General features: G+C 37.0%; 1 protein-coding gene across 1 annotated transcript; it reads right to left on the bottom strand.

Moving 5' to 3' along the window:
- Positions 1 to 25,179: 25,179 nt before the first annotated feature.
- LOC140145788 (telomerase protein component 1-like) lies at positions 25,180 to 57,132 on the bottom strand. Its single transcript, XM_072167466.1, has 25 exons — positions 56,837 to 57,132; positions 51,315 to 51,552; positions 49,171 to 49,464; positions 47,885 to 47,953; positions 46,337 to 46,443; positions 45,601 to 45,734; positions 44,816 to 44,946; positions 42,424 to 42,519; positions 41,820 to 41,912; positions 41,230 to 41,423; positions 40,269 to 40,380; positions 39,485 to 39,592; positions 38,138 to 38,311; positions 37,360 to 37,547; positions 36,703 to 36,887; positions 35,436 to 35,601; positions 33,467 to 33,557; positions 32,052 to 32,180; positions 31,325 to 31,449; positions 30,222 to 30,354; positions 29,485 to 29,607; positions 28,426 to 28,569; positions 27,920 to 28,000; positions 26,143 to 26,301; positions 25,180 to 25,818 (listed from the first exon to the last, which is right to left on the bottom strand). Exons 2-25 carry the CDS (start codon positions 51,474 to 51,476, stop codon positions 25,675 to 25,677), a joined length of 3,342 nt encoding a protein of 1,113 aa, XP_072023567.1. The 5' UTR covers positions 51,477 to 51,552; positions 56,837 to 57,132; the 3' UTR covers positions 25,180 to 25,674.
- Between the last annotated feature and the right edge of the window lie 3,124 nt (positions 57,133 to 60,256).

Here is a 60,256-nt window from a genome sequence, read left to right as displayed (position 1 = left end):
TTTCCCTTTGAAATGAGACCAAATATTATTATTTCCATTAAGGTTTGCTAACAAAAATTAACAAAATTACAAATGATATAGTGAAAAAGTGTGATTCTGCATAGACTTTGTACAGTCCCTCCCCCTAATCCTCCTCCCCCTAATCCTCAACCACCCTTGGCACATTTCATTTAAAATGTCATGAAAAAATAATGAAAGATGATTTGAAAACAGCACTTTACATGAGTAATAAAGAATAAATTAGCTTAAATTTAAGGCCTTAATGAGCCTTCTGGGTGAAGAAATACTCAGGAGACAATGTTTTGTAATTCATACTGCATGTCAAAATGTAACAAAACCACCTTTTTGGATACCCCAGTATATGGCGCAGGACCATAGGCTATAGGCAACTCCAACATTGATCGGGTATAGACCACTTGACATGTGACGTCATTGCCCGGCAGTATGCGCGCGAATTCTGACAATTTCCATTGTTCTTTGCCCTGCAGTGTGCGTACGCATCGTAGTTTGCTCAGGGCACGTGCATTTCTAATCGCCCACCATATTTCATATAGTACAAGAAAGCCATTGAACAGTGTAGCGGTTTGCTTGAGCATATCGGCTGACGAGTCCCTCGCCTTTGTTGATAAACAATGATTTCATATTAGCATAATGACAGTGCTCATCAGTTAATAGCCACTTGGTGAATAGATGGGCATTATCAGCTATCAAAGAGATGTCTTATGCAGCTGCCAATCACGATAGAGGCTTGAAAACATTTTGTTATAAACCCAAAAGTGATATAAGGGCAAAACTGTGCATGTTGGTACTTGATTGTTTGGATTCTTATATGTTGAAAATCCCTTGTAGTAGTATTTTTTATGTGTAGTGTATATTGTTTATAAATTATACAGAGGTCTATACTTTGAATTTGTGTGTAAATAAATAAATAAATAAATAAATAAATAACCGATCAGGAATTGTGCATATTTGAACGTGTTCCTAATGTTCCTAAAATATCTGAGCCAAAATTTCCTTGCCCTCCCCCCACCCAACTTTCGACCTGCAAAAAAATGCTTGCCCCCCTGTTGACCTGCCAACCAATCTTTGCCCCCCCCACCCCCCATAATACTTCACCACCTCGGGGATACACAAAGTTATTGCACCACCCCTCAGCTGTACAAAAACACATGATATTTTGACAATAACATTCGTAGAGAAACACTCGTTCTCTACGTTTCCTTTACCTAGACTCGAGGTAAAATCAGCCTATTTCCACGTGGAACCATGGTGGAACGTACGTTTTAATGCTACGTTGAGTCCAAAATGTCAAATCGCAAGGTCATTTTTTATACCCAAAGTATCACACACATTTCAATAGACAATCTCTGCGTATGAATATTGCGTTTAAATTTAGTCCATTTTTAACACATCGCTGTACCTTTATTATAATGACTTGTTACAAACAAAAAGGATCATAATAATAATTAGACTTTCCTTCGTATGTTCATTATCTTTGATTGTCTTTAACATATTGTGAAATGGACATATTTTGTGCATTTTCAACGATGTATCTACGTCGATTTTGCACGTGGAATATCTTCAAAAATAGCTAAATACGTGACCTCCCTTCGATACAGGAGAGTGGTTTTGAATAGATCAACGTACGTCCGATGTCTACGTTTGGAAATCGCAATCTCTCTAGTATTGGTGTAAACCCCGAAGGTTGAATGTGACTCGGTCTCGGACTCGGGCTCGGAAGTACTCGGATTCGGCTGAGGAGGACTAGACTATAAGAATGTTCATTTGCCGATTCGTTTCAAACCAGTGGTGTCGAACTTATTTTTGTATAATTATTAATCCTATTCCTCTCAAAATCAAATAGTCCTATTAGATCACTTTCTTTACTTAACAATAAAATTTATTATTCACTTTTCATCATGAAAACAATTGCTTTGGAAGCCTCCACCGCATAGTCCTATATCAGCTAATTTGTAGTTGCTTTGTCATCGCATCTAAATTCATTTTCTTACCAAAATGTAATTATATTCGTGTAATTAAATTTAATAGTGCACATATTCATCAGAGCTTAGCATTGCAAACAGATCAATCAAAAGACGCTTTCCTGTCACATTTTTGGCGGCTAAAATTGTCGAGATTTTTTCCAATGCATTTATTTTTACTTGTGAATAGTGTGGCTACGCTGCACTGATTCTTAGCAACCTTTTGATAAACAAGTAACAATACAAGTCCAGGTTCATTTAAAGGGTGTATATACAGGTTGCACCTATAACGAGCAATTTATATTTACCTAGCTGGGGGATTACACTACTCAAGCTAGATCCTGCAATGCTATCTGATTCTGCTTTCTTTCTTATCTGGCGGATTTATCCGATATACATTATTATATCCTGATATACAAGTTGAGAAAATGTCGTATGGATTTTCTAAAAGTATAAAGTCTGAAATTTAATAAAAATTTACTTTTTTGGGTCCATCTAGTTTTAGAATTTCAGCCGACAATTTCGCATCCTTACCAGTTCCACCCTTGATATTATTCCGACAGCCTGCCACTAATTCACAATCAATTTGAAACATTTTTGAACATTTATTTTAAATGTTGAGGTCCTACTCTGTTGTTCTCATTATACAAGCACGAGTCACTTAAATTACGGTACCCTCGAGAGGCTGATACATTTCGCTCAGGCGCTATTTTTAACCGGAACTATACAAGGTTACACCAAATGCGGAAGGATTTAGTGTTGTGCCCCCTCTTAAGGAGAAATTTATATTTTTTTTCACTTTATGTTTTTAATATTTTGAAAGAATAGACAGTTTAAAGAAAAAGTGTCAAATATTTATCTTCTATGTGTCGTTTAATTAAAATTACGTAAGGAGAGCGTTTTTCCGAAAAATGGCAGTAGTAGGTCTATCTACTTTTACCTCTAAATGCTCAATTTTTCTTTAAATAAAAGAAGGTCACGTTAATAATTAATTGCAAGGGTCCAGTAGCTAAAAAATGTGTAATAATTACCCCTCCCCCCATAAAAAAAACATGTTTGGAAGGGTTTATTTTTTCACATATCTCGACACTTTCAGATTTGATGCCCATTGACGGAATTATATCAAGCACGATTTGCATCTAACTCGATTTAAAATTACATATTAACATCTAAACTATCAATATAAATCGAAATTAACATAATTCAAGCAAAGGCCGACTTCAATTTTGGCTGTATTTATCAAAAAGCCGATTATAGCCCCGGTTGAAAAAAGCGACTTTGAAGGGGGCACGCCACTAAATAATCATCCCATTGAAATACACGTGAAAACACAAGAAAGTAAATGCGTTTTTCTACACTTTTGCTGCAAGTTGACAAAATGTCGTATGGATTTTTTAAAAGTATAAAGTCTGAAATGTATGAACATTTATTTTGGGGGTCCATCTAGTCGAACGTTTGAGCTACGGGCACCTGAACAATTTCGCCTCCTTACCAGTACCAGTTCCGGCCTTGATATTATTTCAAAAGCCTGTCACTAATTCCCAATCGATTTGATGATCCAAGATCAAAAGGCAAATGTTAAAGCTGCTCCGATGGGGCCGTAACTCTGGGAAAACAATCCCCGGCACTTGGGGCGTATGAAACTTTAAAGGTCATCTGAAGTCAAAGGTCAGGTCAAATTTAAAGTTGCTCCGATTGTGCTGTAACTCAGGGAAAACAATCCCTGACACTTCAGGAGTATAAAACTGCAAAGTCCATCCGAGGTTACAGGTCAGGAAAGGTCAAGTGAGGTCAAATGTTAAAATAGGGCCGATTGGGCTTAAATGTGATGTAAATTACCCTTGATTTGAGAGAGCAACCCACGTTTACCCAAGGTCAAAGGTCAAATGAGGTCAATAAGAAGTCACCGCCTGACATTCGTGGCTCGTAAGCCACAGTAACTCTAGTTTCTTCTGGCAACAAAACTTCTAAATACTACTTCTCCTACATGTTACACCCTACAATTATGTCACTTGTACATATGTATCGGCTATATCCAATGCCTGTTGTATGTAAACAGAATTGGGGTCAAAGGTCATTAAAGGGGCATTACCGGTATAAAACCAAATACCTTCAAAATGCTTCTTCTACCACAAATTACATAGCCTAATGACGTCACTTATACATATGCATCGGCTATAAATAGTGTTTATAACTTGGACACATAATTAGGGTCAAAGGTCATTAAAGGGATAAAATCAATTGAATTGTCTGGACATCTATAAGGGGTATGTGGCTCAAACTCAGTGACAACAAATATCATGACCAGGTGAACCTTTTGCAGGGGTCAGGTCATTTTAGAAATGCATTTTCTGGACATCTGTTAGGGGTATGGGGTCAAATCCTTGACCACAAACTAAATAACCAGGGGAACATTTTAGAACACTTTGCAGGGGTCAGGTCAAAGGTTATCGGGGACCAAATCTTATAATTTCATTTTCTGGACATCTGTAAGAAGTACTAGGCTCAAACTGGTGACAACAAACCTCATTATCAGGGGAACATTACGGAACATCATGTAGGGGCAGGTCAAAGGTCATCTGGGGTCAAATCTTAGAATTGTATTTTCTGGAAATGCGCACCAACATTTTTATTTCTCTGGTTGTAAAGGGTACAGGATCGATCTAGCAGGCGTTGACGGTGCCAATTGTACGGGCCCTCCCCTAGCCACGCCGCTGCAGACGTCCCCAGTAAAAACCAGAATTAACAAAATGTCCACTTTGTGCGCCAGTATTGCGAAGAGGTACCGATAGCATTTTTCATCGTAACCTGAACATTTGCACAGTGCATTCGTTTTTTATCTAAATGAAAATCAGTTACACTATTCAACTGTGAATTATTATGGACAGGGAGTAATGTTAAAAGTCATTGGTACCTAACCGGGCACCGATAGTTCTATAGGACCACATTCGATATGGTGCCTAGGCTTTTGCGAATCAGCCGTAAAGTCGGCCCGGTCAATTTTGTTTTATTTCATGTTTAGAAAATATATATAATAAGCTTTAAAATGGTATATCATTTGACTTCAAACGATATCCAGATATCCAGAAGCGGGGTTATGGTTTCTTGAACTCTGTTCTTTCAACAAAATTATACCCTTTTTCTGTTCTACATGTGTCTCTTTTTCCACATTTCTGGAAATAAATATCAAACAGTCATAATTGGCGGACATTTCAAATCATCCCCAAGTCAACGAGGTTCGGGAATGTTCTCTCATTGTTAATTGTTGGTTACACATACCTATTCAAAATACAATGCTTTGTTATCCACCACTTGAACAGGATATAGCCAAAGCAAATAAAGACAAGAACTATAGACAGGAAGTTGGTTTGTTCACTTAAGACAATAGATTTCTCTTATGACATAACAGGAAGTGGGTTCCCTTTTATCATTTGTTCTTTGAATCGTAATAATTGACATAACAGGAAGTCACAGTAAGTGCTTTGTTTGTTCACAACAATAGACTTCTCTCTCAGCCAATCATATGACAGTATCTTATTTTTACCTGTATATAAGACTTGCTTTTTCAATTCTGTCTTTAGACCTGATGAAGTCAGAACCACATCTGACGAAAGCGTGACCAATTTCACACAGTGACTGGCTGCACCAATACTGTAGTTTTCACACATTGACCGGCTGCACCGGTAATGTGATATCCGACGGCGCACCCGAATAAAAATCAATTGTTATGTTAAAATATTAATCTAATAAACGATATGTACTGGACAACTCTGGACAACTTATAACATGTTTTTATCAAGATCTCGGCTACTTGCCCATTTGAAATGCACTGTGATGTCTACCCAGAATACTACTTCCTTAATCGGATTTTGACCAAACTCAGTCACAAGCAGTATTGGGTAGCTGGCTACAAAAGTTATGGGTTGTTTAACGTCAGATGTCATCTGGGGTCAAAATATATAGGTCATTTTAACCGAAAATGCTCCGATTGAGCTGAAATTTAAATGCAATGCTCCTTGTGACATTCTAAACATGTTTAAAATATTTTAAAATTTATTTAAGGTCATTAAGGGGTCATAAAGGGGTCAAAGGTCAAGTTTTTTAAAATGCTCCAATTGAGCTGAAATTTAAATGCAATTATCCTTATGACATTCTTAACATTGCAAAAATGTTTTAAAATTCATTTAAGGTCATTAAGGCGTCATAAAGGGGTCAAAGGTCACGTTTTTCAAAATGCTCCAATGGAGCTGAAATTTAAATGCAATTATCCTTATAACATTCTTAACATTTTAAAAATATTGTACAATTCATTTAAGTTCATCAAGGGGCAATAAAGGGGTCAAAGGTCAAGTTTTCAAAATGGCAGCTTAATCTTATCCAGCACAGTATTGTTGCTTGATCAGATCGTCACAATCATCAGCCTAACTTACCTCGTGCCCTTGCAAAGGGCACAGTTGCTCTAGTTGCCATTTCTTTCTTTCTTCTTCTTCTTCTTCTCACAATTTGCTACTTCTTCCACATCCTTGATCGGATCGCAACCAAACTTAGTCACAAGCAGTATTGGGTAACTGGCTACAAAAGTTATGGGTTGTTTAACGTCAAAGGTCTTCCAGGGGTCACATAGGTCAAAAAAGGTCATTTTAACCGAAATATGCTCCGATTGAGCTGAAATTTAAATGCAATGATCCTTATGACATTCTAAACATGTTTAAAATATTTTTAAATTTATTTAATGTCATTAAGGTGTCATAAAGGGGTCAAAGGTCAAGTTTTTCAAAATGCTCCAATTGAACTGACATTTTAATGCAATGATCCTTATGACATTATAAACATTTTAAAAACATTTTAAAATTCATTTAAGGTCATTAAGGGGTCATAAAGGGGTCAAATGTCAAGTGTTCCAAAATGCTCTTCAAGGGGTCACAGAGGTCAAAAAAGGTAATTTTAACCGAAAAATGCTCCGATTGAGCTGAAATTTAAATGCAATGATCTTTATGACATTCTAATCATGTTTAAAATATTTTTAAATTTATTTAATGTCATTAAGGGGTCATAAAGGGGTCAAAGGTCAAGTTTTTTCAAAATGCTCCAATTGAACTGAAATTTTAATGCAATGATCCTTATGACATTATAAACATTTTAAAAACATTTTAAAATTCATTTAAGGTCATAAAGGGGCAATAAAGGGGTCAAATGTGAAGTTGTCAAAATACTTCAATTCAGCTGAAATTTAAATGCAATGATCGTTAAGACATTCTTAACATAATTATTTTTAATATTTTTAATTCATTTAAGGTCATTAAGGGGGTCATACAAAATTAATACTATCCAGCACAGTATTGCTGCTTGATCAGATCGTCACAGTCCCTTGCAAAGGGCAAAGTTGCTCTAGTTTGATATTACTTTGCTTACGTGCAACATTCAAAATGCCGTGGTTATCGCGTGATTAACATTTGTATGGGTGTTATCAAGCGGAGGGAGAAGAATAAGGTACAAACCTTTGACTCTGAAGAGTAGGTTCGTTCCTATTGTGTTTATTCATAACAGCAAAAATTTAATTAACTTTCATATACCAAGGTTGACATCTTCCAAAAATCCTTCTTTTGTCAAATTTGGTGATTAGGCAGATTTTTGTTCCATATAGTTACAACGACAATATTAGTTGTCATCTATTAAACGTCATACTTAGTTACACATTACATATTCGTTTAGATTTAACTGGTCAAAACAGCATCAGGATCCCACTAAATTCACCCTGTGCATATCTAAGAAATACTAATTCCGTAGTTCAATGTTTGGTATTAATTTATCTGCATTTTATTCAACTTTATTACAAGCACTGATAGCATAGTTCAAGTAAAAAGTTACAGAGAATTATGAGCATTTGTTAACATTTGTTTAAGCAGTCTATATTTAAGAAAAGATCAGCAAGAAAATAAGGTGTCTGTCAGTTTTAGGATACTTAGGATACTTTAATTTACGTATAAAATATACGTAAATTTGCCTCTAGGTTCAAGAAACCTCCTTATATGGATCAATTGATTGTTTTAGTACATCGGATGCGAAAAAAACATTAGCAGGATCCCCTTAGTATGGTAAGGGTTAAAATGTGTATAGAAATACATTGCTCTAATAGATTCCATAATCTAGCTGTCAAAACAAGCTTATTATTTTGATTAATGATCTCCAGTGACTTTTGGCAAAATGTCAGGTAACTTATAATTAGCGTTACTAATGATTGATCTTTGGAAGATGTCACAAAGTTAATATCACGGTTGAAATCATGCAAATTATGAAGAATTCAGGCTCAAATCGCGATAAACGCCATGTGCTGCTCTGTGTATTTTATTTTTATTAATATGTTTTAATAGTTTTATTTATATTTTGACTGCACATATTTCTTCTTTGAATGAGCTGATACGGTGTTTTTAACACAACATTACTGTAATTGGTGCCATCCCTGATAATTTGACACAACAAGGTATCTCTTTCTAAAATAATTTTAAAAAGGTACATAAGGCAGCGTAGGATAAATCGCGTTTTACATGTGAATTATCCATCAGTACAAAAATGTACAGAAAATCGACTTCTCTTTTGATTATTAGACAATTTTGCCTACCTCAAAACTAATTTGCGTGTCATATATGGGTGAGAGTTGAAATTCATGCTGTGAAGTTATATCTATTTGTATTCTGAGTTACGGTGTAAAATGTGTACGAAGGTTGTATTCATCGGTAACTTAAGCTGGCTCGACATCTGTCTCATTTTGATAGTCAAAAACTAATCAATAATCCTATTGTTGAAGTGGATAATAAGCTGCTACCTTAGATGGCTATAGAACTTTCAATAGCTCTGGTCTTTGTTTGCTTTTGCTAAATCCTGTTCAAGTGGTGGGTTACCAGGCATTGTATTTTGTACAGGTATGCATAACCAACAATTAACACTGAGAGAACCGTAAACAAGTTCATCAGGATTGTCAATAGATATCATTTATAAAATTTCATGTAAACAAATCCAATTGATTATTTGGTAAAATGATGTTAAACATACCTAACAATGACGCTTCGTGCTACATCGTAGCACTTTCTCAAATCGACTGACCAATTCTCCCAGTCCTCCTCGTCTGCTTCCTGTTGGAGCGTGACGTTGGTGGCGCTGTTTTAGGTGGTTTTAGGAGTTGGTCATAGATGTGCTGCAGGAAGTGATTTCCTTCATCCCGGTTGAGTGTGTTGGGCCCCCTTTTCGGTATCCAAATCGTCACCGGTGAGGACAACAAATCCGCTATTACTGACCATGTAGCGGAGGATAATCATGTGATCAATTGGGATGACGCGAGCATAAAGGACAGAGAGCAAAACAGAAATAGAAGACACATAAAAGAAGCGATTCGGAAGTACTGCTAATGTTTTTGTAACACTTGGAATCATCCGCAAAAAGAGCAACATTTGCATGTTTGGCAACGCTGGGCAAGTCGTTAATATAAAGAACAAAAAGCAAAGGTCCCAAGATCGAACCTTGAGGGACACCTGAAATGACAGGGAGCCAGTCAGAGTTTACCCCATCAACAACCCCTATCTGCTCCCGTCCAGTAAGGTACGCACTAAACCAATTTAGGAGGTTGGAATACATACCAAAGGATTGTATTTTGTGTAAAAGAAGTTTGTGGGAGACGCTGTCGAAAGCTTTTGAAAAATCAAAATAAATCATATCGACTTGCCCAGAGTTGTCCATAGCAGCACTGACCTCATGAAAAACGGTAAGGAGTTGAGTAGTAGTTGACCGTCCCTTAATAAAACCATGCTGCAGATGATGTAACTTGGACTTTATTTCAGGGAAGATAACATTATAAATTGCTCTTTCCATTACCATGATTACCTTGCCGCATATACATAAAAGTGAAACTGGACGATAATTACCAAGTTTTTGCTTATCAGATTTTTTATAGACTGGAATAACATTGGCCTTAACCAATCACTGGGTAAATTACCTGAATCAATTGACATATTAAAAATATGACAAAGGGGAGATGCAATTTGGTTAGCACATTCCTTTAAGACACGCGGAGATATGCCATCAGGTCCAACAGCCTTAATAACATTTAGATTTTTCAAAATGTCAAGCACATTATCAACCTGAAGTTTAATATTGCCAAGGGATTCATGTTGGAAAATTGGCACATCAGGAAGTGTAATGTTTACCTTAGGCTGGGTAAAAACAGAATAAAAATAATTGTTAAACATTTTAGCCTTGCTTGTGGCAGTAGAAGCACACTCATCACCACTGTAAATTTCTTGGGACAGAGATTTTGATCTGGTCTTAGATCTAAAAAAGGACCAGAACCTTTTTGGGTTCTCCAAAATGGTAGTCCCAAACCCGTCAATGTAATCTTCATACTTGTATGAAATCATGTTTTTCAACTGGTTACGAAGTTTACGAAAAGTCGCCCAGTGGCTTTCAGAGTTAGTTTTTTTGGCCCGCTTCCAGGCAGTGTATTTTTTGTTCCTAAGATGTCTAGCATCAGAATCAATCCAAGGAGGTGTAGTACTATCCCTGAGTTTGATCTTGGGGATGTGCAAGTCTAAAATATTATTAAATATGTGAATAAATGCTGCACATTCAGAATCAACTGATATAGCATCATAAACATCACTAAACTTAGCACGCAACAACTCGGATCTAATTAGATCAAAATTAGCTTTCTTAAAGTTATACGCATAGCGAGGAACTTTTTTGAGTCTTTCAACAGATGTTACAATGCAAAACTCAAGAAGTCAAACTCTGTAGACTCTCATTCATCTGGGTATGTTGAAATAAAGATTTAATTTAAATCTGGTCAACCAGACATACCTATTTTGACGGACGAACCGACGTTGCGACTGAAACCTTCAGTCTTCAGCTGGGTTGTGATGCAAATGACCTTGAGTACCGGACACTTCCGGTATTGATGACAATCGACGAGGAATGTCCTTTATGATCCTGTCCCAGCCGTGTGATAGTTTGGCCCGGACACCGCCACCGCGGTTGAGGGATGGTTGCTCAGCCCTCACCCAGATTGCCTCTTTCACTCCACGCTCAAACCAACGATGCTCGCGATCTAGGATTCGGACATCCTTGGTGTCAAAATGGTGTCCGGCGGCTTTCAAATGTAAGAACACTGATGAGTCGTTTCCACTTGAGCTGGCTCTGCGATGTTGTAACATGCGATTGTGAAGGGGTTGGGCGGTTTCTCCTATGTAAGAGTCTTGACAGGCTTGCTCTTCAGAACAGCGGACCCCGTATACCACTCCACTGATCCTCCCCTTGGGCTGTTTGTCCTTGGGATGCACTAAGGACTGGCGGATCGTGTTCGTGGGTGGTAATTCCGTGGTCGCGATAAATACTACCCTCTATCACATATTTTCAGTTACAGAAGTGGACTTGAGTCAATATTACACAATATTTGCAAATAGAATAAAATTTAAAAAAATTAACAATTACTTAATTACTCTGTCATTGGTTTTTGTTTACAAAAATAGGCTTGAATTCATAGTTTTGATTGCATTTTGGAAGATGTCCCAAATTTAATATCGCGGTTGAAATTATGAAGAATTCAGGCTCAAATCGCGATAAACGCCATGTGCTACTCGGTGTTTTTTATATTAAAACACCAAAGTGCGAATATTTCCAAATATCTAAATTAGCTAAAAATTTAGGACATGTTACAAAACTATATTTTCTAGAATTTCAGAGAGTACAAACAATATTGGCCGGTTATTTTTCACACAGTGACGTTAACTAGGCAATGGCCTATACCTCTAACATACACTCTTTGTAGAGGTCACGCGTAAATGGTGAGAGCACTGTGTATTGTGTATAGGAAAATGAGACTTAAATTGAGCGCTCTAGATAAAATTGGTCGTAATGAATAGTCGCAAGAAAAGTAATCGCAGATAATAGCGAACAATTACGGTAATTTTATAAAGGCATGGGCACATTTTCTAGGCATTGTGGATATTTTGCTTTCATTATGAAAGAGAGTTTCTTCATAACCAAAACGGTTTGTATGTTTGAAGGGGCAAACTGAATCCCCGGGACTTAACCATAAGGCACGCAGTTTTACCGCCGCGTTCAGATACTCAATGCCCGACTCTTTGACGACAACTTTCAAAAAATTCAAGTTGAAACAAGAGGAGTCCTTAAAAAGGACAACCTGATCACGTGTAGACAGTGAGGTAAAGCAATTTTATTGTGAATAATAAGGAGGTGAATGTTAGGAATAACTACTTGATTTTTGTTTGAAGTAAGAATGGAGCAGTGTCAAAGCCAGCCCGTTATCAGAGGATGGGCAAAAAATGACGAAAGGGGAAAAATGACGAAAGTGGTCAAAAGTAGGGTGAGTACAAAAAAGCTTAAAACTCTTAAACATCAAGTCTTCCACAGAACTAGCATGTACCCTTTGTCCTAGTACCCAGTCATGATAATTACATCCTCTATATACTACACTGGTAAATCACAAATCTTTAAAGATAAAAACTTCTTGGCACCAAAGAAATTGGTTATCAAGTCTAATACAGCCTGTTTCAAAAAAATTGTTCAAGTGAAAAGCGCCCTCTTTGGCAATTACAGAATACCGCTGTGACATGGTACTTACATCAGCGTCACGGGCTTAGTCTTAGCTCTCAAATGCCGTTTGTTCTGTTCAATTTGCTTGTTTTAATTTCGAGATATGCTTAGTTAACGACGAAGGGTAAAATCACAATTTCACTTTTCCTATAGGGACGAGGGCTTTACATGTAAATCAGTGATAGCATCAAGTTTATCAAGAGTTCCTTCGTGAAATCAAAAGAATGCATCAATTACACAATACAGATTTTTTTTACTGTTTCTATTTTATCATGATGCAGGATTAATGATTCTTTTTTTCCACATATTAAAAGATAAATAAACATTTCACATTTCAAACATTGCACGTCAATGATTTTATCATGGTAAATACTGCTCTCTTAGTCACTCAAGACATGTTAACAGACCTGGTCTAACTGGAATTAAGTTCCAGAGTATTTACTCTTATTTCCTTCCTAGAGTAACTAGCAAATTCTAAAGATTTTAATGCAACGTTCAAAAATGATAACTTAAGCAAATTTAAAGGGATATGGCCTTTCTCATGGTACTAAATTGCACTTAGACCAGGTCTAACTCTTTTGTACATATGGACCTTATAGGTTTATATATATTACTTGTTGGGAGAGAAATTAGACAAAACAAATGCACGCGCGCTGATTTTGATGCAAATGATGCTCCTATGCACGAGCCTCGAAGGTGGAGTGCATTAGACGCATCAACATCAACAACAGCTATCATGGATATTACATGTACAGCTCTCTTAAGTGGCACAATTGTGATTTTACCCTTTCGTTGTTAAATAAACCGAAATCTCGAGATTGAAGCAAGCAAATTGAACAGAACAAACGGCATTTGAGAGCTACGACTGCGCCCTTGACGTTGATGCAAGCATCATGTCACAACGGTATTTTCTAATTGCCAAAGAGGGCGCTTTTCACTTGCACAATTTTTTTGAGACAGGCTGTATGTTGCAGAGGGAATGTTGAAACATCCCCGATGCCAATCTTAGTTGGGTTCATGAAGAAAGTCAGATTGTATACTAATTCTATACAATATTCATTCAGTTACAAAGATCACAAAGAGTTACAAAGTTGGTTTTATACCTATTTTGGCCTAAAAGTCAATGTCAGAATTGGGTCCAGTTCGTTCTCATATCCACTAATGGATTTAACACACTTGTTTGTTTTAGGTTAGCATGTCAGTAAGTTACAATTATTCAGCATGAATTACAATGTCCAGCATGAATGTTGTTGGTGATAATGTCACCATTAAATCGGACCCCATTAAAGATCTGGGCGTCATGTGTGACACTGGAATGACAATGTCTGCTGGTTGTCCTCTTGATCTTTTACCGTGCGTAGGCCGCCATAGCAAAACTCTAGAAGCCGCCTCTGGTTCACTTCTGGCACAGTGTCCAGCAAAATTTAGCCTTTTTGTTTTCAGCCTTTCGGAGATTGGGAAGAGATTGCCGTACATCTCCTTATTAGTGGTGTGCGACTGCCAAGTAACATTAAGTGCTTTTCTCAGTAGTCTTGTATAAACAACCATCAAGCGCCTTCCTAAACTTTGATGTAATTGTCCAGGTTTTTGCACCATACATCAGAACTGATTCGACTGTGGGGGTGAAAAACTTGGGTTTAAGATTTCTAGGCAGGCTGCTCTTCCATATCCTGTTCATGCTGTTGCAAGCCCTCCATGCCTGTTCTTTCCTAAAATTCCCTGTGCCAATTCAAGCCCCAAGGTATTTGAAATCGTCAACTACTTCAAGATCGCTTCCATGAAGATTTCGGATTGGGGATGCAGCCACATTGCAACCAATTGCCTTGGTTTACCTGGCGTTCATGCTGAGACTTACTGTTAGTGCTGCAGTCTCAACAAGATGGAGTAGTTCTTCAGCGTCACTGAGACTGTCGGCCAATAGTGCTATGTCGTCAGCGAAGTCGAGGTCTGTTATTGTTTGCGGGCATATCCTCCGACTTTTCCTTGTATTAGTGTGAGCCCTAGACTATCCTCATTCCCATGTAGTGCTTTCCTGAGAGCATAGTCGAGGACTGTTACAAATAGAAATGGTGTAAGTGTGTCCCCCTGCAATACTCCAGCCTGAATTATGAAGTCGTCGGTGATTCCATCTGGTGAGGTAACATGGACAACAGTGTTCTCATAGGTGTTTCCAATAGCCGCCACAAGTTTCTCTGGTACTCCATATGCTCTTAGAATAAAGGCCATGTGCTGCTCGGTGTGTTTTAAAAAAAATTTGTAATTAAATGTGTTATTAATATATTTTGACTACACATATTTCTTTTTTGATTGAGCTGATACGGTGCTTTTAATACAACATTACTGTAACATACTGCAGCTACTGTCCATTTTCCTACTACAGTGCTCTCACTATTGACGTTTGACCTCTACAAACAGTGTATGTTAGAGGTATAGGGCATTCCCTAGTTAACGTCACTGTGTGCAAAACTAACCGGTCAATATTTTTTGTACTCTCTGAAATTCTAGAAAATATAGTTTTGTAACATGTCCTAAATATTTAGCTAATTCAGATGTCTTGAAATAATCGTACTTTTGTGTTTTAGTAAGGAAGGGCACGGCATGGCCTGCAAAATTTCCTGTGTAAATCGAATGCAACTTTTAGTGACTATCACTCATTTGGTGGACCGTTCTCTTCCGAAGGGCATTAAAAATAATATACATAATTAGTTTTAAAACTAATTATGTATATTATTTTTTAGACTTTCAATTTTAAAATGATGAATATTTGGTATTATGGTGGTCTGTTGTTTATGGTCAACCCGTTTATACAGCAATATTTTCAAATATTTTAACCAGTAGCAATTTTTCTCCTTGGAAGCCTTTGTTCATTAAATCATCTAATGTAATTTTATAACAGCTGCAATCGGAACACAGCTTGTGATTTCTGATTTATATTCTGCGCCTGTAAAAATACTAATACAAGAATTGCCATGGTGCTTTTAACACGAATAAAGTAAATAATTAGAACAAGGTGTGACATTAATTCGTTCGTACATTGTACATGCCTTTTATTATAGAATTTGCCATTTTTAAGGCATATAAATTTTAATGATAATGCGTCACGCGGTTTCTAAAAACTATTCAACGTGCCCGGTCTACGACATCATATTGCACATAGGGTCTACAGGTTGCATCAAGATGATTGGTACCCATCAGCTTTGATGCCTGCCTTTTCCAAATTCAACATTAGATCCTATTGAAATTTTAAAATGATTAAAGTCTAGTCCATGCTCACTGGTTATTAATGGGTACCAATCACGTTCATACACCTTACAGTTCTTGAATAGTAGGTGAGAGTCAATTTGGCGTTTGAGCTAATCAAAAAGGATATAGTGTGAACTAAGTGTGACCTGTGTGGTTATATGTGCATGACGAGCTTGGTATATTGATCAATCTTCTTTTGTAAATCTAGAAAAAAAAAAGGTTTGATCTATTTCCTCAGACATTATGACGCTAACTGGCCAATAATAAATTATACTTCTTATTAACAATGAACTTAGTTTGACATGTTTAAACAATTATTTACAGATATTACCATTTAGTATAATAATGATAATGATAATAATAAATAATAGGCTGCCAAGCCCCTAAGGGCGGCGCAAGTTAACCTCAATGCTGTGTGTGACAACAGACGGGCCGATCTCCTGCTCTTTACTAAAAGGCCTGCAACTTTTACATGTTCAGATATTGCTGTGGTTTTCATTATTGAGAATAGACTTTCTGAACATGGGTCGCTAGTCAAGAAATAAATATACCGTATTTTGCAAGATCTGGATGTCCTATGCATTATAGACGAATCCAACGAGCCAAGTCATGGTCAGGGTTTGGTCGGCCATCTTTGGTTTCCCGCTAGCACCAACCTAGTGCTTTGAGCGCCCGAGTGTGCAAATTAAAGCCGCCTAACACCTAGAGAAGATGCAAAGACGAGGAGGGTTAATAGACTAATATATACAATAGCGGTAATCCTGTCGCATCTATTCATACATAGTCCTTTTGTTCATCCATTTGTACATCTATGAGTATATGCGACGGGATTATCTGTGGAATTATCTCTATTGTATTATTCTATTAACCTTCCTCGACCTTCTCTAGGTGTAAGGCGGCTTTTATTTGCACAACTGTTGGAACTGTATTGTGTTGTAAATCATTCTTTTTTCTATCTGTGTTTTCGCGGAAGGTGTAAAACGGGTGATGGAATGCAGTTTAAAATTTCCGTCAAGGCCGAATCATTTCACATTTTGGATGCATTGTAGCCGACGGGGACCCAACTAAAGGCTGCTAGTCAGGTGTAGGAATGCGTGTATTTGGATTCGTCTATAGGAAGTGTAAGGTGCGTTCTTTGCTTCTAAGCCACATATCTTCCTTGTTATGCAAATAGATATCGTGCGCTTGGAAGATTTTTAACACAGAGATTTCGGATTTTCCTTTTGTGTAGCTATATCGGCATGGAAAGTATATCAGCGTTGTACAATTATGGGGGTTTCAAGCCATGTGAATAAAACGGGAGATAAAACTACTGATTTGTGGTTATCACTTTCAGAAGATATGTGTATTTTGGAAAAAAACAATGTCAGAAAGACAACAATGCCACACGTTTCCAATATTTTTACATTTTTTTGGTGAACGTACTAGACCAGAAGTATAGAACAATCCCCCTTTGTGAGTTTGAATTCTACTGGGTTTTGATATTCCATTGCTACTTCTCTCTCACTGACAAACATCTGTCATTCTGCAATTTTCTGTGAGTGTTTTGAGAACATATTTGAACATAAATTCTGAAATTTTCGCTAGCTTTGCCGAATGTGTGCAAAACATTAGCATGCACATAGGCGTTCGTTGTGTGACGCATTGAGATCCAATTTTAGATATTCCTTCATGTAAGAGTGAAAGGGTGCCGGGAAAAGTGCTTCTCTTTCACCTACGAATACGTGTTGCCCTCCCTTGAATTTTCTGTGAATTTGTTAGAAAGATATGTGAACCTAAATCTGACCTTTGGAGATTTAGAATTAAATAAAAATGTTTTTCTGACGCTTGTTTTCGCCTTGGTATCTGTGACGAATTGAACATGTTTTGTGTACAAAACGTACAGCATGCGTCTAGCGTTGAGTGTCCCATTGCGAAAGCGTAATATCGATGATTTTACTGGGCTGAGATTTTCCATAGCTATTGTAAAACATGCTTCAACTTCGTTCACAATAAAATCTCAGCCCTGTAATTTTCTCTGAACGTCTCAAAAACTTATTTTTATATGAATGGGTTGTACTGTAATGTAGGTTTACATGTTATTGTAATGGATTGTAGATAGGTAGAGGTTATGTAATATCTATCAATCAGACTTAAATAATTATTGAGAGCGCTCTAGATAACATTAGTCGTAAAGAACAGCCGTAAGAAAAGTAATCGCAGAAAATAACGGTACTTTTAAGGCAAGGAGCATATTTTCAAGGCATTGTGGACACATTGCTTTCATCATGAAAGAGAGTTTCCTTTTCTTTGAGACGGTTTGAAGGAGCAAATTGAATCCCCGCGACTTAGCCATAAGGTACGCTGATTTACCGCCGCGTTCAGATACTCAATGACGACAACTCGTGAAAAAATGAAAAAATAGAGTTTGATTGACATCAGACGCAAACTAGTATTTGTTTCTCTTGCTCTGATTATAAACCAAAAGGGATCAACAAGAGTCTAATACACCTGAGCATACCAAAACCAACAGGCATGGACAACCTACTGGTCGCCAGCTAATTGTGTGCGGCCCGCGACTGCCGCGAGAGACCATTGGAGAATAAAGGAACATCTGGAAAGTTTGAAGGTTATGGTAAAGGTTAACGATTTTAGTCACCTTGAAATTAAATTACGAAGCACTAGCCTATTGACAATAACCCGCGGCTAGACAGTTAATGAATAGCCCGTTAGACAGAGTTAATGATCCATTTCAAGATTTATAACCGGATTTTGTAGTGATCGCTAGTCATTACAATCTTAAGGTGGGCGTATACACGAGGCAATTTCCATTGCAAGGCCCATTACTTAGGGGGTGAGATTATGTGCTCACTGACCATGAAGCTAAGCAATTGAGCAAAATACACGAAGCAATGTATGGCATTGCAATTCCTTGAGCGTGCTCATAGATTTGGGGATATACTCAAAACATATTTAGTGGCTAATGATTTTCATAATCATATCACAATGGCACCTGTGCTGTCTAAAGAGCAAAAGATCGCCGTCCTGTGTATGTCTATACAACTTATCTTTTTGGGCCATAGGTGTTGCTCTGGCCATGTTTTATTTGACTAGCAAGAATTTGACAGCAACAACCCAGGGGTAACAACAGCATAGGCCTACAATGTAGCATACCATGTGCACACATTACAATGTTGGTGAATCAAGTTGGTCCCTACATTTCCCAAATGAATGCAGCAACCAGATGGTGTTCACTCAGCTGATTGGCTGAAGGAGGTTAAATTGCATGCAACAACCTTGAAAGTAGAGCATGTCTCTACCTTTTTGCCTGTTGCTCGGGGGATTAATTTGCCTGATGCTTGGGGGATTAATTCCTTGCAAATCCAAAATACACGGAGCAATCTTTTTCCAAGGTCTGTGCAACAGGCAATTGCTTGGAAAATTGCACCGTGTATGCCAGCCTTTAGACCGCTAGAGAGTCAAGATTTATTACTCCATTAATAGTGTGGTGATATCTGATTTAGGCTATTACGTTTGGCAACTGACTCACGTCGTTCGGGTTGGCAACCGGTTCCAAGATGGCAGCGCCCTGTGTCAATAAATGTTGATTATTGCTACGTAGATTGCAAGTGTTATGAATCACTTATTTGCCTCCGAACCCCAGCATAAGAATAAGACAAATAGGCCAGTAAACTTCTAGCACTTTAGGGGGCCAACTAAGGAACTAATTGCAACAGAATTTTTTTCACCACAATGAAATTTCCTTGAGGTCCCCAAAGTACCATATTAAAAGTCCCAAAATATCCAAGTATGGCAAAGGTGCCTAATTTGCATAAATCCCAAATGGTCGCTAAAATTTCAGAAAAATTTAAATTTTGACATACCTTCACTTCTAGATGGCCTATTACAATGATTTAACATTCTAGGAAGGGTTTTTTGGACACATCGAGTCTAATGGGATATGTTACAAAATGTTTACAAAGCAGTATCATTAGCATATTTTCAAATTTTCAAAATGGCCGCCAAGATGTAAATAATCTGTATTTTACACAGGAAACACATCATTTCGTATTGTAGAATAGCTTGGAACACCTGCAACATTGGGTTTTTTCACCACAATAATCATTTGAGAACCCTTGAATACTATACTAATAGTACCAAAGTATCAAAACAGATGATTAATTTGCATAAATCCAAGATGGCCGCCTGCCAAAATTCAGAAAATGTAGATTTTGACATACCTTCACTTCTAAACATGCTAAATGGACTATTACAACGATTTAACTTTCTAGGAGGTTTGTGAACACAACCATTATTCTGGAATAGGATATAAACTGACCATAGAGAATGATCACTAGCATATTTTCAAAATGGCCATAGACCTATTTACACAACAATATCACTATGTACAACTGCACTTTCTTTCAGCTTAATACCACTGGCTTAATACAATGTATTTGAGTTCCCTGAACAACATTCTAAAACATTCTAAATATATATAGAAAAGTATGGGAAAGTATGGGAAAGATTTATTTGCAAAAATCCAATAAATGTACCCAAGATGGCCACAAAAATTACACAATCACAAAGAACACAATTAATCTCATTGTTGGATCGTTACTCTTCCCACACAAGAAAATCCATAAGTTGGAATTCTCCCAATGGAAGAACAGTCAACCAAATTGACCATGCCACTCCTTAAAAGACGTTTAGAGTGTACAGAAGAGCTGATGTTGGAAGTGGCCATAACCTGGCAATTACTACAATCCACGTAAAATATGACACCAGTAAACTGCTAGAGAGTGATGTTTTGACATGCTTTAATGCTAAAATCGGTGGAAGGTTCCACGTATTGGCTGAATTAGATGCTAATACTGATGTTGATGAAGAGTGGAATGTATCTGTTGATACGGTAAATAGAGCATCAATAGAACACCTTGGATTCAGAATGTTAAGAATGCAGACTGGATCTCAACAAGAGAAAGGTAGTTAAACCAGCAATGGATAGTCAGTGACTACCGTGAACTCAAAAGGCACACAAAAATTGCTTAAGAATGACAAAAAGACCTGGATGAGCAAGATCGCTGATGATTTGGAAGTAGCCTCAAGTAAAAACAAAATGAGAGAGAGAGAGAAAGAATTCTACCAGCTGAAGAATGTTCTCATTGGTAAAACCAGCAAACAGGCCTCGCAGATACGAGATGCCAAAGGAGAAATACTTAAGGATGAGGCTGCTCGACTGCAGAGATGGGCTGAATCTGTTGAAAACCTGCTCAACGCTGAAGAGCCTAGTGAGTTATTAAACTTCTCAAGGTTCAATCATTGCGAAGAACTGAAAATTGATATGGAACCACCAACCAGAGAAGAACTTGACAAGGCACTTAGCCTGCTCAAACGAAACACTGAAAGCAACGGGCATTGATAACAACCTCCCTCTCACTTCTCAATGGTGGCGACAACATCAAAGAATGGTTGCTGATAATTTGTAAACTGATAAAGACGAACCGAGAAAACACCAAGAGAATGTGGACAAGGCATAATCCTTCCATTACCAAAGAAGTACTGTAGCAATAAATGCGGTATCACTCTACTGGACATTGCAGGCACAGTTTTCTCCACAATCGTACTTCTAAGAGTTAAGGATGACGTTGACGTAAGAATGAGGGAAAACCAAGCTGGTTTTAGGGACGCTCATGTCAGGATTAAATATTCGGCCTGAACCAAATCATCGAGAAATGTCTGATCAAACAGCTACCAAGCTTTAATTAACTTCATCGACTTTAAGGCTGCCTTTGACTCACCAACCATCTCTATGGAAAATCCTGCACATCTATGGCATCCCATGGAAGATCATCAACATCATAATTAACTCTTATCATGCCACAACATGTGCGGTCAAATCATAGGGCTCCCTTTCCAAATTCTTCAGTATAGGTCACTGGCGTAAGACAGACAGGGTGATATTTGGTCACCACTGCTTTTTGGCCTTGCCATCGACTTCGTATAGAAAGCAAGAAAAGTATAACCCTTCTACCTAGGCGAAGCTTGAGGTACCCGGAGGTAAAACTGGTTGAGCTAGACTATGCTGACATAGCCCTCCTAGAAGATTATGATGCCAAGATGACAGATACAACTGAAGCCATCACTTGATCGTTCGAGCTCAGCACATTTGGTTCCAATGGGAGATGAAGGCCTCATCAAGGTTATGGATCACTTTAAGTATCTGGCAGCATACTTTAGTGCTGATGGATCATATACTAAGGAGCTCAATCATAGGAGTGGCAGAGCATCTGGTGCTTTTAAAGAACTTGAGAAGGTGTGAAAGGACCGGTATATCAACTTAGACACAAAGATTAAATTCTATAGTGCATGCGTTCTCTCTACCCTTGTATATGCTTCTGAATGCTGAACCATCACTGAAAGAGATGAGTCCAGATTAGATGCATTTGATATGTAATGCCAAAGGAAAATTCTCCGCATCAAATGGACCCAGCATATCACCAACGACTTCATAAGATCATCAGTGACGAAACAACAGAAACTCACTACTATCATAAGAAATGGTTACAGTGCTGTGGCCATCTTCACAGAATGGATGAGAGTCGCATCCGGCCCAAGAAAGCTCTACTTCTGGAATCCCACCCATGGAAATAGAAGACCTTGACGACCTAGGACAACTTGGAAGAGTGTTATTCAGAGGGACTTGGATAGACTTGGCACCAGGTGGTCTGTGGAAGAAGCTGAAATTGCTACGGGCCACGTGGAAGTTTGTCCATTCTGGCATTCAACCCATTCTCTCGTAGGCATTCAATTATGTGCTGTTTGCCTAAGGAATGTAGGTACAAAGTAGCTAATAATTTACATGTTGTTATCGTCACTGCTGGAACGCAGAGCAAGAGGAACACGGTGTTGGAATTTCCTACACATTGATGCCCTCTGTTTGGTCAACGTTACATTAAGGTTACGCATGGTTTGCTTTCTTCCCGGGGCTTTCTTGCCTTGTGGTGCTATTATATATCATGATATATTGGAACATCATTAGTTGCAAGTCCTCACTATCGAAGGATCCGGCCTAAGCACGGACGGGCTTGCGGCCATTATGGGTTTTTTTTAAAGACTGGCGGGCTGGGACTCAGTATTAATCTCGGCCGGGTTGAGGCCTTAGACTTCCACAGTGAGGACTTGCAACAAATGGGGTTCCAAAACATAATAGCCCACAAGGCAAGAAAGCAATGTAATTGCTTGACCTGTCTCTAAATACGGAATTCAAATTTCGTTATTGAGAGCTAGTCACCCATTTCATACTTTTCAACTTTTTTATTTTTATCCTTTTAATTTACATCTTTCTTCAGGGCCTTCCCTCTATCCAGGGAGGGGTTTGAGCGCTATTTTTAAGGCTTATACCTCCACAAACGATTTGAAAGTAAAACAAACTACTATAACAAGTAATCAAAATGCCTTGATTGAAGAAAATGTTTTTGATAAATCCATTTTGGAGGAGAAATATGAAGTTCAAACTGAAATTGGTGGGGATGTAGTTAATCTGAGAGATATATTGTGAAACAAATCAAGAAATTGAATAAATAGCGCGCCAAGAAAGGATTAATATTCTGAATATGTTAAACTGTTTTTGACAAATTACAATTACAAAAAGGCAAAAGACATCAGTTTTCAAATAATATTGATTGCTAATAGAATGTTAATAAAACTTACATGTACTATTTTTATACAAGTTACAAAGGATATATACACCACTATCATTATAAAGCCACTTAAATTGGTTATTCCATTTTACTATTAGAAATCCCTACACGATGTGGAAGGGTGGTACTGCTCAATTCCGCACAATTCCAGCCCATGTGCTTCATGTTTTAACATTACGGTGTTCAGTTAGGTATTAAAATACCTAACTGATATTGAATGTTATCCATTCAACGAGGCTTTATCGATTTGAATGCAACAGTTACTGTCACTGAATGAAAAGAATAAACACATTCAATATTTGTTTTCTATACCTTATATGTAAATTACCTATCTTCCATTTTAATTTTATAAATCACCAGTCGAGTCTAGGTGTCACAGCCAGCGATATTACGCTCGCTTTTGTCGTTGCAGCTACCGCGCGTGAGTGCCAACTGGTCTATTGCACTCGCACTGTGTAAAATAGTCTTTGCTCGAATTGCAAAAAAATAATCAATAGTAAGTGGATATCAAATGATAAGAATCATTGTGTGAGTTATATAATGTAAAATGTTGACATCCAGTTGGATTGTACGCAATTTGGTCCAAATTTGGAAAATGTTTTTTTTTAGAATTCCAATATTTTGCATAACTACGGAATTTCACTGTTTTTGGATGACATTAATGAAACTGAAATGGCTGACATTGTTAGAATTTGGCTTGAATTCCACAATCTTGCTCGTGGGGGTAAGGCTTTTAAACAGAATAGTCCAATAACAAAGAATGGATTTATATACAAATGTCAATGAGTTGAATGCGATGGTTAAAATATAATCACCGTGGGAATGAGGGGACGATACATCTTTCATTATATAATTACATTTTAATAAATAAAAGACGGTTAATATTTGTTTATCATATCACCTAAACTCCCGCCTAAACTACTAAAAAATTCATTTGGGAATGCAACCAACCCCATATTGGTCGTGACATAAAGCAAGGGTAGAACAAAACCTGTATCAAGTCCAAGTTTTTGAAAAAAGGGGACACAAACTTGTGAATGTACGGACAAAAACTTATATCACAAATAAGCAGTCGTGTGTCAATCAGGTAACGTCAACGATCTCCCTCTTCCCGTCCCAACGACCCCCTCACCCCTACCCATCCTAAACTTCATGTCCTTCTCTTTTGTATCCTCACACTAAAGTTTCTACAAGTATTTCAGGTTACTCCGTCCTCCAACCACACACACACTGCTCAGGGGCTTCATGTCAAACATCAAACAACTGCTTAATAGACATTCAATAAGCAGTCCATATACAGTCAATAAGCAGTCCATATACAGTCAAAGACAAAAGCCTGCTTAATAAAACTTTAAGGCTTGCAGGTTTACACTGTAAGCCACTGAGAATAAACTGCACAGATCATAAAATAAATTGGCTCAGTATAAAACGACGCATGGAACATTTTTGTGAAAATTGATATTTCCATGTGAATGTGCCCTACTGACCTCTATTTATCTGCCAAATTTACTACTGTTACTGCTAGAAGTAAATGAAACTACAATTTCTTATATGTCCCTATGAGATTGTAAAAGTCCCTTTTTCTCAAAATGACAAATGTGTCATGCGCCGTTTTTATACTGAGCCACACCATTGTGTTCAAACCATTTTTTTAATTGAGCAGTCATTTACATGCACATATACTATTCAAAATTATTTTTCTATCTTCTATTGTTTTCCAGCTGCGTCAAGAGAGAGTAGTAAGCAATATAAATGCCATTTTGGTTGTCCGCTGCACTGCTCAAATCATATATGGAGACTTTTTCTAACTATCACTCAGTTTATACATGCCTGCTCTGTTCATGTATAGTAACTGCGTAGCGATTGCTCATAGAGCGGGAAAGATATAACGGCTTAGATTAGTGCTTCATTTTAGGTAAGCGATCGACTGCCGAAATTAATGCTTCATTTCAGGCTTAAATTGCTTAAATTAGAGTTTCACTGCCTAAATTAGAGCTTCAAAACAGGCAGTTGATTGCCTGCAATAGAGCTGCATAACGAGTGCCTAAATAATGTCGCCTCAAAAACAATGGGTCAATATGTAATAAAATGAACATAATGTAATTAACCAATCAGAAAACACCAACGTGACCTTATGACCCTACGCCACTGTAAAGGAACCCTGACTACCACTGACTTGAACCAAGTTCTTGTTCAAGTTTCTTTGCGAGTCGTCGTTCTTGCAGCATTTTAGCTGCCATTACTTTGTAGCGTGGTTCTTCCAGAGTTTCTCTTGCTCGTTGAGTTTTGGGATGGTGGTATCCATGGACCTATGAAAAAGACAAATCAGCACAGAATTATTTTCCATTCCACATGGATTTGGAGTAACATGGACTAGTAGTTCTATTGTACAGTTAGGAAGATATCAGAAAGCTGTGTCGGAGGGAGCATGACCTAATGTTGCTTACGTTTAAATATTGATACAAATAAAGCTGACACTTTTGTGAAAAATTCGAGGAATTCACATGCACTGGTGCTTGATCATTGATCCCATACAAATGCTAATAATGCTTGTAAGCTCTAAATTTGATTGGTTCCTGGGTGTTGTCTATAAGGTGATCACAACAAGTAGAAAATTAAAATACTCCGTTTACCTCTAGAGCCGTTTCGTGCCACTTGACAAAGTATTCACACGCTTGGGTGTATCTCCTGTTATCTTCATGATAGATCCCTATGTTAAGTAATAGTCTGGTGGCCAGGATGCTGAATTCACCATAGGCCTGTAAGCAAAGCTCCAATGCTTTCTCATAGCTCTGTAATAAAATGAAATGGGGAATATGAATATTCATGAGGTACATTTGAATATTTATGACAACGTGCAGAAGCAAAATGTGTGCGTTCCAAAGCAAAATGCTCAGGGTTTGTGGCGCAGATATTAATCATGTTAATCTGAAATTACTCCCTCTCACTTTACAAGATGCACAATAATTATACAATATGAAAAATGCTTAAGGGTACATGTAACTCTCAAGTGTTATTTAAAGGCATACACTGAAGGAGTCTAATAAACATAAGACAGTTTGTTCCATTCCTTTGATGCAAAAATAGTAAATATTCAATTATTTATACCATAAACTTATTCTGTCGCCACAGGTTGCTGGATTCACTATACTTTTTTTTCATCCCCATCTCCCTCAATGTCAAAAAGAAATCTATGCCACTGTTCATCAGCACCAATTGAGATTAGCCATAGGGCAGGGTGGCAAGCCAGTCTCCTCCCCTGTTCAGTCGACAGATAAGTTGTGACAAAATTTATGACTTGCATCTTCCTTTTGATCTTTTTTAGATCCAAAATTAACCCCATTTTGTCCCATTACGTATTTTTCTTAAAAGATGTTAAATTGCCGCGCGCTTCGCGCCCATTTATCGCTAAAACCATCTGCGAGTAGATCTGACAGACGGCCCCTTGGAAATTTCTTTTTTTTTCATCTTGAACACGAATCTCAAAAATGAGAGTTATAATTCCATTATTTCTATAATGTAGATCATAAATAATGTAAGTGCTAGGGCAGCTCCACTGATGCCTGGAATTGGGAAAAAGCATAAAACTTAGCGTAAAAGCGTAAATACTAAATAAACCATAAGGCCTAGATGCATCTTCCTTTGGCACGATTTTAGGACACAAGTTAATTTATAGTTGTCCTCAATTTTGTTCATTTTTAGCATTGATATTGCAATTTTTCTCGCGCTTTTGTCCAAGTAATGTTCTTTCTGATCAGTGGGACGATTTGGAAATTTTGTCAACTTTTCAAGCGATTTCCCCGGTAAAAGAAATCTGAGGACAGCTTGAAAAAAACATGGGTTACAGTTGTGGGGGAGGGGTGTCTTCTATCTGAAGAATCAGAGGTGGCAATCATGTTGCCTTGCCCAGGGGCCATCAAAAGTTAAATTCGGCCATATACCAGAAAAAACTTCTCGAATCCCCCTCCCCCTGAGAAAATGGTCTAGCGACGGCCCTGTATGTTGACATTGAAAAACCCCGCTATTTTCATCTGGTAGTGATAGACAACCAAAATATAGCCTTCTTATTAAACCATGGGATTATTGGGGGTATGAGTCAGTAGGAATTCAGGAATGTGATTCAACGATTGTGCAATAATGGACTGAAAATCAATACAATTACATAAATTTTGGTCACCAAAAATCCTGAATTCAGGAAAATACCTGAAGAATCACACCCAATATATACTAACTAAATTATTTGCCCCCCCACCTTTTTAGATTCTTGAGGATCCTGACAAAGAAAAAAATGGATCAACAATTCAGTGAAATTGAGACACATACATTACTAAAGTAAAAATATAAAAATATCCTCTGGCCAATGTGTTATACCCCTTCAGATGAAAACATGGAATATAAAATGCTTTTTACCTTTATCTGTCCTTCTGTACCTCTGCCTTCAAGAACTCCGCCGGTCATTATTGCCTCAGCCAACATACCATCATCACCGAGCTAAAATAAATGACAGAAACGTGTTAATGCAAACAGTGCAGCACAGAGCTGGAGCAGGCAAGTACGTATTGAGCAAAATTGAGATTTCGTCAGCACATATTAATCAAGGGTTAGCTTAGGTTAGCTTTGTTTGATTGGCGTAATCCGGCCTACATTAAATAATGCTACCGGCATTGAATATTTTCAAGTTAATTTTGAGGGACAAAAAAGAAACGTAATTCAAAGGCACATTGATCCCAGCGTAAATGTAACAAAGTTACAATTGTTTATAAATTGTCTTAAAGTGAAGAACAAATCATTCTAATTGTCATTAGGTATTTTGGATATGAAAATGTTGGTAAAAACAGAAGACAACAGGAGCTTTGCAAAGTTGAAACCCCATTCAAATTCATGTAGCTATAACGAATGTGGCTTTATTGTCTTACCATTGTAAATATTTCAATGGCCTCCTTGATAGAATCCTGGGCTTCCTCCAGTGCTTCCTGTGCAGTAAGCCCATCGTGACCTTTTCGTTCGTACACATCATTCAGAGTCATTGTATTGCGAGTTAGAGAGTGCGCTAGCTTGTACTGAAAAGAAGACAGAGAAATAAGGTGTTAGGAGGGTACGTGAGTCGTAATGACAATGTCGCCAGTGGAGAGATCGCGTATAATGACAGCTATCGTGTTATATTCCCGGGGTTATATTTAGGGTTTTTGTGACCGCGAGACCAGAAGACGGATCATGAAGGTTGATATTGGTTATGTGAGGTAATTAAAATAAAATGAGCTTCTATGCTTCTAAAAATGTGGGCTACTGAACTCCAGGAGAGGGGGCATGAATTCATTATAGGCCTACATGTGTCAAAAATGAAAATATTTGTATTAATACTGTTGAATGAATATCAACCTATCCGTCTTGTCACAAGGATTAAAAACTGTATAGTTTCGACCATCTACGACCTAATATGGTTACGGACATGTAAGACAAAGCGTGAAATGTCAAAGGTCAATCTCATAGGGTCAAATTTAGATTTAAAAATACTCCCAATTTATTTAAAAAATAGGCTGTATAATTGTTCATCTTGCCACAAGGATTTAAACAAGTATAGTTTGCACTGTCTATTGTGTATCCGTTGCCGAGTTAAACAGAGGCAGTGTAAACTAGTTTCCTTTCAATCCCGTGACTATACATCTATATGAACAGCATATACACCAGTATAAATAAATAAATAAATAAATAAATAAATAAATAAATTCTTCTTTTCATTTTCAGTGAAACCTTATTTTAATGCAAATAATTTAACAGAATCCGGAACCAATAAAATCTCACATTGATTATTGATGCGTGTACTCACCCTCCCTCGTTACTTCAACGACATAAATACATCAGATATCCTTTGCCTCCGGTTAGCACAGGTTGATACTGTCATGGGCATGTTTAATTGCTTGCTTACACGACATACATACAGAACAACAAACAAACAAGTAAACAATAAAACCAACCTTGTGGAAATCACCGGATAGCGTTTTTCTCAGGTTTATACTGTCATGGGCATGTTTAATTGCTTGCTTACAGAGATATTTTTCTTCCGCTGATTGTGTTACAAAATGCACTAACTTCAATTTCTGAAACAAACAAAGAAAATGTAAAAAATACACACGAATAAATTTACAGATTGTAACTTAAAAAAATACATTTTTACTTTTTAGAAAAAATAAATCAGTAATGGTAACAATGTTATATGCAATGGAAACAGTAATATCTTGGCTAAGAGAAACACTTGACTTGGATTATTTACTAGTTCGCGTCCAGAAAACGAGTTGGCTTGTTCGCGTATATCAAGCATGCGTCGCGTACCGGTATTTGTTACTTTAACACAAACTTCAACGCCTAACGCACGCACGGCGTTAAAATGACCGTTTTTGTCCTTGTCGAAATATTTGGGGTTTGTTTACTACCATATTATTCGGGAAGCAAATTGCCCTGGTAAGCATGTTGAATTAAAGTAATAGCCAATAGATCTATTAATATTTAGATGTACAACTTCATGCGGTATGTACATACGAAATCTGCACACAAAAAACTCCATTCAATGCGTGTAGCTACAAATGTCCCAAACATGTTCGCGCATACGTTCTCTATCCAAAAATGCAAAAATCATATTTATTTCAATTGTCTAGTGAATCACTGATACAGCCTTTAAATAAAAACAAACTACAACGGAAGTGGAGATAGTTACCTGCTCGAATACCAGTGCTGCGATATCATGAAACTCCACCAATCTTTCAGGTCGATTTCCTAACTTCTCTACCTCAAGTTGAATTGCTTTCTCTAGGTATGCATAGGCATCATCATATTGTCCAGCTTGGACCCTGGGAACACAAATAACATATTTCACAATGTTATCCTCGTTTTCTCCCTTTATTAATAACAGTACTCAATAAGAAAGTAAACTGTACCCTTTAGGGCTCTTCTGAGCCAACTTACACAGTCTGGTGTCAATGGCTCAGAATAGCTCAAGGTTGGACCCAGGCGTCAGTTATATTGGGGCTGGGGATGTCTAAGAGTAAACTGGATGAACGCTTCCCTTCTCGGTAAGCAATTAAACATGTTAAAGTAATATTGTGTGAAATAGAATGCGTTACTTTGTAAACAGAGTCAATATTAAGTGGGTTCCATCTTGAAAGATACCCACCACATGATCGTCTATTTTCCGATGCAAATTTCTCACCATGTAATTTTGCATTTCCTATTGTTCGACGTTTCATAATTCAAAGCACAAATTTCATCATGACATGACACGTAGGAAAAACAAACGCTCGTTTTAATTCGAGGATATTTTGATACAAATGTTGTTTTCATTAGAGTTTACATTAAAGTCTATCTTCAGTTTTAGAGTTGTACTAACAATAACTATTGTTTCTATTATTATTATTCACAAAATATACAAACAATAGGAGTATCATACAATTGATGTTTCTAACAAAACATTACATAAAATTTTTAATTCTAGACCTTTACAATATCAACAGCTGTCACATATACATATATATTCATCTTTTTTAGTCTTTTTGCAACAATTTTATTCCATAAACTGTATATTTGTGAGCAAATTGAGGGCGCTATTTACATTATTTTATAATTTAGCCCAACAATTTGAGTTATTAATTTCATTTCACGATAATAAATTTCTTTGCTCATTTTTATGATGCCATTGTACACGTGTCAAACCCTTGCAAAGATGCAAACAAGATTTAAGATAAAGGGCGCCTTCAGTGTTCAATTTTGCTCAAAAATAAAAACAATTCAAACAACCGTGCTTAAGAAACGAGTTATACTTACAATACTCTAGCAATCTGGTCATATCTATGGGATATCACGTCGTCAGTCATGGTAGATTTCCCGTTCTCAATAGCTTCCTGATATGCATCCTTGAGTCTTAGTTGCCAGTCTTTATCATTGAAACCCTGCAAGGAAAGGAATATTTAGGACCGGAGGTTGAAATTGTTTACCTGTGCACAATTATTACAGACCTTTCAAACTTAAATTTCACTCAATATAATAATATAATCTTCCACAAACAACATCCATGTCCATAAGTGCCAAAGAAGAACTTGCCTCTGCAGAACCGATTCAAACTGGGCTGAATGTAAATGCCTCAACAGACTGAGCGCTGATATTGGCCGATGTAAAGTGACTCTAACAAGTGGGGTTATCTAAACAGCGTATGTGACCTGCGTATGTGGCCTCTATTGGAGCAAGAATGCAAAGCTGAGGACCTTCCTGGCATAAAACCATGATATTGCTTAAGAGTTAGTTAGCTTATCTAGCGTATGTGGACACAATAAGAAGAATAATGTCAATGATATGTTGATTATTCATTTCTGGGAATTTAAACATAATGAAGAAAGGGGATAAAAAATATGTCCCCCTGTAAAAGTCAAAATGACTTCGCTTCGAATGATATTGTAGGTCAAATAAGTGGATTCTATGATGATTTGATCTTCAAATTAGGACATTAAGCGACGAGAAAAACATACGGGCGACTAACCCAATGCTGCTTTCTTACCTCTCTCCAGTATTTCAGCAGCATGGCACTATTGTGTTCATTGTAGAGTAGGTCAAACACTCCCCAATCTGTCAATGTTGCTTTCAGTTTGGTCGTATCCTTGATGAAAATTAGATGTGGCGGTAGTTCCTGGAAAGGAGGACAGCCAAGTAAGAATTCAATAATTTCAAATGGATTGTTAGATATTTTCTATACAAACCACTATAACTACGCCATCAACAATAATATGCCTATATAGCATCGTTGGGCATGAAACATTTTGTGCTTATGGCCCTTGAACATGTTTAAACCAAACCTGTCAAGAGCTTACATAGGGGTTTTTCATGTTCAGGGGCCAATGACACATAGCTTTTTCCTGCACAACGACGATTTGCTTATTTATTAGATCATATCTCATATCTATTTCATAAAGCATTTTCTGTAAGTATAAATTGGGCTATTCCTGTTGAAATCCATACACCCCTATGGAAGACATGACCTTAATCGCCACGCACAGGGAGTGTGAATTTCAAATGTGGTTACCTGACCTCAATTTGAAATCTACACCCCAAGGTGTGTGATTATTAAGACACATGTCTTGCATTGGGGTGTATGGGTTTCAAATGTGACAGCCGCACATTAATATTCTATCTTCATTATGATATAACTTTTCCTTATAAAATAAAAGTATTTTCATTTAATTTTCATCTTAATTTAAGATTGTGTCCGATTGTTTTACCAATTATCCCCATTATAAGCCCATCTCATGCATGCTTAAATGTCCCAATAAAGAAAAAATCTGGAATTTGATGAATATTAAGGTGTTCTGATTTGGCACTTGAAGTAATCCCTGACAATAAAGGGGGCTTCAGGAATCCGTCGAGGATTCATCTGAAGTCAAAGTGGTTGATAAATTGGGGAAATTTCGAAATATTGACAAATATGCAAGAAACAGGTAAGGCACAACATCTAATTTGGTCCTACAGCGCCATCGGTGTTACGATAGCTATACCGATGGCTCTTTCTACCATACCCTGAAAAATGTCATATTGCTTTCGTTTATATTTAAAATCCCATTCAATGATCCCAGCGAAAGTGTAAAAAAATTAAAATTGCTTAAAAATTACTTAAAATCTGAATTTGGATGATTTTGCGCTCCTCCGGAATGCAAATCACTAATGGATTTGCACGTGTAATTTCTGATATTCAGGCATAAAAAATGCGTCTCTCTTGAAATGAATCACCAGTATCGGTGTTAGTTACTGCATTAGTAAAAAATTATAGAGCAGCACAAATATAATAATATGTGTGGAGAACACCTCAGTTTGGTATTGGCAGATCTCTGAATACCCCTTAAAAGAGATGTTTTCTATCTTACATTGAGGTCACACATTAAAACAATTACTTTTCTGGATCAGATTATAGATTCTTCTTACCTCCACCTTGCGTTCTACATTGGGCACTGTAAAGAAATACTCTGCAAGCTTCTTATGCCACCACATCTTATCTGAGTCCTTTGGCAGATACCTGCAATGATTGCAAATGACAAATTCCAGGTAATGTAAGTAAAGTAAGCCAAATAATTAAGGTACCAGTTGTGTTCACCCCTGTATATCCTAAATAAAAACAAATACGTCACAATTTAAACAAGCAACCCATACTTGTACTCTTTAACTCTGATTTAAGACCTTATTTGTTGAAATTGGTTGAGAATTAAAAAAAGGTTGATCTAAAATCTAAAGAAGAAACGCAATCAAAAGCACGACGCTAGTTTTAACATGCCAATCAATAGCTAATCAATGGAAACACGGCGCTCGTTTTCTTGTTCGAGAACGCTTTGTGTACAAATCAATAGGGCATGCAATGGCGCAAACTGCAACTTAAATGTGCATCTACCTTGAGTTTTTCGGTCGTCGTGTCTTTATTTCTTCAACGATACCAACGAATGAGGTCTTAAATTCGAGCTAAAACATCAAACTGTTGGCTGCTGGTTCCAATTAGGACATATCTGTCTTTGTTTAAGATATACACGGGTGAACATAACTGGTACCTTAATTCTTTTACTTACAGTATTTCAAAACATTGGAGCAACAATTGAACAAATTATGGGCCGCTTATCGTATCCTTGCGCAGAGTGTACAATAACGCCCGACCGAACGTCCGAGACAGTGTATTTTGTCGTTGAATATGCCTAAGCAGCTAATCCGATGGACTCACTGAAATGTTGCCGCTATTGCAGTGGCGTACCGAAAGCCTAAACATAGACCAAATTTGTAATGTTCATCTTGCATCTGATTTAGGCAACAATTGTCCTTATTTTGGTCCATCTTAGAATCACAGTTGCACGTCTGCTTCGCGTACATACGTCCCGGTAAAGTGAATTTGCTGGCGGGTCAGGTGGATAATTATGCTATTTTGTCCGGGATACACCAGTGATAAGGGACCGTTTACAAATAAACGCATCCCAAAAAGAAAGTATCCAGTTTGATTTTGGTCCATAAATCACAGATGGGGTCTTAAATCAAGACCTACCATAAGTATGTTACAGATGGATTTATTCCGCACAGTTTGATATCTCATTTGTCCAAATCGATGCAGAATTGACGACACAATGACTTTTTGAATGCAATCACTTAAATTTTAAAAGTTGCAGTAAATTCCTATTGATTTTGTCCTGCTACTCAATATGGTAGCGATAGATCAAGAACATGCGCCGCAGATGTCTGGCAGTCATTATGCAACAGAAGGACATACCAGATATTGACTGTGAAGTGTGAAGGGTAAAACATTGAGGAAGGAGTAAACGAGCATCTGTATTGAATAAAACACATGAAGTGAAGTCAAACCGCCTTTATACCGTCTGTTATTGTGTACCTTTATGAAGAATCTTAAGAAGCAGGAAAACCACATCAAAAGTGATTATTGCAACTTTTAAAATTGGGGTGATTGCATTTAAAGGATCACTGTGTCATCAATTCTGCATCGATTTGGACAAATGAGATATCAAACTGTGCGGAATTAATTGTACATACGTTTGATTGGTCTTGCTTTAAGATCCCATCTTTGATTTATGGACCAAAATCAAACTGGATACTTTCTTTTTGGGATGCGTTTACTTGTTAGGGGGGCCTGATGCAAAAACATTCATCGCTAATATCTTTCGGGGCTCCTCCTTTTCAGATCTCAAACATTTCAGCCTCACCCCCTTTTGACATGGAAATTATGGTTCAACCCCATAGAAAAGCATATAACTCAATGCCCGAGCAACAATACAGGAAAACCAAGTTACAATACAGGAAAAACAAGTTAGGCGGGTAATACTTTCAGGCAGGACAGGTAACTTTTTTTATCTATACTGGAATTTGATTGATAATTGATTGATTAATTGATTGATTGATCACTCACTTCTTCCTGACAGCCTTGCTGACTGCCCTGTGGTAGAAATCTAACCTTCCCTCTCCACTGTCTCCAAATGGTCTTATGAATGCCCGTAAGGCACGGTACACTGTAGCCCACTTGGCAGCAGGTAGGGTTTCCTGGAATTTGCCCTCTTTCTCGGATTTGTTGGTGTCTGAAAGATTACATGAGTTACATCATAGGTATACTTGTCTTGACTCTGATGATACCAAAACATTCATTCATTGTCAACATCATCATTGTTTACATCATCATCATCATCATTGTTCTTCTCCCCTCATCATCACTGCGTTGTCATCATCATAATCATCACCGCTGTTGCAGTTATTTTTCTTCATCACATCACCACCATCACCATCATCATAGTCACCATCACTGTCAACATCATCTACATTTTCAATGTTCATATCATCAACATCATCATCTTCACTCTCAACATCATCATCTTTTTCCAGGGCCGGATTTACCATTGGGTCAGATAGGGCCCGGGCCCAGGGCCCCCAAATTTGGGGGCCACCAAATGTCCATATTTATCTTCTATTTTAGTCCATGTTTGGTACAAAATATGGTCAAACTTAACAAATTTTGCGGACTTCGTGCGCACTTGTCCTTATCAGAATTCATCGGCTTACTTCGGGCTAAAATAGTCTGATTTTGATTTTTAGCGCACTTCGCGCGCACTTGTCCTAGTAAAAACAAAATATTCCCCCTCCACCTCTAAGCTTAAAGTGCTTCTGCCGCCATTATCGATCTTATACGAAAAACTCCTCCCCTCATCAACATCAGCCTCATAAAAAATTGTTGATGACCAGATGACACTGCATCATCTTACACATCATTATCATCAACGCAGTTGTCATCATCATCGGTATTATCGTTGTTGCCATCGTCATCATCACTGTCGTGCGTTATTTTCATTGTCATTGTCGTCATAATCTTCGCTGTTATCATCATCATCATAATCACCATAATCATCATCATTGTAGTCCTTTCTTCCATCATCATCATCATTATTTGTCATTCACAGTATTGTCTCCCTTATCCTTGTTATATAATCATAATCGTTATTGTCAAGCTTACTTGTTGCAGATATTACCAACCTCATCATCATTATCATCATCATCATCATCATCATCATCATCATCATCATCGTCATCATCATCATCATCATCATCATCATCATCATCATTGCTATCATCATCATCGTTGTTGCCGCCATTATCTTTATCATCATGAAAATCAAAGACACACTTACCACTCATGAATTTGAACAGTCCACCTGATTTATTACTTGGCATGAGATTATCTTCATGAGCTAGTATCTTCAATAACTCTGTCTCCAGCAACCCTGTAGATGAAGTCTCTAGAAGACATATTGTTGCTACTAAGAGCTGCCCACCGTTCTCTTCTTCAAATCTATCAAATACTTGGTGTATAAGTCTGTTAAACAAAGATGAGAATTCCCATTGAAATAAACTATGCCTTACAATATGATGCGATAATTTACTGGATTCTGTGACATGTTTCAATGCCCAATGGCGGTGAAGTTCTGCAATAAGCCTAAATCTTACCTCTCCACACCGGGCCTTTAGGTTTGAAATCTACGAGCTTTCATTTATTTTTCATAATTGAAATGTAAATGTTAAACTGGTGCACATTTTGTGACACTTTGTAACAGACTCACAAGTCAACAACAGTTAACGCCATGGAATGATGATGAATCCATGAGCAAGCTTGTTGATTTTGTCAGTAAACTTCTCAGACACCATAGACTATATAGACCCTTAATTCTTCACATGCTATAGAGGGATTTGTTATGTTGAAGTTTGATACCCATATAATACTTTAGTTTCATACCCTGCAACATTTTAGACCCAGTTACACATTTAATAACAGTGTATGTTATACTCACTCTATGAGGCCATCAGCAAGCCTGTTAATTTTGTCTGTGACCTTCTCATAGACACCATAGACCCTTAGTTCCTCACATGCTATAGACAGCCACAGTGGGTTCTGTGATGCTTGCTTCCCTAGCAGGTTGTTCATCTGTTGATTGTCCAGTTGTTTATTGTACTGTCTTAACATCTCACTTACAATTTCCTTGGTAACAAAACCAGAACATTTAGGGATCGGTCAATATTTGTGGTGGACGGGATGTGTAGATTCATATTTCTCTGAGACGGAAAAGTCAGGTATAGACACTGATGCAGAATGGCAAGCTTTTTAGTTCTTCAAGGTGTGAAATAATGATAAGAACAATAATCACGATAACCTAGGGTGTGGTTGGATGCATGTGTTGGGGTTTGGCGGACAACAGGGATTTTATTCCACTATCTCCCACAATGCTAATTGATGCAGGTGACCTTCAGGAGCAGGCGGTGTAAACTTACATTTGTGTAGAATAAATGTAAAGTCCTAGTGCATGCATGATGCATATTATCTGAGATTGGGATTTCTCGCCATGTGGTAGGTATAATGTTAGAAGTTTACCACATACTTTGTCCAAAGTTGGACTGGGCAACGTTGCTTCTCCTTTAAGCTATTTTTAATCTGCTGATTTGCAATAACTGTGTTACAATAACAACCCTAACGTAATGTTAATGTAACACTTGCAGAGCTTTTAGTGTCGTCTGTGATTTGAGATGCAAACCCTCGTCAACTCATGATTAACCATGACACCCCTAACTTACCCTTCTTGTACTCATATCAAGAGGTGTGACCATCAACTCCTTGACACTATAGCCTCGTTCCTTTAAGGATTTGTGTGGTGGTGTTTCATGTATCATTGATATGATCACACGAACCTGTGGTGCCAATCTACGTGGCAGCCATTTCAGAATCGTTGCAGCTGTGTCATCATCAAACTGTTGTTAAAATAAATATATTGAATAAATAAAGACAATTACAAACAAACAAAAACATTTTTAAATCAATATCATTATGTTATGATTTTAATATCACTGTTAGAATGTTTTGTTTCGAAACTGTTTTTTAAATTTATTAAAACGTTTCATACCCTTTACATAATCCAACATTGAAACGTTTCGTGTGAAATGCTTTGCGTTTGCTGGGATACTTGTTTGACAATGTGCAAAAATATATTGGTTGAGGGCATCAATGATTACAATGACTGGGTTTGTTTGAGCGTTAGATAGCTTACTGCTGGTGATTTAACAACTTAACTTGGTTAAGGGCATCAATGATTACAATGACTGGGTTTGTTTGGGCGTTAGATAGCTTACTGCTGGTGATTTAACAACTTAAAGCCATATTATAACATTTGCTGAGGAGGACGCCCTCACTGATTTTTTTAATTCATTTTTTAGACGATTATATTGTACTTTATGAAATCAATATACCCTGCAAAAATCAAGACTCTAGGTGCTGTAGTTTTGTCAAAATCCGAGATTTTGAATTATCAGTCCAACGCATACACGATGCTCATAACACACAGTACGTACACGGCGTGAGAGACGGTGATCTACACAACAAAGGGACGTAACATAACATGACCGAAGGAGTGGTACGTATTGGCGACATATGCGCTGGTAGTAAATTCCCATTTTCTTTGCTTTGCCGTAGTTGTTGGCTCAAAAATAAAAGGGGATATATCTGACAGTAAAAACTAACATTTTATGGCAAAGAAATGCTAATCTATTTTGTAAGAAAATGTTATAATATGGCTTTAACATGGTTAAGGGCATCAATGATTACAATGACTGGGTTTGTTTGGGCGTTAGATAGCTTACTGCTGGTGGTTTAACAACTTAACTTGGTTAAGGGCGTCGATGATTACCATGACTGGGGTTGTTTTTGAGTTAAACAGCTTTACTGTTGGTGGTTTAACAACTTAACTTGGTGAAGTGCATTAATGATTACCATGATTGAGTTTGTTTTGTAGTTAGACAGCTTACTGTATGCTGATGGTTTAAAAATTCACTTGGTTAAGCGTATCAATGATTACACTAACTGGGTTTGTTTTTGAGTTAAACAGCTTTACCGTTTGGTAGCTTATTGTTTGTAGTTTAACAACTTACTTGGTTGAGGGCATCAATGATTACGATCACTGGGTTTGTTTTGGCGTGTGACAGCTTACTGCTGGTGGTTTGACAGAAATTATCCAGATCCTTGGGCATGTTAGCTTCCTGCGGTATGAACAGAATCAATATGTTTGAGAATGAATCAGAGCAAGACTTACATCAAATATCAATATTAGTAATTTTGTACTACTTATAAAATTAGTAATTTTGTACCACTACGCAAATAAACACTAGTCCATGTCATTGTTATTGTAACATGGCTCCCATAATAACGAAATCATTTAGTTAATAAAGTTAATAACATAAAATAATTTAATCTATTATTTGATCATGTTAAATAGTTGAAACTTGCACCATAATTGGTACTAAGGATTTTGGGGTTGTTTCACAGCTTCCAACAATACATTTCTTACATTCAATGTTCCTATACGCCTATACCGTACTTCGAATTAGATATAAGCGTGTCTCTTATAGTCATCAAGTGGCAAGGCACTCGGTATGAAAATATAAGGTTACACTGCCTGAACAGAATTGATCATGTCTCACCTCCTTTTTCAAATCCGTTGGAGATATAGAATCAAAGAATCCAGTGGACTATCCCTTACAAATGCTTACCGTCTTGCATTGGACAGTCAGAGTTGGAACAATATCATCAAAAGGGTCACAACGGGTCAGTCATGACCCATAGGACCACGATTCAAGTTAGTTTAAGCTGTCCAGTACACGTAAAAAAATACGCATATTATGTTTATATTATCTCATAGTGCAGTGGTTGACTTACATTGACTGCATCTATTTCTATTAGCAATCTCTTCAAACAATCTTGTAAGTCTGTAGATCCTGGAACAGCTCCAACGAAGTGATAAAACACATGCCAACCATTACTGCCTCCTCTGAAATGACAATAAGAACAAGCAGAAGGAATAGTTTAGCATCGATTAAAAGAAATGAATAAAGAGATTTTATTCGGCTTCAATTGGATGTCATCAAAATGAGACATACGGAAGCCAAGTAACAAACGACAATCTGTATGCCCGGGCAAAAGTTGCACCCGCGACATTGACACTCACGCGCAACAGGCTACGACTTGTGGGCCACGCAATAAGGAGACCGGAACTGCCACTTTCCATCATTCTCCATCCTAACAATCAGGCCACAGAAGCATATCGCCGTGGTGGAGCACTTCGCCGCACATATCTAGCTCAGCTCATAGGCGATCTCAAAACCATTAACTTGACAATCAACGACGCCTTCAGAGTAGCGCAAAACCGCACTGAATGGCAGAGACTTGTAGGATCTGTTAAATAACTGTATATTATAACTCTTTCAGTCACAACGCCTCATGTTCTTGAACTTGAGTTGCGTCACCTTAGTATATAGTAAGTAACAGCTGAAAACATTGGGTTATGTTTGCAGGAGCTTGGTAAGACTCCATTAAACAATTAAAGGCCCATTCGGTGATTTGCTCATCGGAAAGATCGTAAAAATCATCAGAATTCAGGTCTTGGCACATTTGTTACTGTCGTAGCTGCGCTAACATAGCCTGCTAGTGGTTAAGCTGAAAGCAGTGCTTGTAAGGAACATCTCCAACGAAGTGATAAAATACATGTACATACCAATCCGTATACAAGTATATACCAGTCAAAACGGTACTGCCAATAATTACGAGTAGCCTAGATAGTTTTACAAAATAATAATAATAAAACATTGATCAGTTTACACTGTCACCGTCGTTTACCTACCCGGGTATTTTCTTCTGTGCAGCTAGTGTGCTAGTAACATCAGCAATACGTGCTAGTATAGCAGACTTTCCCGATCCTGGACCTCCAAGAACCACCAGAGGGTAATCGACGCCAATCTCGGATATGTAGTTGTTGATTCTATCCAGGATAGCGCTACGCCCAAGTACAGTCTCTCCGCGGATTTTCATGAAAGACTATTATAACAAAAGAAGATGAACAAAACGATAAGGTCACTGATCCTCTTGGTAAAACACATAGGCGACGGAAAGGAAGGGGTAGACGGAGGGGACACGTCCCCTCGGTATGTTCCTCGGAAGGACCCTCCCATCCCCCATACACACACACCCCACACCCCAAATAGAGCCGAAAGACCTTGATTTTGATCGATTCAGCTCAAAAAGACTGGGCTTGTTTGTACTCATTAATGCAGTTTTCATGCTGATTCCAAATATGATCATGAAAATGTACAATTCTGAATTTTTTTTATTTTTTGAAGGAACAATAATTGAAACTTGTCGTCTGCAGTCCGACACCCATGGAAAAGATTAACTTAACATTTTCTGTACTTTTAGTGTTAGAATAATACGTACCTCATGTGCTTCACGTATAACTTGGTTTGGATCTGATGAGACTTCTTCAAGTGGGTATTGGGCTTCAATTCTTTCTTTGAAAAACTCAAAAACCTGTAGTTCAGTTAAGAGTCACAAGAAATGTCACAAAATCTTAAATCTTAAATCTTTAAAAAAAAGATGCGGGTGCTTGAATCCATCATGTCCATAGTGTACGGTATCGGCTACATTTCAATTCACTTTGTGTGTTTTTTAATCCTTTAATAATAATAACAATAATAAAATAAGAACCAATTACTATTAGCTGCGTAACTGTGGTGTTTAGGGGATGTTAAGTCTTAATTAAGACAAGAATTTATATTAATTTGACATCTGCCATAAACTATGAATGATTTAAGAAAATTCTTCCACAGTATATTTTTCAAATGGAATTGGCTAGTGTTAATTAATTTGAAAGCCAAACTATCCAAGCTTAAACCCTTATACCTGCTACAACAGGAGTGAGTATCTGAGTTCCCCAATTATCTATTCTATTTGGAACCACACGCCCTCTGTGGAATACTTTAGATAAATCTTCCACAGGTGGAGTGTGGATTTCAGATGGAATAACCCATTATCTACCTACCTGTTTACCCAGGTTTTCTTGCAGACCTTTGAATTCCAGTTTTCCGTCTTCATTGATACCATCAAACTCGCAATCATACCAGCTCACACGATCATCCTAAATAAATAACGATATACAAGAAATAAGAAGTACAGCACAGCAAACGTTTTTAACACTTCAAAATGTTATTGAAGTGTTAAAAATGTGTTTTGGTTAATATTCTAAAAATAATGTCGTAATAATGTATATTTATGTGCAAACATTTTTGCAAAAATGTGTTTTGAAACTCATTATGTTAGAATGTTTTGCATTTTGGGTGTTATTAAAAGCGTTTCATGTAGTTCAACGGCACCCTCTCAGCAAACACAAAATAGTTTACAGGAAATGTTAAAATATCGGGTATACAGGGTATAAAACGTTTTTTACATTCGTAAAACAATTTTGAAAACGTAATGTAAAACATTATGTTATTAAGTGTTGACAAAGTAGTTTTCAAAGAGGTTTTCAAAAATTGCTTGCCACCCTTTGGCTGGCACCGCCCCTTATACAACAAAATATGGTATTTAATTTATCAGTCCTGATGAACTTATTCAAAGAGAAGCTGTATAATCCCTCACATGAAGATTTCACATATTTTACGTATTATGTTATATGGAAATTTGTGATTCTATCAACCCTGTCGGTGCCCTATCGATCGTCAGAAAATTTGCACAGTGCTTTCGTTTGTTATTTAAATGAATAACGATATGCAAATGTTTATTAATATGTTTGATATAGTTGTTACCATGGAGCTATTAAAGATGGAGAAGAAATAGATTATGTAACGCATTGTTCACTTGTGCCGATTTGAAATCTGACAAGCTATTCATCGAAAGGTACCTTTTGTTTGGGACAAAGGGCTTCCGCCATTAAATCGGTAAGCTGATCCGACAGTGTATTAATGCTTTACCTAGCAGGCTACTGTCAATAAGTGATCAAACAAAAGTCGCGTGAAAGCGCCTAATGGAACGAAAAGTACCTATTGTTACCATAAAACCCAAGGGTGTGATTGAGTAGCCGTAAGCACAAAAGGCACACATTAGCCGCTGATGTACAGTTCGTTGTCACCCCACTGACATTAGGTGCTTCATTTAAATAAATTGAATGCGCTTGCTGATGATTACACATCAAGGCTGCCATTGGTAATAGCTACGTATACATGTAACATAATAAGTATACCGGTATAGGCCTATATAAAAGTTGTTTCACAAATTGACATTTTATTTTATTTTATTTTATTTTATTTTAAGAAGGAGAATGTCATAAACAGTGGCGTACTGAAGGGGGGCAGCTCTTCTGTGAGAGGTCTTGGGAGGGATGAGGGTGGAGGAGGGATATGAAGAATGAGAGGGACTGGAGGAAGAGAGAAAGAGGAAGAAATAAAGAGAAATAAATAAATGGACGTAAATAAATAGAAAGGTAAGGAAAATGATAGGAATGAGAGGGGACAAAACGTAAGAAGGGATGGAGAAGGGAAGGAAGATAAGAAGAGGGAGTGATACTTTAGCAAGGAAAGAATAAGTACAGAGAAAGGAAAAGAAAGGAATGACAAATAAATGTAGGCCTTATAATAATTATTATAGAAACTAAACACAGCCCCCCCCACACACACATAGGCCTAACACTAACAGCATTAAAGGCAGCCATTCGATGATGTCAATGCCTATATGCGTTACGTATTTAAAACGCCCAGTCAGATGTATTTTACACCTGCCAAGCACAATTTCGAAAATTGGACGTTGAATGTACACTCTCATGAATATTGATTGGCAACATTTTCCAATATGTCAGCGCTCAAATCGGACACAATAGAACAATAGACCATTCGTTGGTTGTTACTACATCACCAGGGTGTGATAGAAAGAGTCATCTGTACATAACCGTGCGCCGATGGTGCTCTAGGACCAAATTCGATGTGGTGCCTAATGCTGGTTTATACTTTCTGCCGCTTGCCGCTGAGTACTTTTTAGTACTTTTTTGTAAGCGGAGTGGCACGCCCCTGAGCTGAGCGGCAGCGGCATGACTATGAAATTCAATGTTCATGATGTTGTCGCTCAACACCGTCAAAAATCTGTTCACATACGTCAGAGCCGCGGCGCCGCTCCCGATATGACTCCAAGCGATCTACCGCTTTGATTAAAGCGGTGATGTGATCGATATAATAGGCTTGGCTCTGGCCATCGCTAGCGTTTCTGATGAGCCTGCGCAGTAAAGCAAAATCGTCATCAAAGCGGCAAGCGGCAGGAAAATGAAACCAGCATAAGTCTGACATGTCCCTGCTTTTGTAGACAAGATCGCATTGGTGGGTTGGTTTTTTTGTTGGTTTTGTTTGTGTTTTTTTGTGTTTTGGGTTTTTTGGGTTTTTTTTTCTTACCAATCTGTCTTTCAGCCTTTCTTTCAGAAGTGTCAATTTATGTACCGCCACAGGATTGGGATCGATGAAGTCATCCTTGTGCTCCTTGGGGACGGATTTTAAGAAGGACTGACTTCGTATCATAAACAGAGCTGAAATTGTAACATATTCATCATAATTATTTCCGTTGTAATTAAAGAAAGGAAGTCCAGATTTAAAATTCATTTTATTATGATTTAAAGAGGTTGATGACTGGATATGATTTTGATGACCTGCAAATAGCAACCATCAATGCACTCGCCATTTTTTCCCCTGAGCAATGCACGACCCTGAAGGATCTAGGATCCACAATATGCGCATCTATTAGTTCATAGTTCTTTAACCCCAATACATTTGCACATTCATTGAATAACCTTTGAAAAAACTCATACTCTGCAACTTGAGGTCAAATTTTGCACTATGATTGTTTAATTGAGGTTATTGAACTATGACATTGGGTTGAGGCCATTGTGGACCATAGTGAATGGGAAAAAATATTATAGGTCAAGTGCACTGATTTTTGTCATTTTCATGTCGCAAAATCCCGGGACAAAATCATATCACGTAAACCAAAACTTGGCCATTGAGTGCACATGCCTTCATCATGGTGAGTATGGGACCTCCACATTTTGGCCTGACCAGTGCCTCCTAAAAGATGAATCTGGCCCTGAGTACCTCAATGACGAATAAAAAACCTCCAGGGTACTTATGCAGTGAAAGAGTAAATTTTGTTAAGGCAAGTGTAACGTAAGAGCTATGGTACTCACCGTTGGGGTTATCAATCCGATATGCTCCATGCATAATCTCCATCTCCGTAACCGATAATCCGTGCACCCATTTATATTCACTGACTATACTCTCAGGTACATCGTTGAAGGTCGGGATCCATCCGCATCTTTCACTGAAAAAGACACGTTGTGGTGGGAATCAAATTATAAACTTTTTTTTTACCGATTGAAATATTATAGGATTCAAATTAAATAAATGTAAAACAGATTGAAATGTATTTTTAATATAGACTGAATATTCCTTTTATTGTAGACTGATTTCACAATCAAATGAAGTGTTAGTCCTACTGTGGGCCTACTGCCAAATGTGCCAAATGGCATGCATTGGAACTTGTGATTTCAAATTTTTTTTAGAGCGAACCACTACTTTCGATTGATTAAAAAGATTGAAATTTAAATTTCGATTGAATTAGTCGAAAAAGAATTCAATCCCCTCACCCCGGAAGTCACCTCTCCTCTTGTCCTCCTCTGAAAAAACATAAAACATAAGTATACTACTGGTGCATAGCGCACTATTTGCTTAATTAACCTCCTGGACACTACTGGTCATCTAACAGCATTTCTGATTGGTTGATAACTAGAAATTCTATTTATGGTCAAACTTGCATTTGCAGATGATCTTATTATACCCTCCTTGATTGGTTCAAAATTGGACATAATATTCATCTTGGCCAATCGGCAGGTAGTTCTCATGGGGTTAACTTGTATACCGTACCTTGTCAGGTTAAGAAAGAATGGCATAATGTTATCTTGATAGCACCGATCTATTTCCCCGAGACACAGTCGTAAGGTTTCTCCTGATGTCGTGTCTTTTGGTACACCCTGAAAAAAAATAGGCGGGAAAGATTCGTGTTAATATCAGGCAGGGAGAAGCACACAATAGGTCATTTAAGTTATTGTATTTTTGAATAATATCACTTATTTCTATTTGGAATGATTAATCAATAATGTTTTGGTTGTTTTAAGTTACAATCAAAATCGCCAACTTTTTAAGGTTTTAAGAGCTCAAATCCAGGAGCGTCAGCATGGTCAATGAGCATTTTCCCTTTGGTCCTCCCACAAGGTTCTGCGCCTGTCCCTTGTGCCGTATCGGATGGGGCGCCAAATTGACTGATTTATATGGGTAATAGGCCTAAGTTAAATCGGTCGATTCAGCGCTCACTCCATTTTTGTAGAGCATCCGTTGAGGCCAATCTTCACCTTGATTATGGCCATCCAAATGAGTCATATTTTGGTACATTTTTCGCTGGCTCCAGGTGCATTTTATTCCCGGGGCGGGGCAACTTCAATATGAAATGGATATAGGTGTAGGCTACATGGTGTAGGGCTGACATTTTCACAGAAAGGGGCATTCGGTGAGAGCAAAATGTAAAAAACAAATGGGGTCATTTGGTGAGAGCGTGATTTTTGGCATTCGGTGAGAGCAAATTAATATAAAAAAAATATGGGGTCATTGGGTGAGAACATGACCTTTTTCTAAAATGGAAACTTTGGGTGAGAGCCAAAAACAGTGCCACAGAAACCTCAAACATTGAATTTCTAGTTCTAAATGGCTTTTTGTTTTTTCAAAATAAGTAACAAAATCAGTGATAAATGTAAGTTGCTGTTCAAATTGGAAAAGGGTCTTTGGGTGACAGATCAAATGGACAAATATGGGGTCTTCGGGTGACAGAGCTTCGTAAACAAATATTGGGTTACAGCGACGCTGAAAAGGGGGTCTTAACAATCCTACATACGCGTCACCTCCAAAGTGGGAGTGTTCCCCCCACCCCGGATTTTATTTAGGAAGAGTCATCGGAGACTTGGCAAGTCGGCGGCTGTTTTCCCGATCGTCATGTCTTCTTTGCGCACAGTGCTTTTAGTATTTTTAGCGACGAGCTCAATATTATTATGACATGCGTATAACAGGGTAGCAAAGATCTAAAATCATAATAATAATGTATATTACTGTATTTGCTTTTTCAGAGTCTTGGTTAGCAGCGACGTAGCTTGCGACACCATCACATCGTCTTCATTCAGCGTAGTGTTTACGATCCTCCGGTCACCTGACCAGCCGATGGGTGGTCAGCATCCACAATGATCTGCTGAAACTTGACCACCCATCGGGTGGTCAGATGACCGAAACTTATGTAAACACTACGCTGAATGAACAATGATGAAGACGCCGTGACGGTGTCGCCTCCGTGGGTGTCGCAAGCTACGTCGTTGCTAACCAAGACTCTGAAAAAATAATTCTATATTTTAATATTGTAGTTACACTTACCCATCTGAGATCACAATCTACTAGATGCAGTCGTCTTTTCTGACACCATTCTCGTAAGTCAGGGAACACCTGAAATAATGTCAACAACAAAAATGCTTGAACTTAATTGAAAATTACTTACACCTGTTTTGTTTTTGTTTTACCATAATTCAACCCCTTACCTCCTTCACCAGCACCTGAACTACCTGTAAATCCTTACACCTGTAATATGCTTATGCTTAATAAAAAATAAAACAAAAAAATCTTATCCGCTCTCCCCGTGGCTCCTCTGAAAGGCGGGCCAGATGACCCATGATAAAAGACCTCGTTACAGTTAGTTCCGATCAGGGTAAACAAGCCCGATTGTTGGCTGCACTTGACTGTCCTGTAAAAATTGCCCCGACCAGCTATCTACACTCTCAGAACATTGGTTAAAAAATTTAACCAACTTGGTTAAATTTTAACCAAGTTAAATTTTAACCAACTATGTATTCACAGGTGAACATCCCAACAGTTGGTTATATTGTTAACCAACCTGGCTTGACGACCCCAATCCACAGCTTTGCAGCAAGCCACTCATCGGCCATCTTGTTTTCTGAAATGCATTTTTGCCCAACACAATGACCAATCACAGTTCGCAAAGGAACACCATGTGACCATGGTTGGGCAAAACCATACTTTGCCCAACTTTATTGGCGGGAAAAGGAAGTTCTTTAACATTGGTAATTTTGAACTCTGAATTCACCCAACCTGTGTAAATACCATATTGACAGGTTTGACCATCCATGTATTAAACTGTATTTTGCCCAACTTCAAGAATCTTAACCATTGTTGGGCATTTTTAACCAACTGTTTTCTGCCCATTCATTTTTTATCCAATGTTCTGAGAGTGTATGGCGACCTCCGTCGTTCACCAGGCCACAAGTGCCTGGCCGAAGATTCGTCAGCGTTATCTCCCAGATTTCAGCTGTTAATGCCTAGATATGCTTGACATAAAAAAATCCAGTTTATGATAAGTTATATCCGTTTTAAACCAAAATGATAAAGGTGTTTTCACCTTCATGGCTTAACCCAGTTTATTACAAATTAAACCCGCTTAAATCCATCTTACCTCTTCAACCAACACCTCCCGTTCTGCATGGACGTCGTTTACACCTGCTTTGGTATGCATAATCCAGTGTATAATACATCAACTATGTATTAAATTACACCTCGTGTTCTGCATGCATGAAATGATGTTCGTTCATCTGTTTTGATATGCTTAATCCGGTTTACTACAAATTAAACCCGCTTTAAACCCCTCTTACCTCTTTAACCAGCACCTCCTGTTCGGCATGGAAGTCCTTGAATGTTGAAGACACGAATACACGGATAGTTTTCCAGCCTGATCTTTTCACAACGATCTGTTTGCGTCTTTCCTTCTTAATGGACCCGTCGTTCTCCATAGTGACGTCTACCTCACTCCACACTTCACTCACGTTATACATGTTGTATTTATTAACCTGTGCAGGCTTAAATATATTCGTGGTTGACGGCTGGTTGGTGCTGCCATTTTTATCTTTCGCAATCTTCTCTTCTGCTTTTCCTGTTTCTTTGTTTTCCTTAAAAATACAATCATCAATCACAATTAAGCCGCGTTAATTAATGCTGGTCTCTCGGATTTACTACAGTTTTGATTCAGTTATTTAAGTATTATTGTATATTTGGTAGTTGAAGTAATGATTGTGGGGAGGATAACATTTCCAAACAGTGCAAGTAGCACACCAAAATTCGCCTGTTGCGATACAACTTTAAAAGTGTGGTGCAAAATTGCGATACCACGGTGTACTGACTTTATGTGTTAAGGAGGCCTAAATCTAGGAAAAACATGTTAGACTGCACTTCAAGTTCCTCTGCGTTAGAGGAAACTGTACCACAACTTTCCGAATGGGGTGCACTTTAGCACCCCAAGGTTTAAAAATTAATTCGATGACTGGGTGTGCCAAAGAACTCCCGGTGGCGGTTATCACTTTTTACCAAGCTTCTGTTTGTACTATTTAAATGAAAGTAAACTCTCTGGCGTCAAATTCTACTGGTGTAATGAAGCAAATATTATTAGCTTTTATCTGATACTAAAATTTCAATTTGATGAAGAAAACTTGGCGAGTGAGAGCGAGGCTGTTGGTCATTTGGATTGTTAGATTCAACTGTTATTCAAATTATTATTTTTTTTGTTTGCAAATCCATTAATAATGAAGATGTTAAACTCACATTTTAATTGACATTCCACCACTACACTAGTGGTTTCATCAGACTGGCAACCCATCGCATCTGACTGTTCCCTTTTATAGGTGACAGGAACCACCATAGAGCCAAAAAAAGATGTTTTCTTGCCCTCAACCGACCGACCCTAATTCGGGAAATCAGAATGTGGGTTGTTGTTTTTTCTATCTACTGTACAAAAGAATACCGACCCTATTTTTGGAAATTCCTGATTTTTTTTCTTTCACATTTTTGCATTCTGAAGATTTGAAAAAAAATGTATTTGAGAGCTTGCGTTCAACATTTTAGTTGTTTTGTAATGTTATAGTTGATTCATTTTGACACCAAAATTGTCCGATTTTTCATATTTGTAGCCTTAATTAATACAAACAGTAGAGTTTGCTATAGTAATAATTAAAAAAAAAAGGAAACAAAAGTCCTAACCGATTGACCCAATTGTTAAAATTCATTTGAGGGCAAGCAAACAAGTTGATCAAAGATGTTATCGGGTGAATAGGCCCCATCTTGTTTAGAATCTGGATACACCGAAATAAGCCTTTTTGAAATATGGTGGGCACAAAAGGAGAGGGCGTACTTCTTCTTCTTCCTTGTAAGTGCCTCCCTCATATGTATGAGTATTATCGCACTGCGTACAGACGAGCTGTACTTATTTTTTTACTCTGGAATCTAGAGATGATTGTATTTTTGAAGTACAGTCAACAGTACCGGGATGGTCCCCTGCTCTTTTCGAATAGCCTGTAACGTTCTTTAACGTGCACACTACATTAATGTGAGAAAATATGCATGTACACGGGACCGACTAGCTTAAAGTGCCCTCCGAAGTACTAAACAAGTAGAGTAAAGTGCCTTGCTCAAGGACACAAAGAGCCGGACCCGGGATTCGAACCCTTGACCCTTGGATTCACAGTCCTACGCCTTAACCGCTAGGCGACGCTCTCCTCTATACTTTGAAGTGAGTAATCTTTTGTTTGCTTCTCAGCTGACAAAAGATTACTCACTTCAAAGTACGCCCTCTCCTTTTGTGCCCGCCATATTTCAAAAGGGCTTATTGGAAAGACACCCTGAACAAAGGACACAGATGATGGGTTGCCAGTCTGATAACACCACTAGTGTACTAACATGTATGATTAACATCTTCATTTTTATTGAATTTGCAAAAAAAAATATGTTAACAGTTAAACAAGTTTACCTTTAACAATGGCTCTGTCTCCACGGTAGTTCCCTCGACATATGGCTGTGGCTCCACGGTAGTCTTCTCTGCTTTACTCCATACATCGTTCGCTTTGCTCCTGAATTCGGTTGGGGAAGAGGCTACAGTTCCCTCGAGAGATTGGGAAGAACCACACCCCATAATTGAAGTATTGAAACGACCCCCACGTATAGATGTATAAGAAAGCGGTTGGATGCCTTAGGATGAATTACTTTATCTGTTAAAAAGAAAAGAAAACCGACGATATGTAACTCATTTCTGAAGAGCAAAATGAAAAGAAACCGATAAAACCAAGAAAGACTCGAAGGGATAGAGCGTAAATACAATTAAATAAGAAAGTAGCAAAATCGACATTTTGCAACATTCTTCTCTCATCGTGTTCATATACCATGTGCAGAGAAGAATCACGTATCGCACACCAACACAATTAAACATGAAATAAGATTTTGAAAAGATAAGATCCATAGGCAGATAAACCAGAGTAAAAACTCCGGACATACCAGCCTATGCAGGAACTTGAACCCCAGACCTCTCGCTTGCAGAGCGACGGCTCTAACCACTGAGCTATATAGACTATTGCTGATAAACAGGACTCTGGTACTTATGGATATTATGAGCAGGCAGGGTAAACAGTACAAACAACATATAACATACCAGTGTACGAGATTAATTAATGATGTTGACCCGCCAGCCTTATATTATCATAAAAATATACCTAAAGTTAGGTATATTTTTGGGGAAATTCTTCATAGAATACGGAAGGCCCTGACGGAAGGTCTAAATTTTCAAATGATGGACGACTTTTCCTTCCAGCAACTATGGCTGCATACACGTTAAGGACATATCAATATATTTAAAGATTTACTTTGAGGACTATTCAATGTAAAAAAATACCAATTTTTAAAATTTTGCCATACAATAATGTATTATATCGCGAATTTTAAAAAAATCAAAATTATTTGATACCAGAAGGACATTCTTCGTATTCAGAATGCAATTTGATGTATGTCATGTGCTCTTATGTCCCACAAAAATATACCATCCAAACGTTGCTAACCGATCCCTTAAAGTCATAATGTACGATTTCGCTATTCTTTACCAAAAATATTATTGAGTGTATGAGGTAAAATCAAATATAATAATTATTTAGTTCATAAACAGGTGTTTTAATATCGTGTTTATTTTGAATATCTAGGCCTAAATACTATAGTGCAATATTCCAAAGAGCTCCAAAGACTTGTTGATACAGTGTTAAAAGATTGTAAGCCATTTTGTAACCTGTGCATAGATGATGTTGCAATTTTTCTGTTTTACCCCACAAAAGTGGTATATTTGAGTGGTGTAGAGACGTCATAATTAACTACTGGGTTGCAGTGTTATTTATTGGATAAAAAACACTAAGTGGCATACCATTGGCAAGCGTGGACATAGTTTAAGCGTTTATAACAAGTTTAATAATTAGCCTAACTATGTAAATTTTATGAAAATTAGCACATGAATAATTAATGAGCTCATAGCCAAATATGAAGAAAAGAGTGTATGGCTACATCAATGTGGCATTTTCATGCAGTTTTAAATACATTACTGTGTTTCTACATGAAAAAGAGAAATCCGAGTTAATTTGGACAATCTAAAAAATATGCATAACATTCTTGGACTATTTTAGGGCAAAATGTGGAATAAAATTGGTCAAAATATCCAAGTTTCCAACAATTTAAACTATTTTATGATGTTTAAATTGGTAGTAATATTAGGCAAAAAGGTGTTTCTTTGATAGAGAAGTGATAAATTATCAAAATTAGAGCATAGGGGAAAGAAAACTCGCACACCAACACAATTAAACATAAAATACTTGACCAAATGAAAACATAACATGCATATGGGCTGATAAACCAGAACCAAAAGGAATAGACCATATTTTGTGTAAATATTGTTTCTACATGCATATAATTATATTAAGCCTTTGATTGATGGAGGTAGGCTAATAGAATAGGGTTAAATGTTTTTCGAGCGTTCAAATTTGTTAGTTAGTGCTTAAAATAAAATAATAACACAAGAATTTTTACATAACACAGAGGCTCTCTCTAATATTAACATTTAGGCCTATTCTTCTATAGGCCCAAAATGGTGCATAGGGAAAACGAAAAAAGTCATCAATTCTTGAGGAGTCAAACAGACATGCTAGCGGACACGATGTAGGGTAGCTGCAGGTAATATGGGACAGCAGGTAATATGGGACACCTGTTTTCATTTTAACAAAAAGTAGCTTAGAGAAGGTAAACACTTTAAGTTGATTTGTTAAGTGTTTAGAGACATCAATTGTGCTTCTAGAAATGCAGTTTTGGAGTCTGTGTATCAAACTCTTGGAAATTAATGCCAAAAAGAGTGAAATTGCCCATAAAATTATGTCGTTTTTTTGGCCTGATATAAAATCAATGACGTCACATTTTATGATTGTGTATCCAAAAACTCTGGTACTGAGGGAGCATTTGTCATTTTTTATGATCTTTAGGTGATGGGTTAAGCTTATCAGCAGGTAAAATTCCACTGACAAGTGGCACTTTCCTTTTATAAATGATTATTTTCTCTGATTTTCAACTGAATGGGTGCAGGTAATATGGGACACATAGGAAATTGTGTGCATTGTCAATGCGAAAAGCAAAACTATTTAGAAAATTGAATTTTCTTGTAGAAATTTGCATTTAACATTCAAAATCATGTAACAAAAATGTTTTTAGAACAAAAGAGTGATTTTCTGATCTTTTTGATTTTCACCATAGAGATAACACAGTGTCCCATATTACCTGCACATGCAGGTAATATGGGACACTTGACGATGACGTCATTTTGACGTCATAGCGTCCAAACAAACATAAAAACAAGGTAACATTGCCTGTTTTATTAATCTTAAAGGACAGGTTGTTCATCATAACAATCTCTTGTAGGCATATCTTCTTTAGTTTTTATGCAAATAAGCTAAACGTCCTTAATGGTCCCATATTACCTGCAGGTACCCTATTATTATAATTATTTTAATTACATTTTGATCATTAGTGCGTGCTACGTTGAAACAAGCAACGTACAGTCATTTTTATTGAATATGAAAAATAAAACTCCAAATCGCTAGAATGCTAGGCCTAGGGTAATTTCAGGTCAATATTATTGAGTCTATAGGCTAATCATGATAATTAGCAACGGATATGTTTTGCTTACACTACACTACATTTTTTTACTTGTAACCAATTCTTCATTTCGAGCAATTTTTAATCTAAAGACTCGTGTTAACACTATTTTGAGAAACATATTTTTAACACGTAGACCCTAACCTAGGGACCGTGAACGGCCCCTTATTGCAGATATTTGCAATTTTGCACGTGTGTAACACGTTCCGATTCTAATGTTAAATGTGTTACTCATGTTATACTTTAAAGCTCATTTACACTATTTCAGATTATATTTAAGGCGAGCGGCTGGCAGCAGCACCCGCCCTATATTAGCCTGACTATTGACCTACTTTTTACACATGCAGTGTTTGCAGAAAATATTCGTGCTGGTTATACCCAAAAACCCACAGAGGTGATAGTTTACAGCGAGTTTTGTAATTATTACTTGATTTTGATATTTAAGTAATACGATAAAGTCATCATAGACTGTAATGTGTTGGTTTTAAAAGAAATAACAAAAATAATCATTTAAGTAATAGAAATACTATTCAGAAATTGCAGCAAGATTTGCAGATGTCTTTATTTGAACAGTGCCAGTTCTTCAGTTTTGCTAGTTTTCCTAATCTTTGGGCTAAATTAATAGCATGATAAAGGTCATAATTTTACACTGACAGCTTCGCTATGTACTTACAGCTTGTATGTGCATTGTGCTCAGTGTGTACATAGGCTATTTACTTTTCAAAGCTTGTGACAAATTGTGCTTGCTGATGCTTGTATAATGTATTAGACAAATTATTAGAATGCATGTGCAGCTTAGATGTCCTGCATGTATGTAGCCCCACAAATGGCCCTGGTTGAATAGAATAAATAAACCTATGAATGAATATTTTATTACCTGGATTATATTTGTCGGGACAAAATAATGATATAGCTTGACGCTTTGAAATACAGTTATGTTAATCATGGTATTAGTTAGAAAGTTAAAAAATAATATCGAAATCTTGTAAAATCAAACTTTTCCCCTCATAAGTTGTATCAAAACAATATATTGAGGAAATAGATATGACAGATTTTGAAATTTTGATATGGAAAGATAGCCGAGACATGTTGTCTCACCAGAGAAGATGAGCAGAAGTCTTCCTATCTGATGATAAAAAAAACTCTAGGTATGATTACGAAAATGTTTTAAATACATGTAACTGAAGGGTTAATATAAAAACAGGGAAAATCTGTTCCAACTGACCAGCAGGGAACTTATGGATCCAAACTGATACAACAGTGTCAAATTAGCAATGGATAAGATTAAAATCAGGGAAAATATGACACAACATCCAATGGGGGAATAACATAAACGTGTAAAGTTAAAAACTCTTTTAACTTTGTTTATACGTTTTGTGCTATTCCCCCATTGGAAATCGATGTTGTGTCATATTTTCCCTGTTTTTATTTGTGAAGGGTTACTCATTCTTTAATTTTTCTTGACAATTTTTCATTTGCCCGCCCTATTCGTTTTAAAGGAATTTTTATTCCAGTTGTAACCATTTAACTAAGCAATGCATTGTATATTTCTTAATACTAATACACTTTGATCTTATAGGAAACGCCGAGTTGTAAATTGGCAGGTAACCCCATTTGAAATTCTCACTCCCTCTGTAGAAGAAGATTAAGGTCATGTCTTCTAAAGGGGGTGTATTGTTTTCATGTGGGATAACCCAATAAACCTCAAATTGGTAAAAAGGGATAAAAATGTAAGCCCTATATTTGCATCTTTGAACAAGTTCATTAGGAATGTTGATTTCCACTGTCAATTTTGTTCATTTTGAACAATGCCAACTAATTTACTCATGTGAGTAAATAACCTTCGTTTTTAGTTGGAATCGTTCAAAATGAACCAAGTTTAAGGCATGCATTTGCATGATTTAATTTTGTAACTAGGTTTGGTATAGGCATATGTGTATACATACCTAATAATGAGTACCGTAGTCTAAGTACACCTGCCGGAAATTTAAGTTGTCAGTGAAATATGTAAGCCTAGTCCGAATAATCAGACCCAGAACAAAATATTAATTTCTGACATGATCGTGTAATATAAGCCTACTGCAGAAATTAATTATCAATTATACAATTTATATTCGACTTGTTTGATAATATTTTCCAAGTCCTATCGATATAAGAATGAGGTAAACAAACAACATAGTAATTTTTTTTAAATAATATATTTTGTTATTTCATCACGTTTTAGAATCGAAATGTTGTAAAAAAATGATAATAATTAAAGACATCACGTACGGAGAAGATGTAATAAAATATTCTGTGGTAGGTACAGCGGTTACTTACCAGACTATGATGTCTATATCATGCTCAGCAACAGGTCTAGGCTGCTTGACGTAGCTTACATGTCATTATTTGCTGCCCATATTCCCCTATATTTTCCTATAGATTGATTGACGACATGTACAGTACCAATTGGTTTATATTCATATTGTATATGTCCGTATATTTCATCTAAAGCAACAACTTGAGAGATTGTTACAATTCAACAAATACAAATTTATTATAAATGTATAGGTAGTCACATTGCTGCAAACACATCGGTAATATCGATTTATAGTCAATACGTTATATTGGTAAATGTGTACCTACACTAATGGCATTGATGAATGAATGAAAGAAAGCGTCGCTGGTTTCTATAGTGAGAGAGTGGTCAATATTGACCTGTGTCACGGTGTGTCGTTGTTCACACACCGCCATACGCCATGCTAGCCAAATTTCCCTAAAATGACTGGGAAATCAGACGCGAAGCATTAACCGTGCATTAGATTAAGGTTATTTTAATTAATTCTAGTAACAGTTTTACAAATTATAGAGACTCGATATGCATGATGTACAGCGGTGTAATCGTTGTTAATACAATGCAATGACCCCTGTCGATTGCATAACTTTCATCACATTGAATCATATCTTTGAGATTTTAGTTGATTTTTACGGTGTTAAATTAATAACAGTGTTATTGATTTACCTCGTACAACTGTGTTTAAAATATTAGTTTTATTAATGTTTTGTATTTTCATTTACCATTTATTACTTAATTTATATGTAGGTCTACAATTGTGTATCCCTTTATCATGTTTAGTGTTTGTATTGAACGCACCGCCGGCCCATACGTGTGTCACTGTTATGAATGTGCATGTTTAAATAAATAAATAAATAAATAAATAAATAAATAAATAAATAAATAAATAAATAAATAAATAAATAAATAAATAAATAAATAAATAAATAAATAAATAAATAAATAAATAAATAAATATAAATGATTAAAATGAAGCCTTCCACTTGTCAAACATCAGCAGAGTCAGACGATGTGTGACGCGATTTCTGAGTCATTTCATATCATATTATTTAGATAAAAGAAATTATTTCAAAAAATCTTCAGGCTGTATCAAAATGAGTCTGATCAAGTTCGCTGCTAAGGTCATCAAAATAAAATAAAAGCTGTCGCGTCAACAACAAAATTCTTAAGCAAATATTGGCAAAATATTTGCCAAACTTTATATTCACTTTAAATTTGTGAAAATAATTCCTAAAGTATGAATGTTTGAAAGTTCCGAGCATCATAAACTGATTTTGATCGAATTTGACTCGGCCTAACCAAAAAAAAGGACAATTTCGGAAATCCGGAAATCGGAGAGATAACTCATCTTTCACATTTAGTATTATACAACAAAGACGGAACATTAAGGGCTTGGTCACCTACCTTTGCATAGTAATTTCTGTGGGCCTGGCACATCAGACACACCAAATTGTATCCTGAATACGAGGAATGTCTTTCTGATATCATTTTTTTTTAAATTTGATGATGATACAAATTTTAAGACAAATTATTAGATTTTTTTATATCTTTGATATTTAACAGTCCTCGAAGCAAACTTTATAAATCTAATGATTTGTACTAAAGTGTATGTAGCTTGAATGAAAAACCGTCCATCATATGAAAATTTCGACCATTGGTGTTGAAGCTTCTATTTTTTTTCCATGACACCTAAAACAAATTGTTATGTCTTTTGGGGGAAACTGTATCATCTTCAACAATTTCATATAATGGACGGCTTCATTCCACCTACATACATTTTAAGTATTTATCATTATACATTATTTATAAAGTTAACTTCGAGGACTGTTATGTCAATAATAATATAATTTTTAATAATAGTCCAGGGGACTGTGGTATGATATATTGTCCCGTGCATTTTTAATGATAAAACATCTCACCTATTTAGATACCTTATATAGATCCCAAAGAACAAGAAAAATCTTGGTGGACAAATCTGAGGTGTGGCAAAGGGCCGCCATCCTGATTTTAAAAATTGCCGCTGTTTCGATGTTTATATTTTACTATAACATGAGTTGTGAGTCTAATTTTAGTGGCAATACCCACATTGTCAATACCAACAAGTCCAAACAAGAAATGTCTTTAAAAAAGACGGCGCAGTGAATGAAGAAAAAATGTTGGATTTCACATTCACTGAGAGGACCTTTGGCTTAAAAATGAGCTTTTAGAAACGACACTGTAAAAAGGAGAATGATGTTTGTTTCCTTTATTTTATTTTGTGTTAAAAACCAACAATGAGGGCACAAATTAATTTATATGCTGAGTACTTAGTTCATTTCTTGGTATACTTAATAACATATGATGACATTTACTTAAAATGAAGAACATAATTATTCTCAAGTTTGTACTTAACATAAATGAGTTAAAAAGTTGTATGCATTTGAGCCTTTAATAAGGCCTAGGAATGATTATAAACATAATACTGTGGTATGGGGTAATAGCAATTCCTCATTGATAGCATGGATAGTGTCTAAGTCTGATGACGAGTCTTCAGGTTCATATTGTGGTTTGGATATACCATTGACTGACATCGGGTATGGCCATTGTTTTCAATTTTGCGATGAATAGTTATATCATTTTATGAACCAATTACAGGTAGGCCTATTTCTGGAAAGCATTAAGAACAGAGATTAAACTGACCAAAATTCGAAATCAATATTCAGGGTGTACTAGACGATATACAGTGTGTAAAAATGAACTTTTTAAGGAACATGTGGTATATTTTTTTCTTTTCAGGAATATTTTCTCAATCTGAGGACCACAAAATCAAACAGAGCTTGAATTGAAAAAGCCAACCAGAAATATACTTTATTTTGGGTGCGATGTTTGCTTCTATGTATACAGGGTGATCAAAATTTACTTCATTAACAGACCTAATTATTTATTCAAAAGGTTTAATTAGTGCTAATTAGCTGCTTAAACTGCTTTCAGTCATAAATACTCATTCCAAACCAGAGAATACAATATCTCTTTGTCACTTTTAGACTACACTTGCAATTCTGATAATTGACTGTTTTACATAGACCCCTATGAGGGGTGTAAGTATTCATTTTGAAAATATCATTATCATTTCATTTGTTCAAGAAAAATGTCACGCCGTCAGTCTTTTGGGAGTCTCAACTTATGATAACCGCATGGTCCTTTACACTGCGCCATTAGGCCTATCAATTTAATACCCAGACCGAATAGGCTATTTAGTAATAAATAAAGCAACTTGAAACAAAATGATGGAGAAATTATCACTTTCGTAAAAACAAAATAGTATGGTCCACAACAAAGAAGTCCTAAACAAACTGTAGGCCGAAACAACGGCCGAAAATTGCATAAAAGTAACTGACATGTACCGCAATATCAAAAACTGCATT

Source organism: Amphiura filiformis, chromosome 2, assembly GCF_039555335.1.
Source record: "Amphiura filiformis chromosome 2, Afil_fr2py, whole genome shotgun sequence".
Classification (NCBI taxonomy): Eukaryota; Metazoa; Echinodermata; class Ophiuroidea; order Amphilepidida; family Amphiuridae; genus Amphiura; species Amphiura filiformis.
Note: the sequence above shows the minus strand (reverse complement) of the source record. Positions and strands in the feature narration are given on the sequence as shown.

Coding starts and splice junctions, on each gene's coding strand:
- LOC140145788 (XM_072167466.1), bottom strand. CDS start 51,476: ATGGGGTGTGGTTCTTCCCAATCTCTCGAGGGAACTGTAGCCTCTTCC. Junction 40,381..41,229: donor GCACAGAAGAAAATACCCGG/GTAGGTAAACGA, acceptor TTGTCATTTCAG/AGGAGGCAGTAATGGTTGGC. Junction 32,181..33,466: donor ATGTAGAACGCAAGGTGGAG/GTAAGAAGAATC, acceptor CCTCCTTTCCAG/GAACTACCGCCACATCTAAT.